The sequence below is a fragment of the Tachyglossus aculeatus genome, chromosome 16 (genome assembly GCF_015852505.1).
Source record: "Tachyglossus aculeatus isolate mTacAcu1 chromosome 16, mTacAcu1.pri, whole genome shotgun sequence".
In the NCBI taxonomy this organism is placed as follows: Eukaryota; Metazoa; Chordata; class Mammalia; order Monotremata; family Tachyglossidae; genus Tachyglossus; species Tachyglossus aculeatus.
In genome coordinates, this window is record NC_052081.1 from 32,373,263 (window position 1) to 32,445,351 (window position 72,089).

Here is a 72,089-nt window from a genome sequence, read left to right on the forward strand (position 1 = left end):
TACATATAGTCAGATGGGACATAGTCCCTGTCCCACATGGTGTTCACAGCCTAAGAGAGTGAGAGAATAGTTGTTTATCTCTATTTTACAGTTGAGGAAATTGAGGCACAGACAAGTTAAGTGACTTACTCAAGGTCACAAAGCAAGAAGCTGGGAGAGCTGGCACTAGAACCCAGATCTCCTGATTCACAGGCTCAGTCTTTTTCCACCAAGTATGTATCCACAATTGATTTTAATGTCTGTCTCCCCCTCTAGAGTTTAAATTCCTTATGGGCAGGGAACATGTCTACCAACTTTGTTGTACTTTACTCTCCTAAGTGCTCTGCATGCAATGCTCTGCCAACAATAAGTGCTCAAGAAATATCATTGATTGACTGATTAAGTCATGCTGCCTACCAACGACAGAGATCCTATCTTCTACTTTTATTGTATACTCCAAGTGCCTATTACATTTGTACTCTGAACACAATAGGGGCTCAATAAATACTGATTATGGTGACGATGAGGATAATAAGAGGAATGATCCCCAAGTCCCTTTTGAAAATGCCAGAAGCATTTTTATAGTTTCCCAGTTCTTCTCCACTAGGCCTGGTCCCTGGAGCATTTTTCCCACTGACAAAGGCCTCAGCTGCTTTTTCATCAGAAATTCTTGAGCTGCCACACAACCAGTCAACCACTATCTTCCCAGGAAGCCTAGTATGGTGGTGGGGTGGGGGGTACTAATTCCCTGCAGAGAGGGCATTGACTGTCCCTATCTTCCCCCAAAAATATCTGACTGGAAGGCAAAACCCAGCTAGTGGGTCATACAGAGCACAAGGATGGTCTGATCAAGAGTAAAGTAGAATTTATCTGGTCTTTACCCAGGGAGCTGCGTAGTTAGTGCCTACTGAATCCAAAGGAGAGAAGAGAGTCTGCTGTACAGTCTTTCTCTCTATTTCTCTCTCACTTTCCTGGTGATTCTAGCTGAGGAAGCCCATGGTTAGAAGACACGGTCAGGAGACAGTTGTTTTGGATTAAAATATTTACTCTCCCACTGTGTTCTGGGGTTTCAGGCAACTCACATTCCCCCCAACCCAGCATTTCTCAAAATGAAAGCACTGGGGTGGCCACCAGCAAAATAATCAAAATAATAAATGTTTTTAGGGAACATTCCATTTTTCCTGAATTTACTGAAGTGCTTTTCTTCTATGCTACCTTCCATTAACGCTGTCATGATTAACCCAGTTTCAAAAGCAAAGCAATTAAAAGTGAGGTTGGTAACATAGTAGCCGCAGCAAAATATTCTTAGTGACCCGTGGCCCTAACCCATCTCTTGGTGATGCAGGGAGCCATGACTAATGTCCATCCAGAGCTGCTTGAAAGCCAAGTATTGTATTGTTGTTCTTATTACTAAGCAGGGCTGGGCTCGCAGCACCCAGTAGGAAGGTCTCCAGGGGAAAATCTCCAAGGGGAAACAGGAAGTGGTGGGGTTGATTCAAGAGTGGGAGCCCTTCCCTGTTGGTCCATTTCAGATGCCCACCCTACTTTGGGGAGAGCAGATGGGGGTAGATTCTCGAGCACAGGTTGGTACAACGCAGAGCCTGAGCAACAAGACACTAGACAGCTTGAAATGGGGAAACAGCACAGGATGGACTTCGGCTGTTTTCAAAGACGATGAATTCCCAGAGTGAACAGGAACACTCTCTTCCCCCGATCAGACAAATACAGGCTTAACATTTCAACTTTCAGAAGACAGAGACCACTTTTTCCATCATCTTGTGCGTTGCCCAGGTTGCGTTGATGTCTGACTCCCCGCCCTCTAATCAATCAATCAATCGTATTTATTGAGTGCTTACTGTGTGCAGAGCACTGTACTAAGCGCTTGGGAAGGACAAGTTGGCAACATATAGAGACAGTCCCTGCCCAACAGTGGACTCACAGTCTAGAAGGGGGAGACAGAGAACAAAACCAAACATATTAACAAAATAAAATAAATAGACTAAATATGTAGACTGTAAGCTCATTGCAGGCAGGGAATATGTCTGTTTATTGTTGTATTGTACTCTCTCAAGCATCTAATACAGTGCTCTGCCCACAGTAAACACTCAATAAATACAATTGAATTGAATGAATGAAATGGTGAATGCTCAATAGTTGCTATTGATGCATCCATAACCCAATTAGGGGCTTGGGTTTACTATATTCTTGCTCAGCCCAGATGTCCAGGGTAGGTGCAGGCCACACTCCTGTGGAGCTAAACAGGCCATCACATGATTTGTTTTAATAATAATACTACTGCTACTACTAATAACAACAGTACTAACAATGATAATAATTTGTTAAGCTTTCTAATATGTTGAGTTTTGGGTAGATTCAAAACAACCAAGTCAGATACAATCCCTAATGGGGCTTTTGGCCTAAGGGGGAGGGAGAACAGGTCCCTAATTCCCATTTTACAGATGAGGAAACTCAAGTTTAGAGAAGGTCACACAGCAGGCAAGTGGGAGGGATAGGATTAGAACCCAGGTCCCCTGACTCCCAGGACCAAGCTCTTTCCACTAGGCCATGCTGCTTTTCAATTGTTCTATTGGGTTGCTGCCGTCAATACGATGCAAATCAACAGTGCATCCTGAAATGAAATTCATGAAGAATGAGGCTGCACAGGTCTCTCCAGGTATTCTAGCCCCTCTGTCTGTCCCTTCTATGACTTCCTCTTAAAGCCACTCATGGACTAAAAAATATGCATTTTCTAATCACTTCACTGTAAGCTTCTTGAGGCCAGGAGCCATATCTTCTAACTCTATTGGACTCTTCCAAATGCTAAGTGCTCTGCACACAGTAGGTACTCAGTGAATTTCATTGATTGACTACCAGGGTGTCCATGGAATATCTGCCACCTTTGCGTTCACCTTTCAATCAATCAATCAATCAATCAATCAATCGTATTTATTGAGTGCTTACTGTGTGCAGAGCACTGTACTAAGCGCTTGGGAAGTCCAAGTTGGCAACATATAGAGACAGTCCCTACCCAGCAGTGGGCTCACAGTCTAAAAGGGGGAGACAGAGAACAAAACCAAACATACCAACAAAATAAAATAAATAGAATAGATATGTACAAGTAAAATAAATAAATAGAGTAATAAATATGTACAAACATATATACATAAAGATCATACCTGCCCCCCAGCTGTTTTTCATGGCATTTACTAAGAGCTTACTATGTGCAAAGCACTGTTTTAAGCGCTGGGGAGGTTACAAGGAGATGAGGTTGTTCCACGGGGGGCTCACAGTCTTAATCCCCATTTTACAGATGAGGGAACTGAGGCACAGAGAAGTTAAGTGACTTGCCCAAAGTCACCCATCTGACAATTGGCGGAGGCGGGATTTGAACCCATGACCTCTGGCTCCAAAGCCCGTGCTCTTTCCACTGAAACACGCTGCTGTGGTTTTTTTTTTTGATCCAGGCTGTTTTCCATCCGCTTCGAGAATTTAAAAATCCTTTTCCACCTCAAAACAGAGGGGTCAACCTGAATAGAAAAACCAACCCAAAGCAGTATAGCTTGAGGTAGTGACCACTTGAGGGCAGAGCAGCCTGTTGCTCTTTACAAACATGGATTGGAAAGAAAAAATTTGTGGAGCAGAGCCCTGACATTTATTCATTCTTCAATCGTATTTATTGAGCGCTTATTGTGTGCGGAGCACTGTACTAAGCGCTTGGGAAGTACAAGTAGGAAACATATAGAGACGGTCCCTACCCAACAACGGGCTCACAGTCTAGAAGGGGGAGACAGACAACAAAACAAAACATATAAACAAAATAAAATAAATAGTAAATATGTACAAGTAAAATAAATAGAGTAATAAATCTGTACTAACATATATACAGGTACTGTGGGGAGGGGAAGGAGGGAGGGCAGGAGGGATGGGGAGGGGGAGAGGAAGGAGGGGGCTCAGTCTGGGAAGGCCTCCTGGAGGAGGTGAGCTCTCAGTAGGGCTTTGAAGGGAGGAAGAGAGCTAGCTTGGCAGATCAATCAATCAATCAATCGTATTTATTGAGCGCTTACTGTGTGCAGGGCACTGTACTAAGCACTTGGGAAGGACAAGTTGGCAGCATAGAGAGACAGTCCCTACCCAACAGTGGGCTCGCAGTCTAGAAGTGGGAGACAGAGAACAAAACCAAACATACTAACAAAATAAAATAAATAGAATAGATATGTACAAGTAAAATAAATAGAGTAATAAATATGTACAAACATATATACATATATACAGGTACAGGATGTGCAGAGGGAGGGCATTCCAGGCCAGGGGGAGGACTTGGGCCGGGGGTCGAAGGCGGGACAGGTGAGAACGAGGTACGGTGAGGAGATTAGCGGCAGAGGAGCGGAGGGGGCGGGCTGGGCTGGAGAAGGAGAGAAGGGAGGTGAGGTAGGAGGGGATGAGGTGATGGAGAACCTTGAAGCCCAGAGTGAGGAGTTTTTGTCTGACTGTGGGGAAACATAAAGAAAATAAGGCATGAGGACACTTTAAGGTGGACGAACTTCCTCACAGACTACATTTTAACCACTGAGAACTCAGCATAGCATTTTGTCCCAGAAGCTCTCCAAGGGTCAAAAACCGTATTAAATATTTTGCAGTCCGTTCAGTAGGTGAAGGAGAATAGCTGTGCCGTTTCCTCCAAATCCCAGAATTAGTAGCACAGCCAAGAGGGTCATTTAGCTGTGTGTGTGTGTTTGCTAATACACTAAATTGGGCCTAGGACTCCCTGGTCATGAAGTGCTGTTCATGAGCAATGGGAAGCCCCTGTGGTGGCTTGGCTTTTTGTTAGATAGGGGACGACACTGTTGGGGTAATGGGACTTCAGGGAGATGGGTTACTCTCCCCTCCCTTAGCTCCTATATCCCCCACTTTGACTCATCAGAAGATAAGATAGTGTGGTCCCCCTCGTCCCCCTCTCCATCCCCCCATCTTACCTCCTTCCCTTCCCCACAGCACCTGCATATATGTATAAATGGTTGTACATATTTATTACTCTGTTTATTTATTTATTTATTTATTTTACTTGTACATTTCTATCCTATTTATTTTATTTTGTTGGTATGTTTGGTTCTGTTCTTTGTCTCCCCCTTTTAGACTGTGAGCCCACTGTTGGGTAGAGACTGTCTCTATGTGTTGCCAATTTGTACTTCCCAAGCGCTTAGTACAGTGCTCTGCACATAGTAAGCGTTCAATAAATACGATCGATTGATTGATTGATTGGTCAGGTCATTTCCCTGCCCTTTTTTTTTACTGTCCCAAGCCATGATTTCAGGAGTGGCATTCAGTGGGTGACAACTTCTCACACACCCTCATATACTCTAAGTGAGAACAAAATATGGTCCCTGAACTCAAAGGGACTTACAATCTCATGGAGGAATCAGAGTAACTGCAGAGGTGCTCGCATGAAAACAGACATAAAGTCTCAGCCCTTGTAAACTTCCTCTCTTCCACCACTGCCAACACGCGTGCACGCGTACGTGTGCACACACACACGTTCATTCATTCGATCGTATTTATTGAGCGCTTACTGTGTGCCGAGCACTGTAGTAAGCGCTTGGGGAGTACAAGTTGGCAACATATAGAGACGGTCCCTACCCAACAGTGGGGTCACAGTCGGGAAGGGGGAGACAGAGAACAAAACAAAGCATATTAACAAAATAAAATAAATAGAATAAATATGTACAAGTAAAATAAATAAATAGAGTAATAAATACGTACAAGCACACACACACCCCACATCCCCCTCACTTATGTGGGCACATGTGAGCTCTATCAGCAAAAACCTGGGCCCAGAACCAGCCAGGCTCTTTCTTGGAGTACGGAGCTTTGCACATAGTAAGCACTCAATCAACACCATTGATTGATTGATTGATTGAGTTGGGGCAGGCACCACTCTGATAGCCAGCAGGAGTGGTGGCTCCAGGCCTAGCAGGGATGAGTATCACTGGGGCCAGAGAGTTTTACTTGCAGATACCCCTGGGCACTAGCTGGAGCATCCAGCATGGAGGTGTTAGGGGGGTCCCCATTCCAGACGGGAACTCTAGACCCTGCTACTGCTACTCTATCTGAATGCCGGAGCACAGCGCTTCCCTGGGACCTCCAGGCAGAGCATGTTCGGGGCCCCACCCAAGCCTTCCCTGCCCTTCTCCCTCATGTCTGGTCTCTTGACGTGGCAGTTGCACAACTGCTGCCACAGATGCCAAGGGAACTCCACCAAGAATGTTGCCGAGGCAGTTCCTTCAGGGTTCCCAGCATCGGGAGGGGACATCCCTTTGTCCAGATAATCAAAGCCCTGAGAGCAAAAATATTAATTATTGCTCTTCCTAAGCCTCACCACCCAGACACTCCAGGCACTGCCCAGGAAGTTAAAAAAAATAATCAGAGTGTAATTAGGGGCAATTTAATGACCATAATGTGTGTTTCAATTATCCAGGACACAAGGGGAGAGGAGAAGGGACAAGGGGAGGATAAGCAAAGCTAACAAAGCTCATTTAGCCTATCACTTCTAGTTCTACCACCATCACCTCTAGCCATAGTGTTTGTAATAGTATTTGTTGAGCGCTTACTATGTGCAGAGCACTCTACCAAGCCCTGGGAAAGAAATCCAAGGATCAGTCAATCAATCATAGTCATTTTGCACTTACTATGTTCAGAGAACTGTACTAAGTGCTTGGGAGAGCACAGCACAGCAGAATTAGCAGACATGTTCCCTCCTCACAACAAGCTTACCATCTAGAGAATGAAGTTTAGACGAGGTGCCTGGCCCCAAAGAAGCTCACACACCAAACTGAACAAGTAGCTCATAAGGAGTTCTCCTTTGTGAACTTCATCTACCTTTGCTTTCCCCTGTCCCCCACAATGTAATGACCGAAAGGGAGGGAGAGAGAAGGAAGGGGAAGAGAAGAAACGGGGATAGCTATGACCCGGCTCACCGGCCCCCTGGAAATAGGATGTTGGGAGGGACTCGGTAACAAGGTGGGGCGACGGGGACACAATACGCACCCTGTTTCTGGATCCTGACCTTCCGCCGGCCTGACCTGTACACCAGAAACTCTGATCATCTTGTGGTAAATGTGGCCCCAGCTCAGCCGCCCACTGGGGTGATCTGACCCTGCAAACCACCTCTGGAAAGGAATGTTTGACTCTCAGAAGAGAGGAAATGACGGGGCCGAGTCCAAGGTCAGACCAACCGGGCAGTACCACCCCTTGGAAAAGCAGAGGCGGGCTTCCTGGATGTCATTCTTCCTGTATGATTTTGGCAATGCAGTGGGCAGCTCTAACCTCAGGGCTGAAAAAAACCCTCAATTCAGTCCCTTCCTAACTTGGCCCTCCCTCCAGTCCTCTGCCTCCTGCCCTCACCCCCCTCTGCAACCACCTCCTCCTCACCCCCGCTAAAGTTATGCAAAGGAATTCCAGGATTCTAACTGAGTAACCCCTCTGGGGGTGGGATGGGGAGGCGTCGGGAAGGGACCGAGAAAGGGAGGTTGCATTGCGTTTCCACAAATCCCCCAGGCCTCATGTAGGAGGAGTAGGAGGGAAAGAAGGGAGCACTATTGGCACAAAATGAGGCCTAGTGCCCTGCAGAGGAAACTATAGTTTTGGCTCCCAATTTAGCAGCTTGGTTCTTGCTGAGTCAACTAACGAGGTGTTTAGGTTCTGTAGCCACCTAGTAGGACGAGAAATACTTCCCTCTGCTTCCTGGCCTTGGCTTAGTCATCCCCTAAATACAGAGGCTTATGTTCTCTAAGCTGGGAAGCCACGTTTCCCAGGATCCTTGGTGCTGAGCCACAGTCTAACCTTTCCTGTGGAAGCCTGTCGCCTTCCCCATTGTCCTGTCGAAGTCCTTCCCCGGCTTAAAGAGATGGTCTCATCTTCAGACTTCCTAGAGGTGGTGGGCTGGGGCAGGTTGCGGGGGCTGTGGAAGCAAATTAACATCTGTACAGAATTTTGAGACTCTTGGATGAAAGCCTTCAAGTGCCCGGGGTCATGATGAATAAGTCTATTGTATTGACTTTCATCCTAATGTCATTTAATAACACTTCACCCTTGTGCCTCGCCTCTCATTCTAGGTTGTCAGCTTGACCACAAGCATTAATTTAATTAAGCCTCCTAGCCCTCCTAGGCTAAGGGGAGGGAGTAAGGCAAGATGCACATGCCTCCCCCATTTTGCCGATAGGAAAAAGGAGGTTTCCACATCCTCATCAAGCCCCAGAATGGATGATGGAGCTCATTTTGTAAAGGGAAAAAAAACCTGTGGGATGAACAAGTGGGGAACCCTGCCCTACAATTCTCATCACCAACCCATCCCTTGGCTTCTGTTTTTTGAAATCCTCAACCTGGAGTTGAAAGGGGCTTCATCAAGCTATCTGGTCCATTCCTCTCTCTCTAGACAGGCTTATTACTAAGCCTGTTTGTTGTTTTCTTTCTTTTTTTTTAATATTTAGTAATTAAACCCATCCCAAGCACACACTCATCTCCCCCTGCCTTCTTTCAATCAGCAGTTCAGACCCATTTGAACCCTTTTTTGGAATCCCAGAATTTCATTTCCTTACTATAAGAACTTGGCACTTTCTCTCCTCTTGTTATAGTTTTCTTATTTTTATTTCCTTTAGCTCCGGCATGGCTGGGTACTCATTGGAGTACTTTGATCTTATGCTGGCCTCGGTAGTCATCAATAGGACAATCCTAGAAAATGGTAGCCTCATCTAATGACATCCTTATCTAAATGTGAACCCCCCAAGGGACTGGAACCATGTCCAAGTCCTACTTGGGTATTCATTCCCAATTCTTAGTACAGTGCTCTGCAATCATTAAGCATTTAATAAGTACAGGAAGCAGCATGGCGGAGTGGAAAGAGTATAGTCCTGAGAGTCAGAGGGCCTGTGTTCTAGCCTTGAATCTGCCATTTGTCTGTTGCGTGACCTTGGGCAAGTCACTTAACTTCTCTGTGCCTCAGTTACCTCATCTGTAAAATGGAGATTAATACTGTGAGCCTTGTGTGGGACAGGGACAGGCACAGAGAAGTTAAGTGACTTGCCCAAAGTTACACAGCTGACAATTGGCGGAGCCGGGATTTGAACCCATGTATTATACCCTCCCAAGCTCTTAGTACAGAGCTCTGTACATAGTAAGCACTCAATAAATACAATTCACTGATACTACTAATACCTAATGAGGGATGGTCAAAGATCAATTACATCAAGGTCAAGCTGATCTTCCTTTAATTGAGTTGTATGCTATTTGAGGTCCAATGAAAACCAAGTCCCCCATTTTTTTTACATTCAAAGGACATAAAGTAGTTGATTTCATAAGCCACCAAAAATAATGGTGAAAAGATACAGGGCGGTGGTTAAATTGAGCCATCCGGTCATAAAACAAATTACAGAGGGAGAACAAATTTACCAGGTAGCAGGAAGGAAGAGTGGCTGAAATTCAAGGTGGGAGAGAAAGCAGAAGACAGGTGCAAAAGTGGGAGAGCAACAGAGGAGGGTTGCTGTCTGGACAACGCTTGAGAGGGGTGGGAGATAAAAGCATATGCAGCAAAAAGGCCTGTTAATATTTGCTGTGCAAGCAGGGAGACATAAGGGAGAGAAAGGATCCTGGAATTGGGACAGGCACAGAAGCCCAGGCAAGTTTTAAAAGCAAGGAGGGCAATTTTAAAGGGAACTCTGGGATAAAGAGGAAGCCAGCGGAGAGGTGGGTGGATAAAATGCAGGTCACAGAAAGTGGACTCAATGATAATGGTAAAAATGTAAGCACTATGCAGTAAATAAATCTCTGGGTATTGACTGTTTTCGGGCTTGATTAGTGCTAGTTCTCTACCCTCAATCATCTGTCTCATTTTGACTTCTTGTCCTCCCCAAGCCCACCCATCCTCTCTCTTTCTATATTTTAAATACCCAGATAGATCCCGGGGTGTCCATACTATGCTAAAGGTGCATGTGGCGAGTTTGCCATTCTTTCTGTCCTCATTTCCTCATCCACTTTTCGGTATCAGTCAAAGCTTCCGCAATGCAGGCATTGTTTCTGCTGTGAGGATCCTTTGTTCTCTCAAAAGGGGAAGGGAGACAGAGCAACAGAGGGAAATCAAGAGTTGGTAAACCAACACACTTGTCTCATCTTATTTAAAGCTTGCAGATAGTCAGGGTCTGCACTTCGGTGCCCTCCCACAGCCTGGGGAAGGGAGAAGCAAAATGGAATGGATAGTGAAATCAAAAAGCTAATCAGGTCAGTCAGTTGCTGAGAACATGAAGGCATCTTAAGAAATAAGGTTTCCCCTTTTCTATCCAGATCCAGCTTTTTTCTCTCCACACTTCTGCATGCTGTTGCACCAAAAGTTCTATTTTCTTATTTCGGGACCAACTGCCACAGATGGGTATTATCGAAGTCTCATTGGCTTGTTATCCTGTGAAAAGCCCAAGTTTGTATTTAGTCAGTAAACACATACTCATAACTTATGGAAGAAAATGGATCTGCATTTTCAGAGATCTCTATTTTAAGCTACAGCCTTCTGGATACATTTTAATAAATTTTACAAATGAAGAGAGTGATCAGATGATCCACCATAAATAAGCCACAGATTTAAAATTAGGTACTGTAATTTAGGGCCTAGAACAGGCCCATTAGGAACCATAAATAAGTACTGCTCATTTCTATCTGCTATACAATGTGGCAATCTCTTCCGTCTTTCTTTCCACATTTTCTTGATATTGTGTCCTCTTTTATCTCCCCATTCTCACCTCTTCACATGTCCCACCCAATTAAAGTCACCACAGTCCAGTGCTTCGATTTCTGGCAGGGAAATTTATTGTGGGAAATATATATTCTTTGCTTGAGGTAGGGTACGTAGCTCGGCCTGCTGAGAAATATATCATAGCTGGCAGGGGAAAATTGAATCTAGCACATCATCCTTAACACCTCATCCACAGCCGAACGCTTTATTTTTTCAAGCTGATCATTTTGAAGTTGATCAGGGTGAAATGATCTATAATTTATGGGTGAATATTAAACAAAATGGGATTTTCAGCAAAAACGCCAACAGCAGTGCTTCATTTGATTTACCCCCATGAGTCAACCCATCTTATGAGCAATTTTCATATGCCTTATTTAGAGGACTTACTCACACCTCTGAGAAAGCCTTTAATGTGATAAAGCAAATGTCAGGAAACGGAGTATGGTGGTATCACATCTCCCCCGCAAAAGTCTTGCTTCCTTATTTCTGAAGCTCTGTAAATTGGCTCCTGCTTCTCCACAGGAAGACCAAGACAGCTATGCCTTCGGTCCAGCTGGCATGATTTGACGGAGTGTCCACACCACTTATTCTTTTGATATAAAATTGCGGAAGGCCCAGGGTGCTTCCTGGCAAATGGTCTCATTAGAAGCCAAGGATCTGCAAAAGGCATTGAGACCAAATGGAGGATGATTTCAGAGCCAGGCTGAGAGCTTGGCAACTGTGGCCATCGCCACAGATGGTATTGAGGTATCAGGGTTTCAGGCATGAAGGAGGCGAGGGGGGTGTCATGCGAATGAGGTGACGCATGCGAGGTGGGACCTGGGGAGAATACCACCATCGTCAACACCCTGCTGCTATCTCTCAGCTGGAAAGTGCAGGGGGAAGAAAGGAAGAATAGATGAAGGGGGAAGGGAAGGCCTTCAAGGGAAGAGGGAGGCAGTAACATGTAAAGAGAGTGCCATCAATCAATCAATCAATCAATCAATCACATTTATTGAGCGCTTGCCTAGTGCAGAGCACTGTACTAAGTGCTTAGGCGAGTATAAAACAGCAGTTCTGGTAAGCACATCCCCTGCCCACATCGGCCTTATCATCATCATCAATCGCATTTATTGAGCGCTTACTATGTGCAGAGCACTGTACTAAGCGCTTGGGAAGTACAAATTGGCAACATATAGAGACAGTCCCTACCCAACAGTGGGCTCACAGTCTAAAAGGGGAAGGCAGAGAACAAAACCAAACATACTAACAAAATAAAATAAATAGAATAGATATGAGCCTTATGGTCTAGAGGGAAGGAAATTTTTTTATGGTATTTGCTAAGCACTTTGTGTCAAATACCGTTCTAAGGGCTAGGGCAGATAGAAGTTAATCAGGCCAGATATAGTCCCTGTCCCACATGGGGCTCACAGTTTAAGTAGGAGGGAGAGTGGGTATGAAATCCCCATTTTATAGATGAGGAGACTGAGGCACAGAGAAATTAAGTGGTTTGCCCAAGGTCACAGAGCAGGCCGGGAGAGCCAGGATTAGAACCCAGATTCTCCGGATCCCAGGCCCACGCTTTATCCACTAGGCCACACTGCTTCCCTAGAAAGTAGTGTTCCTGTCAGTCCACCCACAGGGGTTTTCATGAAGGCCTAGCTGACCCTCACTACAGAAAATAAGCAGGAGGGTGGAACACTTGGGGTCATGTGATGGCTGCTCAGCGGGGATGCTTCTTGGGACTTCAAATGGGAAATTAGGGGGTTGAGAAGAAGTTAGACTGAGCAAAAAGTCCTGCAGCCAAGCCAAAGTAGGCATCCTATTCCAGCTCTTTAATTCCAAATTGTCCAGTAAAGCCAGATCTGTTTTCCCCCATAATAATAACAGTAACTGTGGTATTTATTAAATGCTTACTATGTGCCCAGTGGTGGGGTAGATACAAGATAATCAGGACCCATACAGGGCTCACAGTCTAAGGAGGGAGAACAGGGATTGAATTCCCACTTTGCAGATGAGGGAACTGAAATACAGAGAAGTGAAATTACTTGCCCAACATCACAGAGCAGGGATTTAGCAGAATCGGGAGTGGAATCCAGGTCTTTGGGCTCCCAGGCCTGTTCTTTTTCCTCTAGGCCACGCTGCTTCTCCGCTTCTCCAGTGTGAGGGTAGAATCTAACTTCACCTCAGTGTTGTGATTGATTGAATTTCCTTTTGGGAAGCTCAGAGAGGGAGAGGGGGAGATCAGAGAGCAGAAATGGAGAGGAGGATTCTTTTGGCTGTGGGGTTGTATGCAGAGGAGAGTACCGAAGGAAGAGGGGAAGGGAAAACCTGGGAGTGATGGTAATAATAATAATAATGTTGGTATTTGTTTAGTGCTTACTATGTGCAAAGCACTGTTCTAAGTGCTGGGGTAGAAACAAGGTAATCAGATTGTCCCACGTGGGGCCAGAGGAGGGGTTTTCATGAAGGACTTGGCAGGCTCAGTCTCGAAAGCCACTGACTCCAATTCTGGGGCTGGGCTGCGGGCCTCCATCAACTCGCTCCCATCCAACCTCTCCCCACTCCTCGCACCATCCCCTCCCCGAGAACTACCCCCACAGCCTCAATCAAGCCAGTGGAACCCCCGCTTCATCACGGGGAAGCTTCACGTCATCCTTGTCCTGTTCGTGACATAATCAATATTCCTCCTCACCATCACAGAAACCTGGCTCTCCCCAGAGTTCAAAGTCTCCCTTGCTACTCTCTCCAGAGAGGACTTCATCTTCTCCCACTCCCCCAGACTCATTGCAAAAAGAGGAGGTGTTGGCTTCCTCCTTGTGCCCTACTGCCGCTTTTGCACCATTGGAAGAAAAATGGGTATTGAATCCCCTTAATGCAGAGGGGATAGAGGGGATAACTGTGGCATAGAGAAGTTAAGTGATTTGCCCAAGCAGGTAAGTGGCAGAACTGGGATTAGAACCCAGGTCCTCCGACTCCCGGGGCCCAGGCTCTTTCTATTAGGCCATGCTGCTTCTCAGTAGTAGTAGCAGTAGTAATAGTAGCAGCAGTAGTAATACCAGTAGTAATACTATTTATTAAGCACTTAATGCAAAGTACTGTACTAAGTACTTGGAAAGAATACAGGTAAATGGGGTTTAGGTCTCTAAACAGGGTTTAATGTCCATCTTCCCCACCGGATTGCAAACTCCTTAAGGTCAAGGGATCATGTCTGCTAACTGTATTGTAACTATTTCCCAAGCGCTTGGAACAGTGCTCTGCATAGTGTAAACACTCAATAAATTGAACGAGCTAGGGTTAAGCATTCCAAACACTACTTCAGCAGCTCTCAAAAGCTAATTCCTTCTCCTCCACGTGCCTCTGGTTGCATGTACAGTGGGACACTGCTCCCCCAAAACAGAACAGGCGACCAGTTCAACATGAGAGCAGCAATTCGAACTTCAGGGGATTCTCGGGAACACAGGCAATGACTGACGCATGCCACTCCCACTCTTTTCCAGGCAACCTCTGGAAAATCCCTTTAGCCATCATCCAGAGCCAAGAACCTCTCCCATGGCCAGGAAATCTAGCTTTTCCTCGAATGAACTTGATCCCTCCATCCCTCCCTCCCCTAGTGCCAGCAGAGGCCCAGAATGGCCATTATAAGCCAGACAACCTTGGGCCAGGCCCACCTGGTGCTTTGAAGTTAGCCTTGAGAAGTCTGAAAAGCTTCTCTTTGGACCGAGACCATCCGGGGCAATTCAGGGACCCAAAGTCCATGGGAATGAAACAAAGTGACCAGAGGAGGTCCCACCCATGGAAATAGGCCAGATTAATCTCTTCCTAGCACCTTGCCTCCCTAAAAGGCTTTGCAAACTGTCAACAGGAAATACCTTTTCAATTCTGAAAGACGCAGTGTCTAGGGTGGAGCTTAGGCGTGGAGCAGCAAGCATTGCACAGTGGCTCGGGGAGGAAGGGAAGCTGGATACCATATTCAGGTAGAAAGGAACTGATCACGTGGTGAATGGTGCTCTGATTAAACTGGCCCGTGGCTGACTCAAAGCGGCAGCACAGAATGGGTAGCAAGCAACAGCATGCCTGTGGGGTGGCAGTCTGAGGCTACTTGAGAGCACAGAGGGGAGGAGAAATCAACAGGGAGCAGAGAAAAGAGGAGAGGAGGACACGAGGGAAGGGGAGACAAGGGGAAAGGAGAGAAGCATCTGCCTCCTCCTCTAGACTCTAAGCTTGACAACTCCGTTGTCTAATACTCTCCCAAGCCCTTGGTGCTGTGCACACATTAGGGGCTCAATAAATAGCCCTGATTGATTAGCGGATTGGGATCCCATACCTGTGGAGTTCACCTCCTTCCTCCCTGATGGCGAGATTGAGGATGGGCCCAAGTTGAGGCCGGCAGGATCTCCTGCAGCACAGGCAGAAGTGTAGACGGCTAAAGCCCGAGTTGTAACACCGACCCATCAACATCCCTCAGATCAGTTGGGATGTCTCCTTCAGCATCCCCCTGATGGCAGAAACAGCAGTCCAAGCCAACGACTGCTGGAGGCCTAGAGAGGAGAAAATTCAGCTGGGACCTCCCTGAAAGTATGAGACCGGGACAATAACCCCTGCCCTGTAATTCCAGGCCAAGCCGCAGGACTCTTTTGTTTCTATTTTGTGGACTGTGTAGTTGTCCTTGTCACTTCTGCTGCTTTACTATTTGTAGAATGTGAGAGCTTTGCGGGACAGGGTCTGTGGTTTTCTTTTTTTTAATGGTATTCGTTAAGTGCTTACTATGTGCCAAGTGATGGGGTACATAGAAGATAATTAGGATGGACACAGTCCATGTCCCTCTTAGGGCTCATAGTCAATCCCCATTTCACAGATGAGGTAACTGAGGCACAGTCACACAGCAGACAAGTGGCAGAGCCAGGATTAGAACCCACGTCCTGATTCCCAGACCCGTGCTCCTTCCTCTAGGTGCTCTGCTTCTCCTATTTACTCTTCCCCAGTGCTTTAGTACAGTGCTCTTCACTCACTAAGTGCTTAATAGATACTAGTACTACAACAGACTCTGGGTGGGACCCGAGTGGACCCTGAAAGCATCATCTGGGGGCCAAGGTGATTAAGCAGCAGGATTTCTTTAATCACCTCCCCCTTCGTGTAAAACCGAGCCCGGTAGTGATCACCCCAGACTGGCGGATTCTTCAGGTCCCTTGCTTGTGTAGGGGTCAGTCCTGACCCTGAGGGAGAGAGGATTCGAGTGAACACATTCTGGGCAAATCCCCTTGAGAGCAGGGTCCGTGTCTTGTATTGCCTTTGCACAATTTCGAGCACCAAGGCAACTGGAAGCTGAATATTGCTACATTAAATTGATCTGGGTGTGATCTATTTACATTGTGCCTTCTTATATTTGGCTTTGCCTTCCACCTGCCCCTTCAACTCTCCCATCCTTCTCAGCAGTATCTCAAGAGGAGATCTCCTGCCTTCTCTCAAAATCCACCCCCTCCACCTGCACATCCAACCCCATTCCTTTGCCCCTTATCAAAACACTTGCCCCCTCCTACTTCCCCCCCAACAACTATTTTCAACTCGGCTCTCCAATGGCTTCTTCCACACTGCTTTCAAACATACCCGTGTTTCCCCTATCCTAGAAAAAACCCTCCCTGGACCCCACTGCTCCCTCCAGTTATGGTCCCATCTCCCTCCTACCATTCCTCTCCGAACTCCTTGAGTGAGTTGTCGACACCTGCTGCCTCAAATTCCACTCCTCCAATTCTCTCCTTGATCCCCTCCAGTATGGCTTCTGCCCCCTTCATACCATATATACCGCCCTCTCTAAGGTCACATCCAATAGCCTCTACTCCATCCTAATCCTCCTCGACCTCTCAGCTGCCTTTGACACTATCAACCACCCGCTTCTGTAAACATTATCCAACTTCAGCTTCACTGACCTCTCCTGGTTCTCCTCCTATTTCTCTGACCGCTCATTCACAGTCTTTTTCACGGGTTCCTCCTCTGCCTCCCATCCCCTAACTGTGGGTGTCCCTCAAAGTTCAGTTCTGAGTCCCCTTCTGTTCTTCATCTACACCTTCTCCCTTCAAGAACTCATTTATTCTGGTGACTTCAATTACCACCTCTATGCAGATATCACCCAAATCTACATCTCCTGTCCTGATCTCTCTCCCTCTCTGCAGTCTCCCACTTCTTCCTGCCTTCAAGACATCTCTACTTGGATGTCCACCTGTCATCTCAAACTTAACATGTCTAAAACAGAACCTATCTTCCCTCCCAAACCTTAACCTCCCCGGACTTCTCTCTCATTCAACCCACATATTCAATCCATCGCTAAATCCTGTCCATTCAACCTTCACAACATTGCTTAAATCTGCCCTTTTCCTCTCCATCCAAAGTGCTACCACGTTAATCCAAGCATTTATCCTACCCTGCCTTGATTACTGTATCAGCCTCCTTGCTGACTTCCCTGCCTCCTGGGTTCTATTCCCAGCTCCGCCACTTGTCTGCTGTGTGACCTTGGGCAAGTCACTTAACTTCTCCGTGCCTCAGTTACCTCATCTATAAAATGGGGATTGAAGCCATGAGCCCCACATGGGATAAGAACTGTGTCCAAAGCCTGGTTAGCCTGTACCTACCCCAGCACTTAGTACAGCGCCTGGTACATAGTAAACACTTAAAAAAAGCATTTTTTAAAAAGGGTGTGTACCAGCTGTGTTGTACTCTCCCAAGCACTTACTGTACCCCATTGTTGGGTAGGGACTGTCTCTATATGTTGCCAACTTGTACTTCCCAAGCGCTTAGTACAGTGCTCTGCACACAGTAAGCGCTCAATAAATACGATTGAATGAATGAGTGAATGATGATGACATTAGTCAGGACAATGAGAGCTGTTTAAACAAAGGATTTTTTTGTTTCAATTTTTATTTTACACTATAAAAAACACACAACCACATGTCATCTTTCTTTCACAGTCACATATTTGCTTCAGGAAATTATTGCCGTTTCCCCCTGTAGAAATAACTGACAAATGTGAAGAGAACTACAGTGTTGGAGCCCCTGCAGATCTGGGAACTACAGAAGCAAACAGCTCAAAGACACCCCCCCGGGATAGAAAATGAAACAGTTGCACGAGAACAAACACAAAGTGAACACAGATATGTACGTACGACAACAGCAAGCTAGAAACGCAGAAATTCTATGCCACTGGCCCACAGGATACGAGTAGGTAACACTTTTAAAATAGGGGGTGGTGGGGAATTTTTGGTCTAAGATCCGGTAGTTGCTGTTTGAAAATGATGGAAGAGTTGCTTTGCTTAGTGTGGTGTCGAGAGACATTCAAGTATTAAGAGGGCCATGCAGTTAAAGGTGCTGGATAAGATGGACCAGCCCGGCCCAGTTTCTTCAGTTAAAATTCCCAAATGTTTTGGGAGTTTTAAAGCTAAAGCAGTGGGAAATGCAGAAACACAGTGATCTGCCAAAATGCAACAGATCTCTACTCTGCTACTCTGATTGTCTGTCTCAGGCAGCAACTAGTGAGACTCTCCGGAGAAAGGTGTAAGCCAGCCACACAAAATGTATCAAGTGGGGCAGGCCTACATCCCATGTGGAGAGATTTATTTTCCTGATTCCAGCTGGTGATCAGTTTAGACCCTGAAGCAACAGGCAAAAAAATAGGCAGATGCAGCCAAAGTTCCAGTTCCTGCCACCTAAGAAGGGTAAGATGACAATTGTGCTTCCTTCAAAAAGAATTGGCTTATTTCGTGCCTTCTCCCCTCACCTCTCTCTTCCCCCCCACCTCCACCCCACCGGCCGACATTGCTCGTTCTTCCACAATGCAGCCGTTTATTGCCGACATTTGGACAGGAAAAAGGCAAGAGATGGGATTAAGCAGTCCTGAGGGACAGGGAGTCCCGACCCTGGGAAGCTTTTGGTCTGGAAGTACAGTAGTCAATGCACATCAGTGAAACACAGATGGCTGGGTGTCTTCTCGGGAAAACTGAAGAGAGTCCGTGTCCCTACGGCCAGTTGGGTTGTTGAAAAACCCGGGTTGGGCGTATAAGCGTTTCCGTTTCCTATAGACAGCGAAGCCTCTACTGCCACAGTTCTGGTTGGGATGAAATCAGCGAGGTCTTCAGTATTGCACATCTATGAAATGTCCTCATTTGGAAAAAATCACAGTTGGGGCCAGAGAACCCGCGCCTCAGCACGATGACGAGGCAGCGATGGGGCTCAGCTTCAGCTGATGGACTGGAGAGTGGATGGGCACTGTGGTCAGCACCGAGGTAGGAAACGTATAACAAGAGCCTTCAAATCCCTGGCTTAGAGTCAGTTCTTCTGCGAAAAAAGACACAGCCTCCCTTTTGCAAGAAGCAACCGGGGGGTTGGGAGTGGAAGACAGGATCTCTGACTCATACTGCAGCAGCTGGCCCATGAAACCAAAGTTGGGTGAGATCATACTCCTACGTTGCTTGATGTAATCAAAAGCCTCCTCCAAGCGGAATTTTTTGGTCTTCATGAGATAAGCCATACAGATGGTGGGGGAACGGGAGATTCCGGCTTCGCAGTGGACCAAGATCTTGCCTCCGGTTCGCCTGACGCAGTCTGGAAAAGAATAATGAGGGGCAGATATGTCAGTCATCATCCTGACACAGGTCACGGCATCAAGTTAGAGCAAACGCAGGGCTGATCTAGAGCAGGGCAGAAGAGCATCCACGCTTATATATTCAGAGGACACGCCTGCCCAATTTCCCCAAATTCCTATGCCCTCAGAGGGGCAGACTGGACACTTCCGATGCAAAGCCTGAACTCAGGATGGGATTGCCTAAATTACATTTGTAAAAGTGTAGAGACCGGGAGCCTTGACTCCGCCACCGATGGATCTGGGATAGTGAATTGGGCCGGAAGCACCGGGTGGGGATGTCTGGGCTAGGAGTTGATGCCCTGGCCTTGACTGGCAGGGAGCGGTTTTGGCTCCCTGCCTGGCATTTGATTCCTGGGCTGGGATGTCTTGCTCAGATCCCCGGGGCTCTCACCACCCAATGTACAATAAGCAGTGTACAATCTCTAATTATAACCTAGCAAAGTGATACTTGGACTTGACGGAGGATATAAATGGCTTCTGAAAACTACCATCTTACTAACAATGGAAGTCATTGAGTTAAGTCACCAGCCCAAGTATTGTTATTAGAGTTCAAAAATGTTTTCAGTGGTGTAAAAAGTCAACCTTAACTGTTGGGCGGCGGGGGGGGGGGGGACAAAAAAGAAGAGCTTAAGATGACAATTGCTGCAGGTTTCTGCCCTTTGAGAAGTGAAAAGTGGGGGCGGCGGGGTGGAGAGGGTGGAAATCCCTCCCTAAATTGAAACTACAAAATTCAAGGGCCCCTTCTGCTTTGGGGGAGGAAATGGTTAAACCAACGGAAGTTAAGTTCCTCCGGAAGACCAAATAAGTCCAGGAAGGCAAGCACTCACTACCTCACCCACAGATAAGATAGGGGGATAGGGGGAATTATTCAAAAGTTTAAAAGAAATGTTAAAGTTTTCAATTGAGTCAGCATCCAGCCAAAGTAAAACAAACACATCAATTGGGTCCTCCGCTGGAGTTTCCCTCAAAGGCCAAAAGGCAGAAGTCGACACCACCAAATGGAAAGACGACAAGCAGGGAATATCTTGGAATGGGGGAAAAAGGACAGGCTTCTCCACACAAAGTGGGGATGACGGTGGTCTGATTTTGTACTCCCTTTGGATTCTAATTTTTCAAATTGCCTGGTTCCAGCTCACAAGAATCAGCAAGACCCAGGGAGCAGGACCAGTTTTTCATCAGGATCAACACTGGAGTCCCAGAGTCTCCACCCAAACTTCACTACACCCATTTAAACCACAGGGTACTTTACAGGTGTTACTATCCTGCAACTTCCCTTTGTAGCACTCAAGGCATTGCTCCCCACACACCCTAATTAGGATGCATTAAACCTCCCTAGGTCTGGGTAATAGCCTGGGAAAAATGTTCCAAGTATTTCAAAATATTGTTCAGGTTTAGGTGTACAGAGCCAACCTATATTACAAATACACACAGTAATAGACCCAGTGAAAAGTACAGAGCTGGATTTAATGAACTGATTAACGAGTTTAGTTAGATAACTCGACGACAGACTTAGAAGGCAAAGCTAGGCCAAAATCATTCCCAGCGAATATGTGATTGGTAAAAATTTCTTCACACAGAGCCACCATCCTCTCTAGGAATTGCTGCGGAGGGGAAGCGAGGTGTCTGCAGACCTGGAGAGATTTGGTTGCCCTTGGTGGTTTAACCATCTGCCAGAGAGAGGGGTTCACCATGCCCCCTCGGCTTTATGAAACTTTGAAGGCTTTCTTTAGAAATCCAAATTTGTACCAAAGTATTGGACAGCCTGCCCCAATCGATCGATTGTATTTACCGAGTGCAGAACATTGTACTAAGCACTCGGGAGAGTACAATACAACAGAATTGATGTACACGATCCCTGCCTGCAAGGAAGTTACAGTCTAGTCTGGAGAGACACTTAGAAATTCAAATACATTACAGATAACACTGGGAAAGAATTGGTGATTTGCCTCAGGGGAGATTTCTCTGAATAGAAATCAATTTGCTTGAAAACAAGTTCCTGGTTTTTCTGAAATCACAATTAGGCTGACCAGGCTCTGAGCATCCAAAATGACACCACAGAATGATTTCTTGCACTTTGTAAATGTGGTGGCTTCCAGCAGTCCCACCGCCTCTACCCCACCAGGCACCTGCTTCTCTCCAGCTTCCTCTGAGATAACCTAATGCAAGTCGAATTTCTTTTCAATGATGGGTGTAAAAGTCATTTTTCTCAACTAAGGGAGAATGAAGCATTCTTTGTAGAGGGCTTCTCACAGATTGAATATCCTTGGGAATGGAACCCCACTTGTATGAAAAAGGTCCTCTCCAATCCTAAAAGACAGGTCCCTTTGCTCTACAGAGTTTGTTTTCAAAGTCATTCATCCATCTAATTGCATTTATTGAGGGCTCTCTGTGAGCAGAACACTGTACTAGATGCTTAGGTCAAACTGATTCAGTCCTGCTGATGTTGGTTTGAATCCCTGACTTTGTCACTGTTATACTGTGTGGCCTTAATCGAATCCCTCAACCTTTCTGCGCTGCAACTTCCTAATATGTAAAAAATGGGAAGAATATCTCCTCAGGGATGTTATGAGGATATTAGATTTTTTAAAAAAGGATACAACATTTATCAATTCTGAAATAAGTGATTAAATTCACTGGGGTCTTGGAATCCAGCTTGTGGTATTGGGTAGTGGAAAGCATGCAGGTCTAGAAGTTAGAGAACTACTTCTGCCACTTGCCTGCCATGTGATCTTAGATGAGTCACTTAATTTCTTCACACCTGAGCTTCCCCTCCATTTTCCCCTTTGCAAAATGGGGATAATACCAGCCTTTCCTACCTCAGAGGGATGATGTGGGGACAAAAATGGGCTAATGAACGTCAAAAATCAAGGAATCATTATGTTTCCTGGAAAATACAAAGTCAACCCTTTCACTCGATTCCAGAAATCCAATTGTAGAGAAAGTGCCGACTTCGGGGTTGAATGCATTATTTAGTGATCTCTCAGTCTTTTCTATTTTGTTGTACAAATTTCCCAGCCTATGTAGATAGAGTCAAAGATTTGGGGGAGGTTGTTTGTTTCTTTGCTCTCCTCTCAGCCGTAAATGATAGCAAAATTTGCCATATAGTGAGGATTGCTATAAAATTATATTAATCCATTTATCTCCCAAATTAAAACTCCTATTAATAACCATAAAAATCCCATTTGCCAACTCATTTCCGCAATTTTCTTTATTCCCCAACGCTTTTAAGATTTTAACCTCATTAATCTTTTCCCTGAATAAAAGTGGTGCCAGGACCTCTTTAAACAAACAAAAAACCCCTACATATTTTCTTTGTCCAAAAGAACCCAAATCAGAAAATTACAACAAGATAATGACTGAACATACCAATGAAGTCTATTGCTTCCTGAAAATGGGAGCTGATATCGGCCATGTGGTTGTCCTCCACTGGGATCCACTTATAGTGATACTGTTCCATGCAGGATTCTGAACTTTTCCTGGAGACATTGAGCAGGGCAGTGATGTGAAGATTTGCTAGGAACTCACACTTGGAAGCATGGTAGGCACTACCAAGGTAGAGGAATGGGAGGATTTCAACAGGACCACCCTAGATGGAGAAAGAACAGCAACCAAAACATATATAATAGTCTTCTTTCTTTAGGGAAAAAATGACTTATTTGCTGTGAAACAAATGGACATTTATTTCTTGATTCCGAGGTAGAACTAGTCAGTGAGCAATTCTGTGGGTGGGATTCCGTACTGGATAGCTCTCTAACCTAGTATTACTGGCCTCTGAATCATCATAATGGAAAAACCTACACAGAAAAGGTTTTAATTTTCTTGTCCACAGCTGTGAGACAAGAAAATCAAACAAGCTATCGGTGCAAAGAGTATTTCCTTCTTTTTAAAATCTATTTTTGTAGCCATCACCCAGCATTCTTTGATATGAAAGCACTGTGGGTTTCTCCACCTCCACAACCACTACCCCATCCACCTTCTTCCAGGTGGCTGACAGGTGAACTAATTTTTATTCAGGGTACGAAGACGGCAAGACTCCCCCGAAAGGTTTACCTACACAACATATACCCAGTCAACTGCTGCCTGGAAGCCTCACAAAACCCAACTTAGTGGGGAAAACCCAGGATCTTCTTCCACCTTGAGCTGAAACCACACATTACTGCTAGAGTATGTGATTTCTACCAATATCACACTCAAATGGCCTGCGCCAGTTTAGAAGAAGAGCAACTGAAAAAACGGTAGTGTCCTTCAGGAGTAGATTTAACAGCTAATCCAAATTCTAGGGGACAGCTACCATTCTGTTCTCATCAAAAGTTTATTTCCTTCACGAGAATACAGCAACATGGAAATGGTAGATTTGAACTCACAATCAGACAAATGCCAGGTTTATGGACACGGCTGTGACTTCCCCAGGTTCTTTACAGATTTTGTCTTGATTGCCTTCCCAAAGTCAGAAGGAAAGTGCAAAGAAGCGGGGGGGAGAGAAGAGAGACAGAAGAGAGAGAGAAGAGAGAGAGAGAGAGAGAGAGAGACAGAGAGAGAGAGAGAGACAGAGAGAGAGACAGAGACAGAGATCCTTCAAAGCATCTTTGTGTATTGAACTTTTTCCATCATTTACTCCCCAGTAGGTCTCTTGTCTTGGGAAATGTCCCAACCATTTCCTAGTGGTTACATACAAGAAGGAGGATGAAGGTTCTCCGATCCTTACTACTAGAATTAATTTAGAATCCACTTGTAGCAAAATATTATATACAGACCATAAGATAATCTGCTACCTCTGACCTCTTATTATCCAGCTTCTTGCAGGTTGCCACTAATTCCCAATATCAGCTCCCAATATCGAAAGAGATTCTGGAACTGGCCTCCTTTTGACCACGCACGTGTAATTTAGTTTGATGTTTTTCCTCTGAATTGCCCGCGTGGCTCCTCTCATCAAGGCAGAAATGAAGCCTGCCTGGTTTCCAAGGACCACAGAAGCCCTGGAGGTTATCAGGACATCACCCTGACTCCTCTACGGTTGAAACACTCGTTTAAGACCAGAGACTTCCCCAGGTGAATTCCCACAAGACCTGGTCTCCCAAGCGGGCACTTAGTGCTTTCACAACACAGGCAAGTTCTGTTTTCTCTTCCTCTTATTTGAAAAACAAACAACCCCCCTACACACCAATCTAAACAGAACGAACTTGGTTAAAAGTTCCAGCTCAAGTGACATGGAGGGATGAGTCAGTAATTTGGAGAAAACTCCCTAAATGTGGTCATTTTCTCACTCTTCTGCATCATTCACGGTCAGTTATCCAGTTACTTTTTGGAAAGTAAGAGTTCCTCCACTTGATGATGGAGCAAGTAACCCCATGTGCAACTCTAGATATTTACTTGGGGGCAGTTTCTGGTGTTGCAGCGTGGCTCAGTGGAAAGAGCATGGGCTTTGGAGTCGGAGGTCATGGGTTCAAATCCTGGCTCCGCCAACTTTCAGCTGTGTGACTTTGGGCAAGTCATTTCATTTCTCTGTGCCTCAGTTACCTCATCTGTAAAATGGGGATTAAGACTGTGAGCCCCCCGTGGGACAACCTGATCACCTTGTAACCTCTCCAGCGCTTAGAACAGTGCTTTGCACATAGTAAGTGCTTGAAGTGTGTTTCCTGGGATCTCCAATCAAATGCAACGACTCTTTGGCCCAACTTCCCAGTTTTTCTACACAAGGATCAGAGCTTTCCAGTTCCTTCTCACTTAGCTCCGATCCACTCCCCTGTCAACCCCACTGGAGGGATTTTGGCAAATGGGTCTCCTACTACATCAGATTCTCTAGCCGGGCTGGTTACACACCGATAATTACCGGCCAACAGACAGCACACTCTGCAGCCAGTCTTTTTCACCGGATGGCACATTTTGGTAGGTTAAGGACTCCAACAGGCTGTAGGGTCCCTTGCTACTCTTTCCACCTCCACAACATCCTTCAGCAGCCCCAGCTTGCTAGAGGCCTGAGGGGGAGAACCTTCTTCCCACGACTGGGAGGAAGAAATGTTGTGGATGACTGGCTTTTCATATCATGTTCAAGCCCTGATAATGGGATATTCACTATAGTTTAAGATTAAAGCAGGGGCCAGTGTCAAAAAGATGTACTCTTTGCTTGGCCCTGAGAAAGGCAGCCTATTTTCTCCAGGGTGTGTAAAACAGAATAACGGGTGACCTTTTTGGGATGCGTCAGTTCCAAGTTTCCACCATGTTTGCTTCTATTGTGTATGTACAGTTGCCCTCCTGAGTGTCCTCGCATAAGGACAGAATTTAGAATGAAAAAGACTCACAACGCATCAGGGGTAGTCTGATCTCCACTATCCAACTTCTTCTTGCCTTCTCACTCCACCTGGTTTATGACCAAGAGGTATGAGTCCCCGTAAACCCCCTCCTAGGTCTCAGTGCCTTGGAACAAAAGAGGTGGGAAGCACTGAAAAACTTTATCTAGCCCTCTTGACTGTAAGCTTGTTGTGGGCAGGGAATGTACCTATCATATTGTTGCACTGTACTCTCGCAAGTGCTTAGAACAGTGCTCTGCACATAGTAAGCGCTCAATAGATATGACTGACTGACTTCACTGAGATTTCCTCCTGCCCTGTCTGCTTTTCAGCATACTTGGGTTCCTTTTAACTGGCCACGCTCTACAAGACAGACTCAATAATACTGTGAGGTTTACTCCTGCCCTACTGAGGAGCTTAAACTTGGGAAGTTGTTTATGTCTCGGCCCTGGATCTGCTGTGGGGAATTTCTTTGTTTCAGGACTTGCAAATAGGCTTAACCCCAGGGATGTTTAAAAGTACATGCTAAATGCCAGCATTTTTTTAAAATGTGCTATACTACAGTCAGGAAATTTCCACTTTATAGAAATGCTTTTAAATCCTCTTTCTATCTTTTTAGGCACCATCTAACTACAAGCCCTTTTTATGCTGACTTGAAAATATTATATATATACACACACACACACATATACAAACACATATATATTTTGTTAAAAGCTCTAAAAAAGGACCCGCAAGTGAGGAGCAAAGAACGATAATGTAGCAGGTAGAGCCTGGAACTGGGGCAAAAGAACTGGCTTGGCTCGGTTCTTCCTCTGAGGGCCTCAGAGCTAGTTGCTTGGCTTTTCTTTGCCTCAGTTTCCCGACCTCTAAAGAGTACAACCTCTATTCCTGCTTCACCTCACAGGGCTGTCACTCAAGGATATTTTTTGAATAAAAGAGGATGAATGAGATAAGTATGTGAGCCCTTGTAGCCAAAGGGCAATAGAAAGCCAAGGGATTTTTAAAAAAGGAATGTGTAGCAGAAACGCTTGGCTCTCTGTTACTCCTCATCAAAATTACAGAATAAATATCAGCAAACCAACTAGCTTCCTGACTACCTATTTACACAACAGAATCATTTTGTTCTCTAGTTCAGGAAATACCAAGAGCATGGGACTTGACAGTTATTAGCTTGCAGAAGGTACAACCCATCAGTAAATAACAAAGGAGATAAGCACAGGAAGAGTCTATGGGGCAGAGGAGCCAGATACAGGAAGTTGAGGGACTTCCCCCTGAAACATACCTGGTCGTAAGCCGGTTTGTGGCTAATGTTCTGCCTCTCACAGTGATTGATGAGGTTTTTCTCAGTTTCGCTTTTCTCTTGTGAAATGGGTTTTACATCCACGCAACACTCAGGATACTGTGAGTAAAAGGTCTCATATCCTCCTAGTAAAAAGAACGACATACGCAAGCATTAGTTCTCTCCACCTACATCAGGAAATACACTTAATTAAGTCATCTTCAGGTCTTGGTCTTTTTTTTTTCCCAGATCAATGCTTTACGACTCCTGCAGAGTCAAGATTCCAGGCTGTACATCAGCGAACTGTGACATTAAAAAAAAAAAAATCTAAACTATCCAGCAGTTTCATTCATGAACCGCATCAATTTTAAAAAGAAATGAGCTTTCAGAGAAATGAAATATAGTTTAGCTAGTCAATCATTAACTTGTTCAATTTACCGGTGGCAGATTAAACTGTGAATGGAAGTCTCTTGCCTCTGGCAAATATTAACTAAATCCCTTCCGGTAAAGGAAAGACCCAGGTTTTCATGTTTACCTAACAACAACAACGGGGCTCAGTAATGCCAACAGCCAAAATTCGATTAATAAACAGCCCTGGACCAAGCCAGCTTCTCACAATATCAATATGCACAGCAGCAACAGAATTCATTTAAAATAGCCTCACCACACACTCACTCACAGAAGAGTCATTTGCTATTGGATGATGAATAAAATGAAATCACAAAGGACAGGGAGGGAATGAAGAGGCTTTGAAGTAACCCCATTAGATACCTGACAATAAAGTATCAGGAAATTTAGCACAGCAGGTTCTGAAAACCAAGGTGCTCCACGTGCTCTGTCCAGTTCAGACCAAGGTTGATGATCTTTCCCTCCCTTCGAATTAGAAGCAATCTCATACGCACTTTACATTTCAAATTGCTCTAATGGTAATCTTTTCTGTTTCTAGCTCACAGTTCTCCATCAAAGGTAAAAGAGGACAATTTTGATATAAGCTGAAGTTTGACAGGACCTGAAGCGAAGGCAAATTCTGTAGTAGCTTCTTCTCTTCATCATCATTTGCTCAATATGAATCAAGGCTGGAAATCCTCCGTATCCTCCTAGGAGAAGGGCATGCCCCTTTTCACATTTTTTTTTTTTAAAGCCCTTGGAAGACTGTTCCTTGAGAGCAAATTCACTCCCAAGAACCAAGGACTGGAGAGAGATATGGTTATCTGAGTCCAAGCTTATTTAAGTATATAAACTTCCTGGGGTTCTGGCATATTCCTCTGAGAAACAAAAGGGCTAGTGTTTCTTGTTGACTCTGAACCCTCTGAAGGAAACTTCACTATGCCATTCTTATGGAAAACCACATTAAAAGGGTGCCTCTTCAAGTGGACCACTTTCCCTATGATTTCCTTTACTGCCAGGCACCCTGCCAAGCAAATTCTGTTCCTCCTCCAAACCTACTTTTGCTCAGACGTATTTTTCCTATTTATGGAATTCGGAAACCTGCATCTTTCCATACCACCCTGATCATGTTTGTTTTGGTCACCAGATTCTACTGGTTTTTTGTTGTTGGGTCTTTTTTTTTTGGCATTTTGCTAATTTGATGCTTTGTGGGTGTTTTCTCTTGCCTGAAATTCGGAAAGAAAAGGTAGAAAAACAGAGCCAGACCGATTTTTACCTGCATCAGCTGAATGGATAATAGATTGCCTTGGCCTCGCAGAAGCTGCAGCGATTCCTAGAATGAGTCATCTTCCCATCATCAGTCCTCCAGCTAGCTCACTCTCTCCTTCCCCACCTCCCATTACGAAGCCCAAGCCTCCCTTGAGGTCACTTGTGCAAATGCCATATTACTCATCCCCACTGAAGGGCTGGACTTTGTGGTCATCAACAGTGACTCTGATCCATGTCATTTTGTCAGGGCAGCAGGGATGTTTGCTGACTGATCCACCCCTGTACAGAACTCAGGATGAAAAGTGCGAGGGCAGAATATTGTAGGATTTCATTTTCCCTCCAGCTAGCTGAGCTCCTGCAAAACTCAACTAAAGCTCATCTCACCTAGGAAGCCCTCCTAGATTAGTCCAAGCAGTCCAGATACTCTTTGAACCTCTTCCTATGCCTCTATCTCTCTAAAACGTTTCTCTATTTTTTTCATGCATATTTGCATGTGTTTTAATCAATCATATTTATTGAGCGCTTACTGTGTGGAGAGCACTGTACTAAGCCCTTGGGAAGTACAAGTTGGCAACATATAGAGACAGCCCCTACCCAACAGTGGGCTCACAGTCTAGAAGGGGGAAGACAGAGAACAAAACCAAACATATTAAAATAAAATGAATAGAATAGATATGTACAAGTAAAATAGAGTACTATGTACAAGCATATATACATGTATACAGGTGCTGTGGGGAAGGGAAGGAGATAAGATGGGGGGATGGAGAGGGGGACGAGGGGGAAGTAGTTTTACGCTTCTGCCACTTGTGTTATGTAGGTTTTTGTGTTTATATTTAATTTGTCTCCTTCTGGGGAAGGGACCATGTTTGAGTCTTTGTACTTGCAAACAGCGCCTTACAGGTTTACACACAAAGGTGCTCGGGATATATTTTATTGACTCGCACGGTTTTCAAAATTTCCTCCAAGGCACCTCGTCCAGTCCGGCGCATCAGCAGGGCCTTGGGCTCTGGATTTAACTGGTGTGAAGGATGAGCAGTCTAGGAAACCAAAGCTGAAATCTAAGGACCTCTAAGTGAGGTCTGCGCATCAGGCAGAAACTCCTCACCCTGGGCTTCAAGGCTGTCCATCACCTCGCCCCCTCCTACCTCACCTCCCTTCTCTCCTTCTACTGCCCAGCCCGCACCCTCCGCTCCTCCACCGCTAATCTCCTCACTGTACCTCGTTCTCGCCTGTCCCGCCGTCGACCCCCGGCCCACATCATCCCCCGGGCCTGGAATGCCCTCCCTCTGCCCCTCCGCCAAGCTAGCTCTCTTCCTCCCTTCAAGGCCCTGCTGAGAGCTCACCTCCTCCAGGAGGCCTTCCCAGACTGAGCCCCTTCCTTCCTCTCCCCCTCGTCCCCCTCTCCATCCCCCCATCTTACCTCCTTCCCTTCCCCATAGCACCTGTATATATGTATATATGGTTGTACATATTTATCACTCTATTTATTTATTTATTTATTTATTTTACTTGTACATTTCTATCCTATTTTATTTTGTTGGTATGTTTGGTTCTGTTCTCTGTCTCCCCCTTTTAGACTGTGAGCCCACTGTTGGATAGGGACTGTCTCTATGTGTTACCAATTTGTACTTCCCAAGCGCTTAGTACAGTGCTCTGCACATAGTAAGCGCTCAATAAATACGATTGATTGATTGAAGTGAGGATCTGAAGAGAGAAAACCTGCCCCCGCCCGACCTTTTGATTTATGCATAGGGATCAGCAGGGTGGAAGGAAGGGCTTGGATTGGATCTGGACAAATCCTGACAGCTGTTGACACAGCACGCCGGAGAGCCTTAACCTTAGTTAAGAAATGGCTAAATGGGGGAAACTTAGGGTGTCAGGGTAAGAAATCTTTCAGATACACTCTCTCCTCATCTCCTGCATCGAGGCTGCCGGAGACAGTAATGGTGCATGGAACATTTTCCAATGATTTAAGAGACAAGACTCCTGTCTGGAGCCCAGATCTATACCAGGGTTTGAGGATATTAAGGGCTGGATTAATGACAGTTTCCAAGATGGCTTTTGGGGGGGCAGATCAGTTTGGCTGTTAGAAACTGATAGAGGGGAGCCACAGAATTTTCCAGGCATTACAAAGGGAAACAAACACACCCACAGCACATCAGGCCTTTTATCTTAAAGAAAGGAAGTACAGCATTTTCCCTCCAAGTTCAGTCCAAAGTCACATTTCTCAGTTCCTTCTCCTCACCCACTCCCAGGCCAGTCGGTTTCTTTAGAGTTGAAATTCTGTGAAATTCCACCACAATGAAACCTTGTAGGGAGCCTTCATTTCTGATCAGTGGGTGGGATTTGAATGTCCTATTCCGGAATCAGGAGCAAAAAGATGGTCTCCCTTAAACCACAGTCACTTCAAACGGTTTCCTGTACTAAATCGGCACTGTTGGGTTTGAAGAGGCTGAGGGATCAGAATGGAGACAGGCCAAGGAAGAGTTTCCTGCAAAGCTATGCCTTTTAAAACTCCTGAATCTTAAAAATCCTATGGTGGATTTAAAATCAAGAGAAACAATATTGGAAAAAAATTGCTGGTACCATTTGTGAAATCTAGTTCCCTGATGAAACTCTAGAAACCCACAGCCACCCATTTCTGGTGAAGTTGTCCCTAAAAGCCTCCATCTGTTTTCTGAGCCTCACTCACCAATGAAGGAATTTGGTTCTACCCTTATTACAGAAAACCGGCTAGGAGTTCTGGTCTGTGTCAGACAGGTGAACATCATACGGAACAGAAGGGGCCTGGAACAGATAGGTGCCTATTCATGTTTACTGTCTTGATATAGAAGGATCAAAACTTCTAGCAAAAGTTGTTTGCTTTCGGAGCAGTTGATGAACGTGATCTGTTAAAAGGATCCAATTGCAAACAGTTTATTTGCAGAAGGGGAAGAACTTCTGCTCCTCTGCGAGCCTGCCACTAGCCTAGAGTGGCAGAACTGCCAATTGTAAACAGCTGGAGTTCAGGATGCTCAGAAGGCTTAATTTTCTGGCAGAGATTCGGTGTTCTGACCTGATGGGGAAATTGGCTTTGAGGCAAAGGCTTCAAACTCACTATTTAACTGACAGATCCTTTATCTGAACCTTTGGATCATATGCACACAGTAAGCGTTCAATAAATACGACTGAATGAATCTGGGCCCTGGCTCTTGGAATCACTGTCTCTCGCTACCTCTCTCCAAACCCAAATTATCGTGAGCGAAATCAGAATGGAGGATCATAAGTTAAAGGCACTTGCACGGGACTCAAAACTAATAGAACGCTACAGACGTCATCAGTTTCAAGTCACGTTTCCAGAAGTCCCCCACCGTCACCAAAAGTGGTATCCTGGGGCCCTGATGTGGCTTCCTCTCCAATTCATGAATGGCACTATTGTTACTGTCATGTTCATCGAGCATCAGCGCGCACATGAAGCTCCAGGCCTGTTTCTGTCACCGTCTGGGAATGGGCGGCTGATATTCTTTGCCATACCTCCCCATCTCTCTTGGTTTGGGCAATCACCACAGGGGTAATGGTACCTTTCTCTAGGTGAGTGACCTCAGTAGCAATCACCTCCAGCCTTCTTTCCTCCATCCCACCCCTCCTCCCACCGGGCCAGGGGGTGGGTAGAGCTGCAATTCCAGATAGCTCTGTTTAATGGCTCCTGGGAGGGGAAGATGGGTCCTGCAGGGGTTCCTGAGCCAGGAAAGGAGTTTAAAAACGGAAAGAGGCAGGGGGAGGTGGGGCGGGAGGGAGTGAGGAAAGAGAAAAGGAGTGGGGGAGGGTGGGGAGGAGGGAAAAGAACAGTAACTAAAGGAGGTAAGCAATTTTCAGGACGAAGAGAGAATACATTAGGCGGTAGCAAGGCGACAGGGTCAGAGAGGAGATCTTTGCAAGAGGTCGGCGTGTCTATTTCCTCAGGTTTCTCGTTTTTAAACGAGGACACCTTTGTACTTTACCACTGGGTGTTCGATCGGGATCTTTCCCGGTGGCAGCGGCTGGGATCATCAGTCATCATCAATCGTATTTATTGAGCGCTTACTATGTGCAGAGCACTGTACTAAGCGCTTGGGAAGTACAAATTGGCAACATATAGAGACAGTCCCTACCCAACAGTGGGCTCACAGTCTAAAAGGGATCTCTCAGGGAGGCCCGGCTCGGGGCCGGGGGGCCTGCCTCGGCCCGAAAATCCTACTGGCCGGCTGGGATGGCGGGGGTTGGGCTCGGGGGAGAGAGGAGGGAAGAGTGCGGAGGGAGGCTGGACATGATCCATGGAGACAACCCTGCCCTCCCCGCCGAGGTTTCTTTCGCAAACCGAGTCTCACAGGCGGCGTCCCCCCAAGAGCCCCCGAGGGGGGGAAGGGAATAGCGTGGCTCAGTGGAAAGAGCACGGGCTTTGGGGTCAGAGGTCGTGGGTTCGAATCCCGCTGCTCCACATGTCTGCTGTGTGACCTTGGGCCAGTCACTTAACTTCTCTGAGTCTCAGTTCCCTCCTCTGTAAAAGGGGGTTTGACTGTGAGCCCCACGTGGGACAACCTGATCACACTGTATCCCCCCCCCAGAGCTTAGAACAGTGCTTTGCACATAGTAAGCGCTTAACAAATGCTATTATTATTATTATTTTGTCCGAAATGCAGCCGATCGGACCGGGAGGAGAGGGGCCAGGGGGGCTTTCGGGGAAACCGTCAGAAACCGGACGTGGGGTTGGGTCCGGGGCTCCCACCGGGGCAAAGCTCCTCCCAGAGACGCGGCCTGGTTTAGTGGAAAGAGCCCGGGCCTGGGTGGTCAGAGGTCGTGGGTTCTAATCCCGCCTCCGCTACTTATCAGCTGTGGGACTTTGGGCAAATCGTTTAACTTCTCTGGGCCTCGGCTCCCTCATCTGTAAAATGGGGATGACGGCGGTGAGGCCCAAGTGAGGCAACTTAAATATCTTGGATCTACACCAGCGCTTGGGACAGTGCTTGGCCCATAGGAAGCGCTTATCAAATACCATCATTTTTTCCCCCTGCTGTCCCGCGTTCCCCGCCCCGAATTCCCTTTTTCTTGAAAAGTTATCCGGTCCTCCTCGGCCCCTGCCTCCCCGGGAAAAAGGGATGGGAAGAGGGGGGGACCCTTGGAAGGGCGACACTGCTCACCCCGAACCTTTAGGTTCAAGGCCCTGCCGAGAGCTCACCTCCTCCAGGAGGCCTTCCCAGACTGAGCCCCTTCCTTCCTCTCCCCCTTGTCCCCCTTTCCATCCCCCCCATCTTACCTCCTTCCCTTCCCCACAGCACCTGTATATATGTATATATGTTGGTACATATTTATTACTCTATTTATTTATTTATTTTACTTGTACATATCTATTCTATTTATTTTATTTTGTTAGTATGTTTGGTTTTGTTCTCTGTCTCCCCCTTTTAGACTGTGAGCCCAATGTTGGGTAGGGACTGTCTCTATATGTTGCCAATTTGCACTTCCCAAGCGCTTAGTACAGTGCTCTGCACATAGTAAGCGCTCAATAAATGATTGATTGATTGATTTAGGACTTGACAGTGTTCGCCACCTCAGCCCCCCAGCGCCCCTTCCTTCCGTGGCTCAGTGGAAAGAGCCCGGGCTTGGGAGTCAGAGGTCACGGGTTCAAATCCTGGCGGTGTGAGTCTGGGCAAGTTACTTCTCTGTGACTCAGTGACCTCATCTGGAAAATGGGGCTGAAGACTGGGGGCCCCACGTGGGACACCCTGATCAGCGAACAGCGTAGCTCAGTGGAAAGCGCCCGGGCTTGGGACTCAGAGGTCGTGGGTTCGAATGTCGCCTCCGCCAATTGTCAGCTGTGTGACTTTGGGTCGGTCACTTCACTTCTCTGGGCCTCAGTTCCCTCGTCTGTAAAATGGGGATTAAGACTCGGAGCCCCAGGTGGGCTAATCTGATAAACTTGTATCCTCCCCATCGCTTAGAACAGCGCTTTGCACATAGTAAGCGCTTAACAAATGCCATTATTATTATCACCTTGAATCGCTTTGCAAATAGTAAGCGCTTAACAAATGCCATTATTATTATTATTATTATCGCGTCCGGCGGCTGGAAAATGGGGATTGACTGGGAGCCCCACGTGGGGCAATCTGATAACCTGGTATCCTCCCCAGCGCTTAGAACAGCGCTTTGCACATAGGAAGCTCTTAACAAATGCCATTATTATTATCACCTTGCATCGCTTTGCAAATAGTAAGGGCTTAACAGATGCCATTATTATTATTGTTATTATTATTATTATTATTATTATCGCGTCCGGCGGCTGGAAAATGGGGATTGACTGGGAGCCCCACGTGGGGCAATCTGATAACCTTCTATCCTCCCCAGCGCTTAGAACAGCGCTTTGCACATAGTAAGCGCTTAACAAATGCCATTATCATCACCTTGCATCGCTTTGCAAATAGTAAGTGCTTAACAGATGCCATTATTATTATCACCTTGCATCGCTTTGCAAATAGTAAGCGCTTAACAGATGCCATTATCATTATTATTAATATTATTATTGCATCCGGCCGCTGGAAAATGGGGATTGACTGGGAGCCCCACGTGGGGCAATCTGATAACCTTGTATCCTCCCCAGCGCTTGGTACATAGTAAGCGCTTAACAAATGCCATCATTATCATCACCTTGCATCGCTTTGCAAATAGTAAGCGTTTAACAAATGCCATTCTCATTATTATTATTACTATTACTATTATTATTGCATCGGGCGGCTGGAAAATGGGGATTGACTGGGAGCCCCACGTGGGGCAATCTGATAACCTGGTATCCTCCCCAGCGTTTAGAACAGCGCTTTGCACAGAGCAAGCGCTTAACAAATGCCATTATTATTATCACCTTGCATCGCTTTGCAAATAGTAAGGGCTTAACAGATGCAATTATCATTATTATTAATATTATTATTGCATCCGGGGGTTGGAAAATGGGGATTGACTGGGAGCCCCACGTGGGGCAATCTAATAACCTTGTATCCTCCCCAGCGCTTAGAACAGCGCTTTGCACATAGCAAGCCCTTAACAAATGCCTTTATTATTATCACCTTGCATCGCTTTGCAAATAGTAAGCGTTTAACAGATGCCATTATTATTGTTATTGCGTATGGCGGCTGGAAAATGGGGCGCTTAGAACAGCGTTTTGCACATAGCAAACGCTTAACAAATGCCATTATTATTATCACCTTGCATCGCTTTGCAAATAGTAAGCGCTTAACAGATGCCATTCTCATTATTATCCTATCATTATCATATCATTGCGTCCGGCGGCTGGAAAATGGGGATTGACTGGGAGCCCCACGTGGGGCAATCTGATAACCTGGTATCCTCCCCAGCACTTAGAACAGCGCTTTGCACATAGTAAGCGCTTAACAAATGCCATTATTATCAATCAATCGTATTTATTGAGCGCTTACTGTGTGCAGAGGACTGTACTAAGCGCTTGGGAAGTACAAGTTGGCAACATATAGAGACAGTCCCTACCCAACAGTGGGCTCACAGTCTAAAAGGGGGAGACCTTGCACCGCTTTGCAAATCGACCCCCGGCCCACGTCATCCCCCGGGGCCTGGAATGCCCTCCCTCTGCCCATTCGCCAAGCTAGCTCTCTTCCTCCCTTCAAGGCCCTACTGAGAGCTCACCTCCTCCAGGAGGCCTTCCCAGACTGAGCCCCTTCCTCTCCCCCTCGTCCCCCTCATCTTACCTCCTTCCCTTCCCCATAGCACCTGTATATATGTATATGTTTGTACATATTTATTACTCCATTTTATTTGTACATATCCATTCTATTTACTTTATTTTGTTAGTATGTTTGGTTTTGTTCTCTGTCTCCCCCTTTTAGCCTGTGAGCCCGCCGTTGGGTAGGGACTGTCTCTACATGTTGCCAATTTGTACTTCCCAAGCGCTTGGTACAGTGCTCCGCACATCGTAAGTGCTCAATAAATACGACTGATGAGGATGATATGCCATTCTCATTATTATTGTGGTTTTGTTCTCTGTCTCCCCCTTTTAGCCTGTGAGCCCACCGTTGGGTAGGGACCGTCTCTAGATGTGGCCAATTTGTACTTCCCAAGCGCTTAGCACAGTGCTCCGCACATAGTAAGCGCTCTATAAGATTGATGATGATGATATGCCATTCTCATTACTATGGTGGTTTTGTTCTCTGTCTCCCCCTTTTAGACTGCGAGCCCGCCGTTGGGTAGGGACTGTCTCTCGATGTGGCCCATTTGGACTTCCCAAGCGCTTGGTACAGTGCCCCGCACATCGTAAGCGCTCGATAAATCCGATTGATGAGGATGATATGCCATTCTCATTATTATGGTGGTTTTGTTCTCTGTCTCCCCCTTTTAGCCTGCGAGCCCGCCGTTGGGTAGGGACTGTCTCTATACTTGCCAAGCGCTTAGTACAGTGCTCCGCACATCGTAAGCGCTCGATAAATCCGATTGATGAGGATGATATGCCATTCTCATTATTATGGTGGTTTTGTTCTCTGTCTCCCCCTTTTAGCCTGCGAGCCCGCCGTTGGGTAGGGACTGTCTCTATACTTGCCAAGCGCTTAGTACAGTGCTCCGCACATCGTAAGCGCTCGATAAATACGATTAATGAGGATGATATGCCATTCTCATTATTATGGTGGTTTTGTTCTCCGTCTCCCCCTTTTAGAGTGTGAGCCCGCCGTTGGGTAGGGACCGTCTCTATACTTGCCAAGCGCTTGGCACAGTGCTCCGCACATCGTAAGCGCTCGATTAATACGATTGATGAGGATGATATGCCATTCTCATTATTATTGTGGTTTTGTTCTCTGTCTCGCCCTTTTACAGTGCGAGCCCGCCGTTGGGTAGGGACTGTCTCCATACTTCCCAAGCGCTTAGTACAGTGCTCGGCACATCGTAAGGGCTCGATAAATACGATTGATGAGGACGATACGCCATTCTCATTATTATTGTGGTTTTGTTCTCTGTCTCGCCCTTTTACAGTGCGAGCCCGCCGTTGGGTAGGGACTGTCTCTATACTTCCCAAGCGCTTGGCACAGTGCTCCGCACATCGTAAGCGCTCAATAAATACGATTGATGAGGATGATATGCCATTCTCATTATTACTGTGGTTTTGTTCTCTGTCTCCCCCTTTTAGACGGTGAGCCCGCCGTTGGGTAGGGACCGTCTCTCTATGTGGCCACTTTGGACTTCCCAAGCGCTTAGCACAGTGCTCCGCACATCGTAAGCGCTCGATAAATCCGATTGATGAGGATGATATGCCATTCTCATTATTATGGTGGTTTTGTTCTCTGTCTCCCCCTTTTAGAGTGTGAGCCCGCCGTTGGGTAGGGACTGTCTCTCGATGTGGCCAATTTGTACTTCCCAAGCGCTTAGTACAGTGCTCCGCACATTGTAAGGGTTCAATACGATTGATGAGGATGATATGCCATTCTCATTATTATGGTGGTTTTGTTCTCTGTCTCCCCCTTTTAGAGTGCGAGCCCGCCGTTGGGTAGGGACTGTCTCTATACTTGCCAAGCGCTTGGCACAGTGCTCCGCACATCGTAAGCGCTCAATAAATACGACTGATGAGGATGATATGCCATTCTCATTACTATGGTGGTTTTGTTCTCCGTCTCCCCCTTTTAGAGTGTGAGCCCGCCGTTGGGTAGGGACTGTCTCTCTATGTGGCCAATTTGGACTTCCCAAGCGCTTTGCACAATGCTCCGCACATCGTAAGCGCTCAATAAGATTGATGATGATGATATGCCATTCTCATTATTATGGTGGTTTTGTTCTCCGTCTCCCCCTTTTAGAGTGTGAGCCCGCCGTTGGGTAGGGACTGTCTCTCTATGTTGCCCATTTGTACTTCCCAAGCGCTTAGTACAGTGCTCCGCACATCGTAATAGCTCAATAAATACGATTGATGAGGATGATATGCCATTCTCATTATTATGGTGGTTTTGTTCTCCGTCTCCCCCTTTTAGAGTGCGAGCCCACCGTTGGGTAGGGACTGTCTCTATACTTGCCAAGCGCTTGGCACAGTGCTCCGCACATCGTAAGCGCTCAATAAATACGACTGATGAGGATGATATGCCATTCTCATTACTATGGTGGTTTTGTTCTCCGTCTCCCCCTTTTAGAGTGCGAGCCCGCCGTTGGGTAGGGACTGTCTCTCTATGTGGCCAATTTGGACTTCCCAAGCGCTTAGTACAGTGCTCCGCACATTGTAAGGGTTCAATACGATTGATGAGGATGATATGCCATTCTCATTATTATGGTGGTTTTGTTCTCCGTCTCCCCCTTTTAGAGTGTGAGCCCGCCGTTGGGTAGGGACTGTCTCTATACTTGCCAAGCGCTTAGTACAGTGCTCCGCACATCGTAAGCGCTCGATAAATACGATTGATGAGGATGATATGCCATTCTCATTATTATGGTGGTTTTGTTCACTGTCTCCCCCTTTTAGCCGGTGAGCCCGCCGTTGGGTAGGGACTGTCTCTATACTTGGCAAGCGCTTGGTACAGTGCTCCGCACATCGTAAGCGCTCGATAAATCCGATTGATGAGGACGATGATGACACGGCATTATTATTATGATTATTGTTGTTGGGTCCGACGGGCCTCACCTCTGAGGAAGCAGACTTTGGGGGCGGCCGGGAGGCCGCTGAGCAGCGTGCTGAGCACGATGTGCGCCGTGCTGTCCTTCCGCAGCTTCTGCCAGTGGCGGGTGGCCTGGTCCAGGACGACGACGACGGCGGCCGCCCCCGCCCCCTCCCCCTCCCCGCCCGGGGCCCCGTCGTCCCGCAGCAGCCGGGCCCGGGCCGCCTCGTCGGGCACCACGAAGCGGACGGGCACCGGGCCGCCCCGGGCGCGGCGGATCAGCACCGAGTTGAGGTGGACGTTGAGCGAGCCCCGGACGCAGGAGGCGGCGAAGGCCAGGTAGGGCCGGCAGTCCAGCAGCAGGCAGCGGGACGACCCCCGGCGGAGCAGCTTCCGCACCTGCCGGCCGTCCAGGGACGTCACCTTCATCCCGCCGCCTCGGTCCGGGAGCCGGCCGGACGGCCGCCTCTCCCCCTCCCCGCCCCGCCGAAGACGGGGATTCCGCTCGGGAGCCGCTATTTATACCGGCGGCCCCCACCGGGCCTCTCCGGCTCTGCCCATATTAGGCGAATGACGTCGCCCAGCCTTCCATATATGGGCATCCCCGCCCCTCTCCGGAGGACACGCCCCCCCTCCCCGAGGGCGCGCGCGCGCGGATCCCCCCTCCCTCGCGCGCGCGGAGGGCGGGTCACGTGGGGCCGTGAGGGGAGCGGGCGGGAGCGTCATCATCAATCGTATTTATGGGGCGCTTACCGGGTGCGGAGCGCTGGACTAAGCGCTTGGGTACAAGTTGGGAACCTAGAGGGACGGTCCCTACCCAACAGTGGGCTCGCAGTCTAAAAGGGGGAGACGGAGAACAAGACCGAATTGGGATCAATCAATCAATAATAATAATAATGGCATTTGTTAGGCGCTTACTACGTGCAAAGCACCGTACTAAGCGCTGGGGAGGTGACAAGGTGACCAGGTTGTTCCACGGGGGGCTCACAGTCTCCATCCCCATTTTACAGATGAGGGAACTGAGGCCCAGAGAAGTGAAGTGACCTGCCCAAAGTCACCCAGCTCACAGTGGGCAGAGCCGGGATTTGAACCCATGAGCCCCTTCCTCTCCCCCTCGTCCCCCTCTCCATCCCCCCCATCTTACCTCCTTCCCTTCCCCACAGCACCTGTATATATGTATATATGTTTGTACATATTAATTACTCTATTTTACTTGTACATATCTATTCTATTTATTTTATTTTGTTAGTATGTTTGGTTTTGTTCTCTGTCTCCCCCTTTTAGACTGTGAGCCCACTGTTGGGTAGGGACTGTCTCTAGATGTTGCCAATTTGTACTTCCCAAGCGCTTAGTACAGTGCTCTGCACATAGTAAGCGCTCAAGAAATACGATTGATGATGTTGATGATGATGATGATGAACTCTGACTCCAAAGCCCGGGCTATTTCCAGTGAGCCACGCTGCTTCTCCCATCAATCAATCAATCAATCAATAATAATAATAATAATGGTATTTGTTAGTCGCTTACTACGTGCAAAGCACTATACTAAGCGCTGGGGAGGTGACAAAGTGATCAGGTTGTTCCCCGGGGGGCTCACAGTCAATCCCCATTTTACAGATGAAGTAACTGAGGCACCAAGAAGTGAAGTGACCTGCCCAAAGTCATACAGCAGACAGTTGGCAGAGCCGGGATTTGAACCCATAAACTCTGACTCCAAAGCCCGGGCTCTTTCCAGTGAGCCACGCTGCTCCTCCAATCAATCGATAATAATAATGGCATTTATTAAGTGCTTATTATGTGCCAAGCACTGTTCTAAGCGATGGGGAGTTTACAAGGTGACCAGGTTGTTCCACGGGGGGCTCACAGTTTTAATCACCATTTTACAGATGAGGGAACTGAGGCCCAGAGAAGTGAAGTGACCTGCCCAAAGTCACACAGCTGACAGTCGGCAGAGGCGGGATTTGAACCCATGAACTCTGACTCCGAAGCCCGTGCTCTTTCCAGTGAGCCACGCTGCTTCTCCAATCAATCAATCAATCAATCAATAATAATAATAATGGTATTTGTTAGGCACTTACCATGTGCAAAGCACCGTACTAAGCGCTGGGGAGGTGACAAGGTGACCAGGTTGTCCCATGGGGGGCTCACAGTCTTCATCCCCATTTTACAGATGAGGGAACTGAGGCCCAGAGAAGTGAAGTGACCTGTCCAAAGTCACACAGCTGATAGTCGGCAGAGCCGGGATTTGAACCCATGAACTCTGACTCCAAAGCCCGGGCTCTTTCCACTGAGCCACGCTGCTTCTCCAATCAATCAATCAATAATAATAATAATAATAATGGTATTAGGCGCTTACCATGTGCAAAGCAGTGTACTAAGCGCTGGGGAGGTGACAAGGTGATCAGGTTGTCCCACGGGGGCCTCACAGTCTTCATCCCCATTTTACAGATGAGGGAACTGAGGCCCAGAGAAGTGAAGTGACTTGCCCAAAGTCACACAATTGACAGTTGGCAGAGCCGGGATTTGAACCCATGAGCTCTGACTCCGAAGCCCGTGCTCTTTCCAATGAGCCACGCTGCTTCTCCAATCAATCAATAATAATAATAATAATGGTATTAGGCGCTTACCATGTGCAAAGCACTGTACTAAGCGCTGGGGAGTTTACAAGGTGATCAGGTTGTCCCACGGGGGGCTCACAGTCTCCATCCCCATTTTACAGATGAGGGAACTGAGGCCCAGAGAAGTGAAGTGACCTGTCCAAAATCACACAGCTGACAGTGGGCAGAGCCGGGATTTGAACCCATGAGCTCTGACTCCAAAGCCCGGGCTCTTTCCAGTCAGCCACGCTGCTTCTCCAATCAATCAATCAATAATCAATCAATAATAATGGTATTTGTTAGGCACTTACCATGTGCAAAGCACTGTACTAAGCGCTGGGGAGGTGACAAGGTGATCAGGTTGTTCCCCAGGGGGCTTACACTTTTAATCCCCATTTTACAGATGAGGGAACTGAGGCCCAGAGAAGTGAAGTGACTTGCCCAAAGTCACACAACTGACAGTGGGCAGAGCCGGGATTTGAACCCATGAACTCTGACTCCGAAGCCCGTGCTCTTTCCAATGAGCCACGCTGCTTCTCCAATCAATCAATAATAATAATAATAATGGTATTAGGCGCTTACCACGTGCAAAGCACTGTACTAAGCGCTGGGGAGTTTACAAGGTGATCAGGTTGTCCCACGGGGGGCTCACAGTCTCCATCCCCATTTTACAGATGAGGGAACTGAGGCACCAAGAAGTGAAGTGACTTGCCCAAAGTCACACAGCTGACAGTGGGCAGAGCCGGGATTCGAACCCATGAGTTCTGACTCCAAAGCCCGGGCTCTTTCCAGTGAGCCACGCTGCTTCTCCAATCAATCAATCAATCAATAATAATAATAATGGTATTAGGCGCTTACCATGTGCAAAGCACTGTACTAAGCGCTGGGGAGGTGACAAGGTGACCAGGTTGTTCCCCGGGGGGGCTCACAGTTTTAATCCCCATTTTACAGATGAGGTAACTGAGGCACAAAGAAGTAAAGTGACTTGCCCAAAGTCACACAGCTGACAGTGGGCAGAGCCGGGATTTGAACCCATTAACTCTGGCTCCGAAGCCCGGGCTCTTTCCAGTGAGCCACGCTGCTTCTCCAATCAATCAATCAATCAATAATAATAATGGTATTTGCTAGGCACTTACCATGTGCAAAGCACTGTACTAAGCGCTGGGGAGGTGACAAGGTGATCAGGTTGTCCCACGGGGGGCTCACAGTTTTAATCCCCATTTTACAGATGAGGTAACTGAGGCACAAAGAAGTGAAGTGACTTGCCCAAAGTCACCCAGCTGACAGTGGGCAGAGCCGGGATTCAAACCCATGAGTTCTGACTCCAAAGCCCGGGCTCTTTCCACTGAACCACGGTGCTTCTTCTAGCAATCAATCCTATTTATTGAGCGCTTACTGTGTGCAGAGCACTGGACTAAGCGCTTGGGGAGTCCAAGCTGGCAACATAGAGAGACGGTCCCTACCCAACAGGGGGCTTACAGTCTAAAAGCCGGGGATCCGCAGGAAGGAAGGGAGAGCGACCGTGGGGGAGGAGGGGAGAGGGCTCGGCTGCTCGGCTGCTCGGCAGGAGGGGTTAGTCAGTTGGAGGAAGTTGAGGAAGCCTTGAAAAATCCTCCTGCTGCTCGTCAGCGCGGACACTCACCGCCGCATCATCCCCCTCTCCCTCCCCCATTTTACCTCCTTCCCTCCCCCACAGCACCTGTATATATGTTTGTCCATATTTTTTATTTATTTTACTTGTACATATCTATTCTACTTATTTTATTTTGTTAGTATGTTTGGTTTTGTTCTCTGTCTCCCCCTTTCAGACTGTGAGCCCGCTGTTGGGTAGGGACTGTCTCTCTATGTTGCCAACTTGGACTTCCCAAGCGCTTAGTCCAGTGCTCTGCACCCAGTTAGCGCTCAATAAATGCGATTGATGATTGATGATGATGATTTATTTATTTATTTTACTTGTACATATCTATTCTATTAATTTTATTTTGTTAGTATGGTTTTGTTCTCTCTCTCCCCCTTTCAGACTGTGAGCCCACTGTTGGGTAGGGACTATCTCTCTATGTTGCCAACTTGGACTTCCCAAGCGCTTAGTCCAGTGCTCTGCACCCAGTAAGCGCTCAGTAAATACGATTGATTGATTGAAAAATCCTCCTGCTGCTCGTCAGCGCGGACACTCACCGCCGCATCATCCCCCCTCCATCCCTCCATCTTACCTCCTTCCCTTCCCCACAGCACCTGTATATATGTTTGTCCATATTTATTACTCTATTTATTTTACTTGTACATATCTATTCTATTTTATTTTGTTAGTATGTTTGGTTTTGTTCTCTGTCTCCCCCTTTTAGACTGTGAGCCCACTGTTGGGTAGGGACTGTCTCTAGATGTTGCCAACTTGGACTTCCCAAGTGCTTAATACAGTGCTCTGCACCCAGTAAGCGCTCAATAAATACGATTGATTTATTATTGATTATTATTGATTTATTACTCTGTTTATTTATTTTACTTGTACATATCTATTCTATTTATTTCATTTTGTTTGTATGTTTGGTTCTGTTCTCTGTCTCCCCCTTTTAGACTGTGAGCCCACTGTTGGGTAGGGACTGTCTCTAGATGTTGCCAACTTGCACTTCCCAAGCGCTTAATACAGTGCTCTGCACCCAGTAAGCGCTCAATAAATACGATTGATTGATTGATTTATTTATTACTCTATCTATTTATTTTACTTGTACATATCTATTCCATTTATTTTATTTTGTTAGTGTGTTTGGTTTTGTTCTCCGTCTCCCCCTTTTAGACTGTGAGCCCACTGTTGGGTAGGGACTGTCTCTATATGTTGCCAACTTGGACTTCCCAAGCGCTTAGTCCAGTGCTCTGCACCCAGTAAGCGCTCAATAAATACGATTGATTTATTATTGATTATTATTGATTTATTACTCTATTTATTTATTTATTTTACTTGTACATATCTATTCCATTTATTTTATTTTGTTAGTACGTTTGGTTTTGTTCTCTATCTCCCCCTTTTAGACTGTGAGCCCACTGTTGGGTGGGGACTGTCGCTATATGTTGCCAACTTGGACTTCCCAAGCGCTTAGTCCAGTGCTCTGCACCCAGTAAGCGCTCAATAAATACGACTGATTGATTGATTGATTGATTGATTCCTTTCCCGAGCGAAAAAGACAGCGAGCGGTCCCGGGGCCCCCGCGGTTCTCGGGCTGGGGGCGTCCAATTGAGGTCATTTCGAGAGCCCCCGCGCGCGGCCCGTGACGCGCTGAGGGGGAGGCGGCCTTTCCGTGGGCTGGAACGGGAAATACTGGACGCCGAAGGCCCAACCGCGGCCCGCCGACCCCACTTCATCATCATCATCATCATCAATCGTATTTATTGAGCGCTTACTATGTGCAGAGCACTGTACTAAGCGCTTGGGAAGTACAAATTGGCAACACAGAGAGACAGTCCCTACCCAACAGTGGGCTCACAGTCTGAAAGGGGGAGACAGAGAACAAAACCAAACATACTAACAAAATAAAATAAACAGAATAGATAGGTACAAATAAAATAAATAAATAGAGTAAAAAAATATGTACAAACATATATACATATAGACAGGTGCTGTGGGGAAGGGAAGGAGGTAAGATGGGGGGATGGAGAGGGGGACGAGGGGGAGAGGAAGGAAGGGGCTCAGTCTGGGAAGGCCTCCTGGAGGAGGTGAGCTCTCAGCAGGGCCTTGAAGGGAGGAAGAGAGCTAGCTTGGCGGATGGGCAGAGGGAGGGCATTCCAGGCCTTCACTCCCAACACCATCTGGGAAGCAGCGTGGCTCAGTGGAAAGAGCCCGGGCTTTGGAGTCAGAGGGCATGGGTTCAAATCCCGGCTCCGCCACTTGTCAGCTGGGTGACTTTGGGCAAGTCGCTTCACTTCTCTGGGCCTCAGTTCCCTCCTCTGTAAAATGGGGATTAAGACTGTGAGCCCCACGTGGGACAACCTGATCACCTTGTAATAATAATAATAATAATGATGGCATTTATTAAGCGCTTACTATGTGCAAAGCACTGTTCTAAGCACAGCAGCGTAGCTCAGTGGAAAGAGCCCGGGCTTTGGAGTCAGAGGTCGTGGGTTCGAATCCCGGCTCCACCACAAGTCTGCTGTGTGACCTTGGGCAAGTCACTTAACTTCTCTGAGCCTCAGTTCCCTCATCTGTAAAAATGGGGATTAAGACTGTGAGCCCTACGTGGGACAACTTGATCACATTGTATCCCCCCCAGCGCTTAGAACAGTGCTTTGCACATAGTAAGTGCTTAACAAATGCCATCATTGTTATTATTATTATTACTGGGGAAGTTACAAGGTGATCAGGTTGTCCCACGTGGGGCTCACAGTCTTCATCCCCATTTTGCAGATGAGGGAACTGAGGCCCAGAGAAGTGAAGTGACTTGCCCAAAGTCACCCAGCTGACAAGTGGCGGAGCCGGGTTCGAACCTGTGACCTCTGACTCCAAAGCCCGGGCTCTTTCCACTGAGCCACGCTGCTTCTCTCCAGCGCTTAGAACAGTGCTTTGTGCATAGTAAGCGCTTAATAAATGCCATTATTATTATTATCTGAGAGCTCACCTCCTCCAGGAGGCCTTCCCAGGCTGAGTCCCCTTTTTCCTCTCCTCCTCCCCATCCCCCCTGCCGCCCTACCTCCTTCCCCTCCCCACAGCATTTACATATATTTCTACATATTTATTACTCTATTCTACTTGTACATGTCTACTATTCTATTTATTTTGTTAATGATGTGCCCATCGCTTTAATTCTATTTGTCCTGACGATTTTGACACCTGCCTACATTTTTTGTTGTCTGTCTCCGCCTTCTAGACTGTGAGCCCTTTGTTGGGTAGGGACCGTCTCTATATGTTGCTGACTTGTACTTCCCAAGCGCTTAGTACAGTGCTCTGCACACAGTAAGCACTCAATAAATATGATTGAATAAATGCACGAATGAATCTGCTTGCCACCCGCCCTTTCCTCAGCAACAGGAATTGTTGAGGTCCTTCCCAAGTCCAAAAGACGAAGGTATTCCATCAGGAATCTACTGATAAAAACTCCCCCAGTTCCACCAGTCCAGATCTGTGGTTTGAAGAGGAAGATGTGGACTATTTCCCCGATGTAGGAAACCACCTGTCACGGAACACCAACACTGACAGAGAAATTCAACATTTTGCCAAATGTGAAAGTGCACACGCTGGCCACCTGAAGATATGAAGCTAGATCTCTTCCTCCCTTCAAAGCCCTACTGAGAGCTCACCTCCTTCAGGAGGCCTTCCCAGACTGAGCCCCCCTTTTCCTCTCCTCCCCAGACCCTATCTCCTTCCCCTCCCCACAGCACTTGTATATATTTGTAGAGATTAATTACTCTATTTTACTTGTAAATACTTACTATTCTATTTTGTTAATGATGTGCATATAGCTATAATTCTGTTTGTCCTGACGATTTTGACACCTACATGTTTGGTTTTGTTGTCTGCCTCCCCCTTCTAGACTGTGAGCCCGTTGTTGGGTAGGGAACGTCTCTATGTGTTGCCGACTTGTACTTACCAAGCGCTTAGTCCAGTGTGCTGCACACAGTAAGCGCTCAAAAAATACGATTGAATGAATGAATGAATATGAAGGCTGAGACACTAGATCCGAAAACTAACTCTGAGCTCCTTATTGTTGAATGGAGCTGGGTTAGGGACAACAGTTAGAGAACATCTTGAGGGCCTTGAAGATGACAAATGGTGGGAATGACACATGCAGAAATGTGAGCAACCTCTCATAGGCGAGTGCTAAAAGTTTTGAGACCATTATTTTTAAATATTGGCTTTGCTGGAATGGACAGATTATTGTTATTATTGCTACTATACAGGCTTACATTGTACAAAGAACTTTTAAGTCAGTCAATCAATTAAACATTCAACAAGATAACTTCAAGAAAATCAGTTAACAAGGTCCCTGGCCCACGAGGGGCTCACAACCAAAGATGACGGGGACGGGGAGAACAGGCACTGCTTGGAGGAAGCAATATTTGGGAGGCTCTCACCATTATAGAGGCTCAGGAAGGTGGGCTCCTGGCCTCTCTAAGAATGTCTGATTCTAAAGTAAGCATTCTAGTCCCAACAAAACCCGAGAAGCAGCATTAACTACTGGAAATAGCATGGGACGGGGGGCCAGAGGACCTGAGTTTTAATCCCAGTTCCGCCACTTGCCTGTTATGGGACCTTGAGCAAGTCATTTAACTTTTCTGTGCCTCCATTTCCTCAACTGTAAAATGGAGATCCAATATCTGTTCTCTCTCCTGCTTAGATTATCAACCCCATGTGGCCTGAGTCCCATTTCCTACCTGATTAACTTGTCTCTACTTTAGACAAGCACTTAGAACAGTACTTGACATAAAGTGATTAAGAAATACCATTAAAAAAGGTCACCTAAGAGGAAGTTTGAGAACATGTATTAAAGTTGTCTTCAAGACTAATTTTAGAAACCGTGAAATACAGTATCTTGGAATATCATGGCCAGGCATCACTAAACAAAGGAATAATGTAGTACCATCCTTATTGACACCCATGCCCATGGCCTTCACCAGTTGTTCCAGAAGTTTAACTCCTTCCTCAAGCCCCCTGTCCCCCTTCCCCCTATCTCTTGTGCCTGGTTACCTACTTAATTGAGAAAATGGAAACTATCAGGTGTGGTCACCTTAAAATCTCCCCTGCTCCTTTCCAGTCCCTCCCCACTCCTGCCCCTTCTTCAACTCTCCCATCTTTCCCAGCAGTATCTCAAGAAATCTCCCGCTTCTCTCAAAATCCACCCCCTCCACTTGCACATCTGACCCCATCCCTTCACACCTTATCAAAGCACATTCCCCTTCCCTTCTTCCCTCCCTGACCACCACCTTCAACTGTTTGTTCTCCAGTGGCTTCTTCCCTACAGTTTTCAAACATCCTCGTGTCTCCCCTATCCTAAAAAAAACCTTGATCCCAGGGCTCCCTCCAGTTATCACCCCATCTCCCGCCTACCATTCCTCTCCAAACTTCTTGAGGAAGTTGCCTATGCCCACCCACCCTCTCAAAGGTCACAGGGGATCTCCTTGCCAAGGATCATCATCATCAATCGTATTTATTGAGTGCTTACTATTTGCAGAGCACTGTACTAAGCACTTGGGAAGTACAAATTGGCAACATATAGAGACAGTCCCTACCCAACAGTGGGCTCACAGTCTAAAACGGGGAGACAGAGAACAAGACCAAACATACTAACAAAATAAAATAAATAGGATAGATATGTACAAGTAAAATAAATAAATAAATAAATAGAGTAATAAATATGTACAAACATATATACATATATACAGGTGCTGTGGGGAAGGGAAGGAGGTAAGATGGGGGGGATGGAGAGGGGGATGATGGAAAAGAGTTTGAAAAAGCAACAAATGGAGACTAGTGAACCGCTCTTTCTCCGTAGAAATGTCTGCACAAGTTGCAGCAGATTTTGGAGGCCTCAAACAGAACTTTTTAGTCACATGCAGGGAAAAGGTAAAAAATGATTCACGTTTAGGAGATTCACAATTATCTTGAGGACTGACCAGCTCCTTCAGATTGTTTTTTTTTAAGGTGTTCATTAAGCGCTTCCTATGCAGTGTACTAAGTGCTGAGGTAGATACCAGCTGATCAGGTTGAACACAGTCTCTGTCCCGCATAGGGCTCACAGTCTTAATCCTCATTTTACAGATGAGGTAACAGGCACAGAAAAGTTAAGTGACTTGCCCAGGGTCACACAGAGCTGTTAAGTGGTGGAACCAGGATTAGAAAAGGTGCTCAATAAATATGATCGAATGAATGAATGAATCTAGTTCCTTTGAATTCCAGACCCATGCTCCATCTACTAGGCCATGCTGCTTCTCCGAGTTCCTCCTCTACACCGTAAACTCTTTGTGGGCAGGGATCATGTCTGTCAACTCTATTGTTGTTTTTCACTCCCCCAAGTCCTTAGTACAGAGCTCTGTGCACAGTTAACTTCAATAAATACAACTGATTGATCGATTGCCCAGCCTTGGAAGGCTTCCTGGAAGAGGCATAACCTTCAAATTGAGCTTTAGAAGATGAAAGGGACAGGGATGGTGAAATTATCAAATTGTTTAGGAGAGCTGTTCCAGGAAGCAGGGAGGGCTGCCCTGATACTTAGCTTCCTTTCTGGGAGGCCAGGGGAGGGTGGACCAGAGGGATTAACTGAGCTCTGAGGAGATTCTCTCGCTTTATCTTCCTCAATTCAGCCAGCCGAGCCTAGCCTTGCAGGCTCCTGATTCAATTTGGGAACCTCTCATTTTTTCCTTCTCTTTGTCTTGTCCATTCCTACCTCCTGCCTCGCAGCCCCCATCCCTGTTGTTCGACACCTCTAGTCTTTGATTTCACATCTTCTCCCCCTATCCTCACCTCTCCAGCAGAGAGGGGTTTCCCTTCCTCACTTTTCAAACTCCTTCTCTATTCATATGCATGTCGGATCAACTCTGAAAACCCACAGGGCTTGGCTGGAAGAAAGAAAAGAGCCAGTCAGGAGTGACTCCAGGCCAAAAGGTACCCAAAACAAAACAAAAAGCCAACCCATCCAATCTTCTAGGTGTAATGAGAATGAAACATCGTGGTGGTTTCATTACATCATCCCAAGTGATGGTCAGGGACGATGAAGACTGTTCGGTCAGTAATTTGAGGTGGCTCCCCCCGACCCCCACCCCTGACCCCGCATCCTAAAATTCCTATCACTCATTGTAGGGAGACTAGTCTCACCAGGCCTTTGTACTGTGGTGTAAAGTCTGGGCGAGTACTGTTCCCAGTTGTCTTAGTGAAGACCAAAGTAGTAGGTTTTGAAATAAAACAATACAGTTTTGCTATTCTGATCCTAGGGAAAAAAAAGGGATTTTAAAGGCCCTCAAGTCAGTCCCACAGTCAAAGATACACAAATTGCCATGTGAGCTGAATGCAAATCATAAAAACAAAAGGGAAGAGAATCTGTCATAGCTAATATGCCAGCAGAATAGTGAGCAGAACTCTTCACTTGCAGTGTGGGCAGCTTAGAAAAGGGTTACTATCTGAACTAGGGGTCTAGAGCAAGGTAGTGCAGGACCTCTTAGGGAGCTATTGAGAGATTTTCCTTAGCTGTAATCTTGTAATGCAGCAGTGCTAGCTAGCTAGCATGTTGGTAGTAGAGTGGTTCAAAGGTGATGCTTCAGGGATCATAAATACACCATGGGATAAGATGAGGCGAGGCGAGAGGTGAGGCAAGAGGTGGGCTAGAGTTAAACCCCGCTCTCCTCTAACCCAGGAAAGCATGTGGTGGGGGTAGCTTAGATTGGAAAGAACAATGAGCGCTGGAAACGAAATGTAGCTTACGCCATCCCAGCAGCTGAAGAGAAGCACACGGCAGAATTTGGCTAACTCTGGGGTTTGGGTGACATCACCCAGAAGAGCACCTATTAATAATGCTTCATTTGAAGTTCAACGCTGTCGGAATTTGGGGCTGAATAATTCACTCACGGAACGTGAGTTTGTCTTCTGCCTCCGAAAGTATGCCAAAAGCAGACATTTTTTCCATTCCATTGTATTGTTTCATGGCATAGGAGGGTGATATGAATCATTAGTGAGCCTGCTTCCTTGTAAACGTTGTCACCCATTCTGGGCATACTCCTGCAATCATTTCCTACATTCTTTCCTCTGCGTTTCCCAATCCCTTTCTTCAAGAAACTAACTGCACTGACTAGGTATGATTGACCTATCTTACCGCAGAGCCTTCGGGCCTTATTTCCCCCCATTCTGCAGGAGGGAAAATGGGCTGGTGCTGAAATACCCAGTCTTGGATCACTTGGGAAATCAATAGCAGAAACAGAATGAACTGCTTGATTTCTCAGCTGGAGCTCATGGCAGGGCAATATTGTTGAGTTTGCCTGGCACAACCCCCTTAGTCCCCAGCATTAAGCATTTGAAGGCTCAGAATAAATCCTCACACACATTTGGAAACCTCCCAGGCCCAGGGCTAGTTCTGCTGCGGGCAGGGAACATGTCTGTCAACCCTATATACTGTACTCTCTCAAGTGCTTAGTAAAGTGCTCTACATATACCAAGTACAGTACTCTGCACACAGGAGGTGCTCAATAAATACGATTGAATGAATTGAATGAATGAATGAACTCAATAAATATGATTGATTGATTGATTCTGCTGCCATACCATGTCTAAAGTCACTGCCACCCTGACTATACCCTATCTTCAAGACTGTCCTGCCCCTTTGTATAAAGTTGATTGGCTTTTACAGGCACTTGGGCTGCTAAACTGACATAGACTGAGAAAGGAAATTTTGAACAAAATGCAATGGTTAAAGACCACAGCCTGTTCATTTCCCTACCCTTTCTTCTCTAAAATGCCAGAGGTGAACACACACACACACACACACACACTCTCTCTCTCTCTCTCTCTCTCTCTCTCTCTCTCTCTCTTCACCATTTAAGGCACCACAATCAGTAAAGTATATGCATTCTATAAATAGACATTCACAGATAAATATGCTAGGTCACCCTGTCTCTCCAGTATGTGTCTCAATTTAGGTTCAGTTTAGGTTCCCCTTTTCCTTCTTCCGCCTAGCTGCAGTTTATTTTGGTGTTTATCTCTTCCATTTAATTGTAAGGTCAGCCAATTGATTGATGGACGCTTTCATCTGCTGTGTGACCTTGGGCAAGTCACTTCACTTCTCTGTGCCTCAGTTCCCTCATCTGTAAAATGGGGATTAAGATTGTGACCCCCACCACTGGGGACAGGGACTGTACCCAACCTGATTTGCTTGTATCCATCCCAGCCCTCAGTACAGGTGCCCGGCACATAGTAAACGGGTAATAAATACCATAATTATTGTTATTATTACTAAGCACTTGGGATAGTATAATATGATAGCATTAGTAGATATGATTCTGGCCCACAAGGATCTTACAATCTACAGAGAGAGTCAGATATTAAAATTAATCACAGGTAAGAGGAATGGCAAAGTAGAAGAATATGAATATAAGTGCTATGGGGCTGCAGTGAATATCAAAATGCTAAAAGGCTACAGACCCAAGTGCATAGGCGACTCAGAAGGGAGGGCTTAAATAGGGAAGTGAGGGCTTAGCTTAACAAATTCCATCATTATTATTATTATTAGTTGATGATGATGATGATGATGATGGTATTTGTTAAGCGCTTACTATGTGCCATGCACTGTTTTAAGCACTGGGGGGGATACAAGGTAATCAGATTGTCCCACATGGGGCTCACAGTCTTCAGCCCCATTTTACAGCTGAGATAACTGAGGCATAGAGAATTTAAGTGACTTGCCCAAAGTCACACAGCTGACAAGTGGTGGAGCTGAGATCCGAACCCACGACCTCTGACTCCCGAGCCTGTGCTCTTTCCCCTGAGCCACGCTGCTTCAGGCTGATTTGAAGAGTGGGGAGAGTTCCAGGCCAGAGGGAGAACGTGGAGAAGAAGTCCATGTCGAGAGAGAGCTGAGATTGAGGTACATGAATAGATTGGCTTGGAGAAATCAAATGTGCAGGCTGGGTTGTAGTAAGAATTCAGCAGGTAGGTAGGGGAGAGCGGATTGAGTGCTTAAGTAAGGAGTCTCTGAGGCAGAGACGGATGGGCAAGCATTGGAGGTTTTTGAGGAGCTGTGTGGCCTTGTGGAAAGAGCATGGGTCTTAGAGTCAGATGACCTGGGTTCTAATCCCAGCTCTGACCCTCGTCTTCTGTGTGACCTTGGACAAGTCCCTTAATTTCTCTGTGCCTCAGTTTCTTCAACTCTAAAATGAGGATTCAATACCTCCCTCCTACTTGGACCTGATTAACTTGTAGATACAAATTACCCCTGCACTTAGAACGGCCTTGACACATAGTAAAGGCTTAATTAATATAGTAATAATTATGTCATTACTGTTGTGAATAAAAGAAAATCTTGAAACACTGTACGAAAGTGATTTCTTTTTAGAAGCCAAGAGTGATGATCTTCCTTGGAAAAGCAAATTTTCCTCCTCGTAGTGGGAACCTTAAAAATTAGGTCTACCTTCCTCATCAGGCCTTTTTTCTATCTCCTGTCAGGTCCCCTAGGCACACCAGGAAATACATTCTTCATGTCCCCTGCGTGTTTGTTTCATTTTCCTTATTAGATTATAAACCCCTTGTAGGCTGGGAAAATGCTCACTTTTTAAGCATTAAATAGTGTGCTAGGCACCTTGGGGTGCTCAGTAAATATTGACTCCCTGACGCTACACACTTAGGGCTCTCTTATCCTCTTTTCTCCTTGGCACTTTGAGTTTTAAAAGCATTGAGGTAATACTCTTTGAAAATGAAGTTTCTGAAGGAAGTAAATAATTCAAATCATTTAAGCTTTCCTCATTCCAAAGAGGCTCCCACCTTCTTAACCCCACTTAAACTTTGCATCAGCTTATACCATCCGGTGAAAGTGCCCTACAGCTTATTAAAATTTAAAGCCTTTACTGCCAGGGAAAATGCTGAAATCTTTTTTATAGATTAGCTGATGGAAAGGATGAGGTAGGTGCACAATTCTAGTGTTCCCTTTTGATCGTGCAGCCCACCGAAACACCCTCAGAGGATAAGAGTAAACTTGTGTTTGGCCTAAGTGTAATCAAAAGTGGAAGGGGATGACTCTTAGGACAAAAGATGGGCAGACCCCCTGAGTCCCGGCTAAGGTTTCTGGATGAGGAAGCCACCTTGCCTTCTGTTCTATGACAGCTTCTTACGGTTCTTTGTCAGGGCTTGCAAGAGCCGGTTGCTGAAAAGAGGAAGTGGGATCCCAGATTGGGGTATTTCCAGGATTGTAAAGAAGGTTGCGGTCTTTTGGAAAAATCCCAAGCATCTATTTTTTAAAGAATTGTCCAATGTGGCCACCTGAGCATAGCCCTTTGGTATGCCTGACTTGTCTCCCTTCATCATCATCATCAATCATATTTATTGAGCGCTTACTATGTGCAGAGCACTGTACTAAGCGCTTGGGAAGTACAAATTGGCAACATATAGAGACAGTCCCTACCCAACAGTGGGCTCACAGTCTAAAAGGGGGAGACAGAGAACAAAACCAAACATACTAACAAAATAAGGCTTCAAGCCCCTTGAAGACAAGGACCATGCCTGGTGTCTAACACGGCCCCCAAATACCTACTGCTGTTCTCCTAGTCCTGAGGTGGCTCCAAAAATACTTGCTGATTGACTCCCGGCGAGTGGAACAGATTCAGCATATACCACCACCACCACCCCAAGTCTAGTTTAAGGATTGGAATCAACCCTGATCTATGATAATTCAGCATGTACACAGGACAGTGAAAGTGAATTTAATTTGATCCCATATTCTAATTTGACTCCAATCTTTTACCTAGACTGTTTATGGCAGGATCACAAGATTTGGGGGCAAGATAAGACGTTTTGGGTTGGAGTCTCAGGGATGACCCGGGGGAGGTGATCTAAGAACTCTCCATTATGACAATTCCTCCCTTTCTTTTCTTCTCTAGCCTTGCCAAAGAGTCTCTTCCCTCCCCCTCCCCTCTCTCCCTTTCTCCCTCCCTCCCTGCATTCAATCCCTTCCTCTTTCTTTCCTCCCTTCCTTCTTTCTCTCCCTCCCCGCTTTTCCCCTCTCCTTTCCTTCCTCCTCCCTTTCTCCCTCCCTCCTTTCCTTTTCATTCATTCATTCAATCGTATTCATTGAGTGCTTACTGTGTGCAGAGCCCTGCACTAAGTGATTGGGAAGTACAAACCAGCAACATATACAATATATACAACATTTCCCACTTTCCCTTTCTCTCTCTCTTCTTTCCCCCTTCCTTTCCTCCCTTCCTCCTTTCTTTCCTCCCTCCCCTCCACCTCCCCTCTTTCCTATATAAATGACCCAGATCAATCTATCCCTGAGGAGTGGCATGAGATAAAATGGCCAAACCTATGACCACGGGCTCAGCTTTAGAGTGACCCTGTTTTCATTCATGCAATCAATCAATCAGTCACTTGAATTTATTGATCAACTTACTGTTTGCAGAGCACTGTACCAAGTGCTTGGGAGGGTAGACTAAAGTTTTGCTTTCACTCAGGGAAAAGCTTCAAGTAGGACTCTGTAGGGATAAGAAAGGGTCTCTGCCGAGGTGTGGTGGTGTGGCTCTTGCTCTATGGGCCCACCCCAGGGGGCCAGTGACACAATTACATTACCCCTGATCTTACTGTTGACGGGTCTGTCCTGATATCAGTTCTCTATCACTCATTTTCCACTTCTCAGATGGGCACATTGTGCGATGGGGTGGGCCTGGAAGGGGAAAGGAAGAGCTCTGGCCACCCAACCACTGAGATTGGGGGGGCCGGTGGATGAGGAAGGTAGGGTGCAGAGAAGGGGAAAGAGAGGAGGGTTGCAAAGGGGGAATCTCCCCACAGGAAAAGGAAGAGGGTGGCGTGGCCTGTGAGGGGAGGAGACCAACCAGATGAGCAGAATCTCTGCTGGCAGTTAGTTTTCCGGGGGGTGGCTTTGTTCCACACCCGCTACCTAGCGTGGTTCCCTTATGCTACAGTATTTCCTCTGAAAGCCTTGAAGTGCTGCAAATGGGGAGCCATCTCACAAACCACGTTAGGTTAAAAGAGAAACCAGCTGCGACGTTCAGCAATGATTCAGTTTGAATAGGGTGACCTATTTAAAAACAGTCCCACTGACAATCTCAGTTTATGAAGCTGGCCATCCTGTACTTTTACTCACAACAACTCAAAGTCTCCATCCTAATGATGAAAATTATTAAGCACTTACTCTGGGCCCACTACTGCACTAAGCGCTGGGTGCATGCAAGATAAGGCACCTCCAGGTTTTTGCGGGTCTGCTGATTCCAAATTGAGAATGTCCATTTCCTCAGTTTTGGGAGCTCAGGGTGAGACCTGGACCGTCAGGTTTTCCATGTGCGTGTGTGTGTGCGCGTGCGTGTGTGCCTGTGCGATGCTATGCCTGAGATACTTTTAAAAAGCATCTGGTTCTTGTTTCCCAAACCCCAGCAGGCAGGACATTGTGCTTAAACATCATCTTTCCCCCTCCATGGTCTGAGAGCTCTCTCGGGGCCAACCCACCCACTATCCCTCGGAATGGAGAGGTGGGAGGAGGTGTCAGGCGTTTTACAAGTGGGGAAGCAGATACAGAGGAGTTAAGTGATTTAGTGATTTAGCTCTTAGTTGCTCCGGAAGGGTGACACTCTCCCTGGCAACATCTGGAGACCCCCACCCAGGGCTCTGAGCAAGTAGATACTCATTTGCTTTAAACCAAGGTAAGAGGAAGGGGTTGGGGGGTTGGGTGGTGTGTGTGTGTGTGTGTGTGTGTGTGTGTGTGTGTGTGTGTGTGTGTGTGTGTGTGTGTGTGTGTGTTTGCACATTCATTTTCTTATCTTTGGGGAAGTTTATGAATTATCCAAATGGAAACAGGCCCTCCTGGTTCACAATCAATTATTGTACCTCCACACTGCCCATTTATCACGAGGGTGTATTTCACAGGCCTCAGGTAGTGAAAGTGGTTCAAGGTGGGAGGAAAGGAATAAACTAAGCAATAATTGAGTTTTTATGAGCATTCTAGAGCACAACAGAATTTCCAAATGCTAGAATAATATGATTCTATTCAGAGAACTAGTTGTTATTTTCTGGGGATTACTCCAATCCCCCTCCACCTGGTGTATCAGCATGCAAAATAGCTAAAACAGCAAGTTCTGCGTGTGGGTGTTCTCACTCTGGGGTTACATCCTGTTTCCTGGCTTCCGCTTACCAATTTTCCATTTCCAGGTCTTCCCCCTGTGCCAGTGTTTTGTCCCAGGACCTACCAGAGCACACAGCGATTAACACAACCCCACTAGTACCAGTCTAAATGCATTCCCCAACCCCTGTGGTGCAGTTGCCTGAACTCCATGTCTAAAACACCCGTTGGTTCTCTCCAAAGCCCAAATGATGTGAAAAAGAGGAGAAATTGGAGGCCTGGTGGACCTAGAGGTATATAACAGGATTTCTCCGTGGCAGGGAGTCTAAACTCTAAAGTGGGACAGGACCTAAGGGGAAAAATCCAGGTATAGAGCTCCTTTGTCTGTGGCACTAGGATCCCTTGGGCCTTATCTGAATAATAATTGTGGTAATTGTCATGAGCTTACTATGTGCCAAGCACTGGGGTAGATACAAAGTAATCAGATCAGACACAGTCCTTGTCCCACGTGGAGCTCACAATCTAAATAATAATAATTTTGGTATTTGTTAAGCGCTTACCAAGTGCAAAGAAGGAGAACAGATATTAATAACCATTTGAGAAATGAGGAAACGGAGTCAAAGAGAAATTGAGTGACTTGCCCAAAGTCATCATCATCAATCGTATTTATTGAGCGCTTACTGTGTGCAGAGCACTGTACTAAGCGCTTGGGAAGTACAAATTGGCAACATAGAGAGACAGTCCCTACCCAACAGTGGGCTCACAGTCTAAAAGTCATACAGGAAGCAAGTGGTGGAGCCAGGATTAGAAACGAGATCCCTGACAACGAGGCCTGAGCTCTTTGCACTAGACCAAACGGCTTCCTCTACCCTGACCCTGGCCACGCTGACACCCTCTTTTCTTGCCGATTGTTGGGCTTCTATCTGCCCCCACATTGTGCGTCAGTGGGTAGAGGGAGGTGTGAGGAGATTTCTTTTTTGACTTTTGAAGGGCCACTGAAGAGGTGCCAGAGCTCTCTCGCAGCCCGCTTCTCCTTATCTTTGCTGAGCCACAATAGAGTCTGTTGCAGTTGGACTCCCCAGCCGTTCTCTCCCCGGGACAGACATCTGCGGCCTGTGCCATATCCCCAGCTGGCCCTGGCTGGAGACATTAGGTTAGGCTTGCCCAAGCCTCAGTCCTTATATTTTTTGTAGGGTTGGAAGGAATACTGACAGCTCTCCCCTTGACCTCTCTTTGCCTTGAGGGCAGTTCTCTTACAATCATCTTACAATCAACAATCAGGCAGCCTCAGTATTCCATCAACCAGAATGCTAGTCTCTTCTAGTTTTGTTTCTTTGTTTAATAATAATAATAATGATGGCATTTATAAAGCGCTTACTATGTGCAAAGCACTGTTCAAAGCACTGGGGAGGTTACAAGGTGATCAGGTTGTCCCCCAGGGGGCTCACAGTCTTAATCCCCATTTTACAGATGAGGTAACTGAGGCACAGAGAAGTTAAGTGACTTGCCCAAAGTCTCGCAGCTGACAATTGGCGGAGCCGGGATTTGAACCCCTGACCTCTGACTCCAAAGCCCGTGCTCTTACCAATGAGCCATGCTACTTCTCATTGTTTATGTTTTTGTTTGCTTGTTTATTTGCTTTTCCCTGGATTCCAAACATCTCTGGAAGCTGGTTGGGTTTGACTATATATATATATATCTGTGTGTTGGTAAACACAAGTGTAATAATAATAATTGTGAGATTGATTAAGTGCTTACTAAACCCTTGGGGTAGTATGATACAGGCAGATCGGATCCAGTCCCTGTTCTACCTGGGGTTCACAGGCTAAGTATGAGGAAAAACAGGTATTGACTCCTATTTTATAGATGAGGAAACGGAGGCACAGAGAAGTTAAGTGACCTGTCCAAGGTTGCAACGTGTCTATTTTATATATATATTTATACATTCATCCTTTGCTTGGATGAAGATGCTTCTGATTGTGAGGCTGCTGCAGGAGGGGTGACTGAAAGGATCAATGGAGTAACAGATAGTCCATTACACGTGGTGGGCAAATCAAGATGGTTCCAGGTTAAACTGATGTGTTTTTCACAAAGCCCCACCATTAAAATACATTGCTTTCCCTCCCCTCCCCCCCCAAAAAATAGAAACAAAAGTGATTAAAAACAAAAGTAAGCAGAAAAAGAATAAATAGATATACACATGGGTAATAAGGATGGCTGATGGGATTTCATGAGGGAGCAGTGTCACACTCACAAAGTTCAAAGACATTCAGTTTATGCAGATGACTTCTCAACCAACGGGTCTCCTGCAAAGGATTTCTCTATGAGAGTTTCTCTTTGTCCTCTCTTCTCACAACTCTTCCCATTTTTCCTTCTCCTAAAATTCCTACCTTAGATTTATAAAGCCATCAAACAAAAATTCCTAACCATGGACTTCAAAGCTCTCATCGGCTTTCTCTTCCTTACCTTTCTGCTCCCGTTCTTTTTCCCCCTACACAATAACTCCCTAATTGTATCTGTTCTCTGTCCTCCCATCTCCAACCCATTGCATACACCCTTACTTCTGGATGGAACTCCCTCTCTACTCTAATCCATCAAACCACATCCCTTCCCATCTTCAAAACTCTCCGAAAAATCAACTCCTCCAAGAGGCATTCCCATTAATCCTCACACCCCACCGCTCCCTCATGAAATAATATTTATTTATTTTTTCTTTTTCTGCTTATTTTTTTTATTTTTATTCTTGATCCCATTATATGAAATTTGTCAAACACCATTCTAAGTGCTGGGTTATATACAAGTTAGTCAGGTTGGACACAGTCCCTGTCCCACATGGGGCTCACAGTCTAAATAGGAGGGAGGACAGGTATTTCAGCCCCATGTTACAAGTTGGAAAAAATGAGGCACAGAGAAGTTAAGTCATTTGCCAAAGGTCACACAGCAGACAAGTGGTAGAGCTGGGATTAGAACTCAGGTCCTCTGATTCCCAGACCTGTGCTTTTTCCACTAGCCCATGCTGCTTCCCACAGGTTTGCAATCTGTGCTTGCCCATCTTCCTACTGAACTGTAAACTCCTCAAAGGCAGGGGCTGTCTTTTACTTTTAATTTATGTTCTCAAGTACCATGTGCAGTGCTCTGTAAACAGGAGGTGCTTAATAAATCCTGGTGATGGTGGTGATTGCTCGTTGCTTCTTCTACTTGTAGTTTATTTTAGTGTTTGACTCCCCCACTAGACCGTAAGCTCATTAAGGGCAGGGATCAGGCCTACACACAGCAAAGTGGCAGAATTGGGATTAGAACCCAGGTCCTCTGATTTACAGGCCCGTGTTCTATCCATTAGGCCACGCTGCTTCTCATTTGTAGCTCTTCGAGCCAAAATATCCCCAACAGTGTTCTTACTGTTTCTGATTCCATGTTGCAGGCTGCTAGGCACCAAACTGCATTGCCCAATAATTGGTACAAAGCACTCATCCTCACACATGCACAGATGTGTGCTAAGAAATGTGCTAAGTACAATTGCCAGCAATCATGGCATATTACTGCAGACTCTAGCTTCTGGATAATTTGGCTTATTAATAAAACAGTCTCTGAGTCTGGCCCAGATCAGTTCTAGGGTGGGCACTCAGTGTTCTACATCTAAGGGGCATCAGGAGGTGCGTGATATTGTGAGAATTTTACTGGCACATTTCCTCCAAATTTTCTCCTTCCCATTCTTTCTCTCCCTTTAGCTCTCTCTGTCCCCCCACCACCCCACCCTCTCTGCCCTCCATGCCTAGGTATTCCCAACTCTGCACTTAGCACTAACTCCAGCATTGGAACATTTCAAAATAAATTCATTTGAGATATTGAGGATGCAGGATAAATCTTTGTTAACCCCCTCCCACCATTTTGCCCAAGGATAGAGCCATATCCTCCGCAAGGCCTATTACACCTGACTCCTCCACCAACAAACCTTCAAACAGACCACATATTGCCCACTCCTGTGGGAGATGTACAGGAGAAAGAAGGATTTTCTCTCTCCTTACTGTCAGCAGCTCTGCTCACATGTCTTTATTTAGCACAGCCATTACGAATGCTTCTTTAATTACCTTCAAGTTCACTCAAGCAAAGCTAACCCACAGTGCTCTCTGGAAGCATTTGGCTGGAGGAAAGCATTTCTGACAAAGCTCGGACAGGAGACTTAGATTGAGATCCTCCGTGCTGCCTTGGGTCTTTTGGAAATATGCCCTCGTTGGTGGGGTCATTGGTTATATTGTTTCCCCTAATCCCTCCCATTTCTTCACAGGAACTCACTTCTGAAACTGTCCCTTCCTTACTTAGATAACTTCTTTGACAGTAACAGGACTAGTCCAGAGGCCCTTTTATGACCTTTTAAGAACCTCATGGCTTTCTCTTCAGGTGTCAGTGTCAACAAACAAGGAACCAAAAGAAGGAAGTGTGTTTAAAAGAACTTTTCCACCAGGCCTTCTTTGCTCCTGCACTTTGCTCCCCACATCTCTGCCTCCTCTGGCCAGACACTTGTCCCTGAAGAAGGGGGGAAATCCATCCTTCCCTGACGTGGTTGAGAGGGCACTACACTTTCAAACAAAAGGGGAAGTGTAAAGCCAGATGTGGTATCCACGGCCCCTCTGTATGAGCTTTCAGTCTCCTCGGCTAGAAGAGAAATTAGGCCAGGCCTTGAAGAAACCAGACTTAGGGAAAGCAAACATTATAATAAAAATAGAAACTGCAACCCATGACCCTGTTCCTTCTGGTCACATTCAGGCCCCCTTCCATGGTCAGTGGAAAGAGCCAAGGATTGGGAGTCAGAAGAAGCAGTATTTCCTAATGGAGAGTGCACAGGCCTGGAGGTCAGAAAGAGTTAGGTTCTAACCCCAGCTCTGCCATTTGTCTGTTGTGTGCCTTTGGGCAAGTCACTTCACTTGTGGGTAGGGACTGTCTCTATGTGTTGCCAATTTGTACTTCCCAAGCGCTTAGTACAGTGCTCTGCACATAGTAAGCGCTCAATAAATACGATTGATTGATTGATTGATTCTCTGTGTCTCAGTGATCTCATCTGTAAAATGGGGATTACGACTGTGAGCCCATGTGGGACATGGACTTAGTCCAATCTGATTATCTCGTATCTTCCCCAGCACTTAGTATAGTGCCTGGAACATAGTAAGCACTTAACAAAGACCATACAAAAAAAAAAGATCTGGGTTCTGGTCCAAGTGCTGCTGCTTGTCTGCTGTGTGACCTTCGACAAGTCACTTAACCACACTGTACCTCAGTTTCCCCATCTGTATAATGAGGATACAAACCCTGCTCTTCCTCCTCTAAGAACTAAGGACTGTGAACCTAGTGGGGGGATAGTGACTGGGTCTAATCTGATTACTTTTTTATCTAACCCAGAGCTTAGTACAGGCCTTGGTACACAGTAAGCGCTTAAAAAGTGCCACCAGTATTATCAGGAAAATGAGAGAGGTGGGGGAAGATTGTGCAGGCAACAGCTCTTCTGTAGGGGACAGAGAGCTGGCATAAGGTGAGGGTGATTAGGTTTGGTTCCCCCCAACAGCCCTGTGCTTTGTCCTTATTGCTCTGCAAGCAGATGGAAACTCCCTGGCCAGGCTGCTGCTCAACCATTCACCAAAGGGCACGGAACAGGATGAAATCCAAGACCCAATGATTTAGGTAGATGTGAGTCAATCATGCCGAGGTTATGACGCCTTTAGCACTTCCCAAAATGGAGGGGTGCCCAACTATCATGTCCCCTCCCTGTGCTGGGAAAGAGGGGCAACAAATTCAAGGAAGGGAGCGATGGCCTCAGCACTGTCTCTGCCCCTAAACATTACTCATCTAGATGACTGTGGGTAGGGAGCATGTGGGAGGCAAAAGAGGGGAGACAGCTGACGTAGATCTGTATGGCTGTTCCTCTTTGCATTCAATCTCCCTGCCCAGGTCACAGCCCAAGCCAAATGAGTTTGATCCACCTGGCTTATCCTATCCCGTATCAGACTCCTCGCTGACCACCCAGCCTCCTGTCTCTCCCCACTTCAGTCCATACTTCACTGTGCTGCCCAGCTCATTTTTCCACAGAACCATTCGGTTCATGTTTCCCTACTCCTCAAGAATCTCCAGCGGTTGCCCATCCACCTCTGCAGCAAACAGAAACTCCTTACCAATGTCTTTAAAACATTCAATCACCTCATTCCCTCCTACCTCACCTCTCTGATTTCCTACTACAACCCAGCCCACATACTTCACTCCTCTAATGCCAAACTAATCACTGTACCTCAGGGCCGGGGACCCGTTGGGCTCAGTTATTTTCAGTCAGTTTAGGGCTCTGCCACAAGATGAGGGGGTGGAGAAGAAGAGCCCAAGCAGTCAGAGATCCACCAGCACCTCATCGAGCATGGTGGCGACAAGAAAATGCAGGCAGGTGGGAGCATCAGGGGTGGCGAAGATCCAGCCAGACATGTTCCTGGACATCCAATTCCTATTGAAATGACTCTACCTGTGCCTGGAATCATGATGTTAAAGTAACAGTGATCAAGAACGGGGCCAGGAGAAAGGATTCCAGGCTATCTGGGATGCTGGGGATTGGACTGAATGAACGAATGAATGAATGAACAGCCAGGAAGGAAAAAAAAAAAACCCCAAAGCAAATGGGGAAATATTCCCTGGCCCTGAAACTCTCCTCCTAACCCAAGCTCTATAAATGTTCCATGAAAGAGAGGAGCAAACAGCCTGGTTAAGAAAGGGCACTGGCTGGCTCTGCACTAATGTACTTTATATGTATGTGGCATTCCCTATCTAACAAGAGGAAATGGGTTTAGATGGCAGCAAGTAGGATGAAGATTAGCTCTAGGAGATTCCTCACGGGCAGAAAGGGTGGTGAGAACCTGGAAACAGTGAACCAGGAGAGTCAAAGAAGTCTGCTTTCCAAGCAATCTTTGAGAAACCAAGGCTGGGTAGATAGTGCGGCAACTAGACAACGGTCTCACGTGGGGATTGTGACCATGGGGGCCTCCCCTCCTTCTTCTGTGATGGGGGAAGAGGGTGAGTTGTGATGGGACTCCCACAGGGAGCCGGTGTGTCTCCCTGCCAGGGCCACTGCCCCACTCAGCTACTGGGTAGAGGGGAAGGCTAGAATGCTTGAGGGAAGATGACAGAGTGAGTAGTGGGGGTGGGTTCCTGCTCAGCTGAGCAGTGGCGATGTGAAAGAGTGGCAAGAGGCAGGAGAGGGGAGATGAATGGGGTTGTGCTGCAGGTGTTCAGATGCAGCCCTGGGACACATTCTGTAATTTACTAAGCATTACCACCATCCTGCTCGGGAAGAGTCAGTAAAGTTTCGGGACGGGTCTCCCAACCATGAAGTCCTCATTTCCACTTCCCCAACTCCCTTCTGCGTCACCCTTGCCCTTGAATTTGCTCCCTTTATTTGCCTCTTCCTCAGTCCCACGGCACTTATTTACAAATCTGTAATGAATTTATTTATATTAATGTCTGTCTCTTCCTCTAGACTGTAAGCTGGTTGTGGGCAGGAAACGCTTCTTACCAACTCTGTTCTATTGTATTCTCCCAAACATTTAGTACAGTGTTCTGCAGACAGTAAGCACTTCATAAGCACTTCCTTCTACAGCCCAGCCCGCACCCTCCGCTCCTCCGCCGCTAATCTCCTCACCGTACCTCGTTCTCGCCTGTCCCGCCATCGACCCCCGGCCCACGTCCTCCCCCGGGCCTGGAATGCCCTCCCTCTGTCCATCTGCCAAGCTAGCTCTCTTCCTCCCTTCAAGGCCCTGCTGAGAGCTCACCTCCTCCAGGAGGCCTTCCCAGACTGAGCCCCTTCCTTCCTCTCCCCCTCGTCCCCCTCTCCATCCCCCCCATCTTACCTCCTTCCCTTCCCCACAGCACCTGTACATATGTATATATGTTTGTACATATTTATTACTCTATTTATTTATTTATTTATTTTACTTGTACATATCTATTCTAATTATTTTATTTTGCTAGTATGCTTGGTTTTGTTCTCTGTCTCCCCCCTTTAGACTGTGAGCCCACTGTTGGGTAGGGACTGTCTCTCTATGTTGCCAATTTGTACTTCCCAAGCGCTTAGTACAGTGCTCTGCACATAGTAAGTGCTCAATAAATACGATTGATGATGATGATGATAAATGCGATTGACCGACTGAAAGTGGTTTAGGCATAAGGAGCGTCTGGCTCACCGCTGCGGGCCCTTAGGTGAGCCTTTGCTTCAAGCCGCTCCCAGCCTGAGGAGGATCCTCTTAATCTGGCAGCAACCCGGGGGTTCACCGGGTCGGAAACGCCACGGGAACTGGGGGCCCAACATGGGAGGCCTGTGTCCCCGCCTGAGAGCTCCCAACTCGGATGTCTGGAAGATGTCCCCCTCCTGTTTCCACTGATGAAAGCTACGGCAACAAAAGGCTGCTGAGTCAGAGCTGGTGCCAAGAGAGACGCCACGCTTCAAATCCTGCCGCCTCGGTCCAATTCAGATCACCCTGTGGAGGTGGAGGAGGAAGAGACTGACTGTGTTTACCTTCTTTGTTCCAAGGTGTTTCTCTGAGACTCAGGCAGAGACAGACTCGGATTGCTTCTTGGTGAAGGGGCAGCCGGAGGAGCTTAGCCCCCTCAGACACCTTCTGACCTGTTCTCTCGGGTCTCAAGTCCCTCTCAGAGGGACGTGGCAGTGCTGCAGAGGAAGAAGAGCGTGCCTTGGTGAAGCAGTTGTCCTGACCGGCCGAGCCCCACCTGACCCAGTAAAATTAGAACTGCTGCAATTGTAATAGTAAAAAAAAAAATGACGATAATAACTGTGGTGTTTGTTAAGCGCTTACTATGTGCTATGTGCTGGGGTAGATATAATACAATCCGATCAGACACAGTGCCTGGATCCCAGTCTAAGGGAAATGGCGAACAGTGAAACAACAATAGTAGAACAACAAAAGCAAAAGGGGTTGGGGTTGAAGAGCAGGTTGAAGACCAGTGATTTGGTGCATTTTTATATTAAATAAAGAAAACGGAAATTCAAGTCAGTAAGCACAAATCTACATTTATAGACTTGTGACTATAATAATAATAATGATAATGGTACTTGTTAAGCACTTACTATCATCATCAATCATATTTATTGAGCGTTTACTATGTACAGAGCACTGTACTAAGCGCTTGGGAAGTACAAACTGGCAACATATAGAGACAGTCCCTACCCAACAGTGGGCTCACAGTCTAAAAGGGGGGGTGCCAAGCACTCCAAGCACTGTTCTAAGCACTGGGGTATATACAACATGATCAGGTTGGACACAGTCCCTGTGCCGCATGGCGCTCACACTCTTAATCCCAATTTTACAGATAAGGTAACTGAGGTAGAGCACAGAGAAGTGAAGGACTTGCCCAAGGTCACACAGCAGACATGTGGCAGAGCTGGGATTAGAACCCAGGTCCTTCTGGCTCCCAGTCCCGTGCTCCTTCCACTAGGCCATGCTGCTTCCAGCTACATGGCCGCTTCTGTAGCCACGTGAGTAATTAATCGATCAAACAATCAATCGTTCTAAACGCTTGGGAGCACGAAATTTAGAAAAGGAGAGAAGCAAGTACTGGGGTTTCCTCTTCCAGTGGGTCATCTCCACTGGAAGTGTTTCCTGCCCTGCGAAATTCTGCCCTGCCTCTCTCCGGGTCCTTCCAGTTTGGAGAGGTTTCTGGATTGCCCACCCACAGGCTCTCGGAAGCTTAGTCACAAAAACAACAGCATGGTGTGCTTGTGTGGGGGTTGTCAGAGAAGGTTTTCGGATGGATTTGGGGGTGGGGGGAGAGACCTGAGACAGAGTGGGGCTGTAGATGACGTGTCCAAGGCCAGACAGTGAGTCAGTGGCAAAGCTGAAATAGAACCCAGGAATGCTGGCCCTCTAGTCTCCCATCTTGACCAGCTCTCACAGCTCAGTGGGAATGTGAGGTCGGTTGAAGACTTCTATCGTTCACAGAAAAAATACCAAGCGCTCAATAAATATGATTCATTGCTGAGAACTCACCTCCTCCAGGAGGCCTTCCCAGACTGAGCCCCTTCCTTCCTCTCCCCCTCGTCCCCCTCTCCATCCCCCCATCTTACCTCCTTCCCTTCCCCACAGCACCTGTATATATGTATATATGTTTGTACATTTTTTTTACTCTATTTATTTTATTTGTACATATCTATTCTATTTATTTTATTTTGTTAGTATGTTTGGTTTTGTTCTCTGTCTCCCCCTTTTAGACTGTGAGCCCACTGTTGGGTCGGGACTGTCTCTATATGTTGCCAATTTGTACTTCCCAAGCGCTTAGTACAGTGCTCTGCACATAGTAAGCGCTCAATAAATACGATTGATGATGATGATGATTGATTTGTCAAATCGGTGCGGGGAACTCTCTTTCCTCCCATAAATTTTCTTTCCTTTTGGTGTGGTGGTTCCTGGTACCTGGGTTGTTGAGAACCTTTCCTTATCTGTTTCCTTTAGCCCAAATAATCCCTGGCGGATAAGTATACCCTCTTCCTAGGAAGCAGTTTCTCCAGCCAGGGGTTCATAGACTCACCCACTGAACTGAGAGGGAATTCTAGGTGTCACTCAGTCCATCCTCCTGCCTCAGAAAAGAATAAAATCCAAACCATTCTGGACTGATGGGTATGTGACTTAGTTACTGATGTCTGACGTTTATTAGCTGTTTATTTTGTACCAAGCACGTTACTAAGCACTGGAGGAAAGGTACAAGAAATGACTGAATCAGGTCCCAAGAAGGGCCCACTGAGGGGCTGGATCGTTGTGGGCGGAAACGTGTCTGTCATATTGTTACACTGTACTATCCCAAGCGCTTAGCACAGTGCTCTGCACACAGTAAGCGCTCAATAAATACTATTGACTGGCTGACTGGATCTAAAATGCAACAGCAAAGAAACACCCATTCGACAACAACCAGAAAAGTGAGGAACCAAGCCTTGGGCTTCTTCCTCTTCTGTCAGGGCTGTCCTTGGCCTAAATAATCCCACTTTTGCCCTGAAAAGTTGTTACAGGGGCTTCAGCCTGCTGCAGCCAGCTTTTTTGTTCCGTGTTCGTGAACGTGGGGGAGGTTGGAGAGGTGATGGAGGTAGGACCCCAGTAATCTCTGCAGAATGAACTTTTTCTATGCTCAAAAACACCTATCAACAGATCTATCAATCATAATTATTGAATACTTACTCTTTGCAGAGCACTGTACTAAGTACTTGGGGGAGCACAACACAAAATAACTAGCAGACACAGTCCCTGCCTCCTCTCCCACCCTCTCAGGCTAAAGAAAATCTGGGACAAAGGGAGATAAATGGAGATTGATTGGCTCATTTGAAAACAATTTTGTCAAAAGCCAAAGCACATTAAATTGGGCTGCGCTGAATCAGGACACGGAGGGGGACACCGAGGGGGAAACTGAGGGCGAGGGTGCAAGGGAAAGGGGTTCAGAGTGAATTTATCCCATTATGCTGGAGTTTCCCACCTTGTCCTCACCTTGGGAAAGGCGACCACAAGGAACACAGCTGCCCTACAGGGTTTGTCATCCCCGCACAGGCAGGCCCAGTCCAACAAACCCTGGGCTGCCGGTCCAGGGAGCAACAGGGAAGGGGGGAAATGTTTACTGTAGCTGGGATGTTTCCGGAACAGAAGGCTGTTTCGGTGGTTTTCAAGGGTGGAGGTTTGACGTGCGTTAATTGGCAGGTGACTGTGTGCTTTAAGATGAACACAGTGTTTTTCTCTACCGTTTTTTTTTCTTTTACAAAAACCACTCTGTGCTTCCAGATTGGAAGCAGTGAACCCACACGTGTCTGAAATAAAAAGAGCAAACAAATACACTGTATGAGGTCACATGTGTTATCCGAATGGTCTCTGAGTCGGAGGAATGAATGCCGTCAGCAGTGTGGTTTTGAAATACAAAAGCCAAAAACTCTCTATTCCCTTCTTAACCATTCTAGTCTCTCTATTTTTCTCAGGTCTTTTCTTACAACCTCCTTGTTCCACCCTACCCATCCCCATCTCTGCGGGGAGGGAGAAGAGGGGAGGGAAAAGGAAGGGGGTGATGAATAAGCCATCCATCAGTCAACTAATAGTATTTATTGAGTACATCTATTCCAGATTCCTAGCCAAAAGGGAATTTTGCAGCTTCAGGGAAGTGCACATGGGGGAAAGAGATAAGGCCCTTTGTGTATAAGTAAATGGTAGGGTTTAGGGTCAGACTATAGGGGCTGTTAAGGTTGGCTTTCTGGAAGTCTTAGGCTCTGTAGGCAGGGTTAGCTGAGCGAGCTATTTATTGGAGGAAGAGGGGTGTCAGTTTAAGACACTATGGCTTCTAACTATTGTTTCCCAGTGTACTCAAAGCAGGTCCACTTGGTTGTATCCAAACTATATTCACAGCACACCCGCACCAGGCCATAGTCACTCAGTCACCCAACCATCTATGCAACTGACACCCATATACACAGGATCTGCTTTTTCCCACCCAGATACGCCCAGGCAGGCACATTAATACACACATGGAAGCTAAGGTTTCTCCCTCTTTCGGTCCCCCCATAAACACCTCTGCTTTAGGAAAAGATGAAAATTAGTATTCAAGGTCTGAGTTGCTTTTCCTTCAGAGTCTCTAACCAGAGCTGATTTTTTTTCTTTTAAGGTACAAGCTTAGTTTCATTGGCCAATAGGCCAGTTTAACCGTATTTTTGGAGGGCAGGGTCATGTATTACCTGGCTACTGTCCCCAACCATCTCATTGACTAAGGGGAGTCTAAACTAGGTTATGCTGTACCGAGTCTGGGGCATCTGATTTCAGTCAATCTATCAGCGGCATTTATTAAGCCCAGTGTGGGCAGGGACTGTCTCTCTTTATTGCTGAATTGTGCTTTCCAAGTGCTTAGTACAGTGCTCTGCACACGGTAAGCGCTCAATAGATACGATTGAATGAGTGAATTTATTGAGCACACGTGCTTACTGTGTGCAGAGCACTATATTAAGCACTTGGGTGAGTACCATATCACAGAGTTGGTAGATACATTGCCTGAACACAAGGAGCCAGCAGTCCAGAGGGAGCTTCTCGCCTTTGCTTGAACATGCCAATAAGCAAAGGTCCAAGGTCTAAATGGAATCAGGCAGTGAGTCTCAATATTACTTTTGGCTTAGGTGTTCTTGGGAATTTATGTCCTCCCTCCTCACATCCGCCAAACTAGCTCTCTTGCCCCCTTCATAGCCCTACTGAGAGCTCACCTCTTCCAGGAGGCCTTCCCAGACTGAGCCCCCCTTTTCCTCTGCTCCTCCTCCCCTCCCCATTGCCCCTACTCTCTCCGTCTCCTCTACCCCCTTCTCTGCCCCACAGCACTTGTGCATATTTGTACATATTTATTATTCTGTTTATTTTATTAATGATGCGTATGTTGCCAATTTGTACTTCCCAAGCGCTTAGTACAGTGCTCTGCACATAGTAAGCGCTCAATAAATACGATTGATGATGATGATGATGATGATGATATAGCTATAATTCTATTTATCTATTTTGATGTTATTGTTCTGTTGTGTTGTCTGTCTCCCCCTTCTAGACTCTGAGCCCGTTGTTGGGTAGGGATTGTCTCTGTTGCCGAAGTGTACTTTCCAAGCGCTTAGTACAGTGCTGTGCACACAGTAAGCACTCGATAAATACGATTCAATGAATGTTAGCGAGAACTCGCTAGGGATTGACTATAAGCAGGTTCTTGTTTTCCTTGACTCTGTATTTGGCCGGTACCTCCCTTCTGAGTCCCAGAAGAGACTCTGCAGTCTAAGGGGAGCCAAAGGGAATTATGCATTTGTGAAAGATTCATTAGCATTTGTGAGTAGCACCAACAAAGGGTGTCAAACCGATGGGGACTGGTGGGGGGTGGGGAGGGGTCGGTTGAAGGGAGGAAGTGAGATAGGTCTTAGCCTATTCCCATCTGTCAGTCAACAGATTGATCGAACACCTCTTTTGTGCAGTGTCCTCCTGTGCTGGGGCGGTGGGAAGATGAAAAGTGGAGACTGCTTCCCATTCCCCTCTTTTCTTCTTCCTGGCCACAACCCACACAGGGATCACAATATGGTTATATTTCATCTTATTATATTGCTATTATATAACAATTCAATATTGTAATCTCCCAAATGCTTAGGACAGTGCTCTGTACACAGTAAGCGCTCAATAAATACAACTGACTGACGGACAAACCACTAAAGGAAATAAAGAGTGATTTTTTCCAGGGTGTGGAAATGACACTGGGACACACTAACCCAGCCCATCATCCGTTCTGGGCACTGGGGCTTCCTCTGATAGTAGGTGGGTAAACAGAAAGGGGCCAGCCAGAAAAGGTGTAGCTCAGACCATTAAAGAGCCTTCCCCACATGGCATGTCCCCCTTCCCTGGCTAAGAAGCAGCGGTGTGAATTCTGAGCTCTGTTGTCCCTGGTTAAATTCCTCCTGGGCTAATGACATTAATTATGCTTTCCTGATTTGGAATTTAGATAGGCAGCTCCAATTGGGAATAATCACTGTCTTCATTTCCTGTGCTAAACCTA

The 72,089-nt window shown here is 46.5% G+C and overlaps 1 protein-coding gene across 1 annotated transcript; it reads right to left on the reverse strand.

Annotated features, from left to right (window-relative positions):
- Positions 1-17,623: 17,623 nt before the first annotated feature.
- DUSP5 (dual specificity phosphatase 5) lies at positions 17,624-39,616 on the reverse strand. The gene is made up of 4 exons (XM_038758298.1): positions 39,211-39,616; positions 26,934-27,076; positions 22,728-22,947; positions 17,624-19,321 (listed from the first exon to the last, which is right to left on the reverse strand). The coding sequence occupies exons 1-4, from the start codon at positions 39,611-39,613 to the stop codon at positions 18,921-18,923; spliced, it is 1,167 nt and encodes a 388-aa protein (XP_038614226.1). The 5' UTR covers positions 39,614-39,616; the 3' UTR covers positions 17,624-18,920.
- Between the last annotated feature and the right edge of the window lie 32,473 nt (positions 39,617-72,089).

Excerpts from the sequence above, each read along its gene's own strand:
- DUSP5 (XM_038758298.1), bottom strand. The coding sequence starts at position 39,613 with ATGAAGGTGACGTCCCTGGACGGCCGGCAGGTGCGGAAGCTGCTCCGC. Across the intron at positions 22,948-26,933 it reads ACAAACCGGCTTACGACCAG|GGTGGTCCTGTTGAAATCCT; the intron begins GTATGTTTCAGG and ends TTCTCCATCTAG. Across the intron at positions 19,322-22,727 it reads GGAAGCAATAGACTTCATTG|ACTGCGTCAGGCGAACCGGA; the intron begins GTATGTTCAGTC and ends ATTCTTTTCCAG.